The sequence below is a fragment of the Balaenoptera borealis genome (genome assembly GCF_965194805.1).
Source record: "Balaenoptera borealis genome assembly, chromosome: 2".
NCBI classification, from domain to species: domain Eukaryota; kingdom Metazoa; phylum Chordata; class Mammalia; order Artiodactyla; family Balaenopteridae; genus Balaenoptera; species Balaenoptera borealis.
The window spans coordinates 87,876,482-87,948,570 of record NC_138867.1 but is presented as its reverse complement, the minus strand read 5'-3'; positions in this window follow the sequence as shown (position 1 = coordinate 87,948,570).

The following is a 72,089-nucleotide window of genomic DNA, read 5'->3' as shown; positions in this document are numbered from 1 at the left end:
TTGAAAAGAAATATTTATAAATGCCTAAGAAATCAAAATCCACATGACATCTGTTGCTCACAGCCAGAACATTACTCATTCACTTTTATTGTTCAAAATCATTTACATTTGACGTAAGGACAATTAACTACACACACATGAAAGATAATCACATAATTAAATATTATTCCTAGCACCAGAACACTTTAAAAATATTACTGCAGAAAGTTGGTTCACAGTGGGAGGGCAATTTTAACAAAGTTGTATAAAAGATGATTTTAATTTTTAAAAAATACCTTTTTTTCAGGTGTGAGAATATGCTTAAGGAAGGAAAATAATATTTTCTTAATTCCAACCCCAGCATTTATTTTAAAATCTTATCTCCTATTTTTAAAGAATGTTTCTGAAGGAAAAATAGATTCTTGTTGAACTCCTAAGGTTCGGAGGGATGAGGACAACACATAAATTATAGCCATGAATTGTATTTGTTCAACCTCTATACTGTTGGGAATCTTGGTGTTCTGCTGGGAAACTGACATTCCAATCTGATTTACAATCTGGCTGTCATAAGAGACTATTTGGAAGAAAATTTTGAGCCTCTTACTCAGGGAATTGTGGATAGGAATGGGAGGGAGTGGTAGCAGTGTTTAAGGGGATAGTCCCTGGGGAGGAGACAATTGACTTTGGAAACATCTGTTCTGGAACAGTCAAGAGCACCTGATTTAGTTTTCTGCTTGCCATCTGAATTATTCTCCATTTTATGTAAAAAATGTTTTTATAAAAAAAATCTTTAGAGAAAGTGACCCCATAGTGTATACTGACAGCATCAGCATTGACTCTTAACACCAGCATTGTCAAATATAAAACATATTCATTGTGGTCGTCAGAGGGAAAGGGTAGAAGCTCAGCCCACATAATTTAAGTACAATTCTGGATCCAGGGGTAGTCATGTGACAAAATCCAGTAGACAAGAACATCACGTTACTCACCCAGAGTATTTTGGCTCAGAGAGAGTAATATGATTCAGGCAGTGTCAAACTCTTGGAGCTTTTGCTTGAGTGATTAGGAGAGGAACAGACACTCTTCTCGATTGGAATTACTGAAGTGACTAGAAAAACTTAGAGCTCAGGGAATCACCAAGAGGAATCATTTTGCTTAGGAAAGGAGCAAAGCCAAAACGGAAGGAAACAGAGCTGTGAGGCAGAGAAAGATTAATATTGATGAAGTCATTTGAGCTGCTGGATCCAGCCATGGGTGATAATTTTTTTCCCTAATTTGTGAGATTCTCTCCTTGACCAAACTGTAGCCAGGTTCCTCTGAGCCCTTTCTGGACTAGGCCTCAACCTTGGCCTATAAAAACTTGAACAAACATGAACGGTTTTTAATAGCCAAGGCCACATTCCTAGGATGACTCTACTTCCCTTAAAGTGTCAGCTGAGAAAACATAAGGTTGCCAACAGAATTTAGTGTTTGTACACAAGGTTACCAACAGCTGGAGATAGGGTGCCTGTCTCTCAGTTTCTGTGGGAGGATAGGAGCCTGGTGTAGATAAACATCAGTTAGCAAACCCAGATGTCTTTCACATGGACCAAGGCCTGTCTCTTGTTGATTTTGTAATTTTTTACTTCCCTGACTCCACCAAGCTCTGCTCACCCACTCCCTATTCCTTCATTCTCCCTTTAAAATCTTCAGTCAACTCTATATAAGTCAAAGTTGAATTCAGTTCACACTATACTGTTTTTTCTATTGCAGTAGTATATTACTGATTAAAATCTGTCCTTACTGCTTTAACTTGTGTTTGGCATTGTTTATTTTTGATTCTTTGCTTACAGTAGCCAATAACCTAACATGTAGCAAATTGAGTTTAGTTTCTCCCTCATTTGCAAACAAAAAGAATCGTAATTATTTTATTCTGTGCACTACCTAGAGTTTGATTTCCCTTCTCCACGTGCCGATGCTCATATTTCGTAAAGATGATCACAAAGATATCATTGTGAAGCAGATCTTCCACAAAGATTCCTCTTTATCTCTAGGAGGAAACAAGCATGAAACTTGTTTGATAGTTACTCTAATGCAATCTAATCCTTGTTAAAATAGTAAATTCAGTGTTGTTTTAACTGTGGAGAAGAGAAGAATCAGAGATGGGCAAGAAACACAAGTAGAGGAATGACATATAGGCTAGACAGCATGAATTTAAGATATTTAATGGAGACAAAAGAAGTTGGAAAGGCAACATGATAGGAAGATATAAAGAAAGATGATTAAGCATTTTTTATATAAGTGGAGAATTAAAGGCTTATAATTATTTTTAAATTGAAGTGAAAGTAAGAACGAAGGACTTAATGAGTGTTATAAGAATGGGAATACACAAATTGTGAGGATAAGAGAAGTGTAGATTCTGTTTTGACTCAAGAGACCAGAAGAAGAAGAAGGCTAATGGAAAGTTGGATCTAGTTTATTTAGTAGCTATTCTAACACAAGCTAAAGCAGATGCTCTTTCTCAACTCTGATCATGATTTTAATAGTTTGAAGTTGTAATTTTCTTGCTTGGAGTGAAAGACCACTTAGTTTTAACTATTTCCAAGGTTGAGATTACTGTTGCAAAATATTTTATTCCTTTGATGTACAGTAGTTAAATGTAGCTTTTGACTACAGGTACAATAGACAAAAAAAAATACTCAGATAATCAATGGCCTGTTCCTACAAATGTATCCTGTATCGGCACAGCAAGGAGTCTCTGTTTCTGTGAAAACTGGATGTTGAAAAAAGTAATGATAATCTTCAGAAGATCAATGGTTTCTGAAAGTGAGGAGGGGTTTGTGTAAAACAGGAATGCCTTTTAGAGTCATCACTTTCAAACTCGATTGTGCATTGCAATCAACAAGGATGTTTTTAAAAAAAAATCTCTGATGTCTGGTATCCCCTCCAGAGATTCTAATTGTTCTGAAATTAAGGCTATTGGATTTTAAAAGAAAATATCTCCTCAGATGGGTGTAATGTGCATCCAAGGTTGAAAGTTACTCTTTTGAGAGCTCAGTTCAGGGGCAGGCTTCTAGGCATTGGGAGCATTTCTACAGTGGCCTCCAATGTAGCTTCTAAACACTCGGGAATTAGAGGTTGAATGATGGTAATACGCATATTCTCTTAAAGCTAATAGCTCTCTGATGAGCTAAATTAAACTCTGATGAGTTATTGGAATTTAAGCAATATTTATAATATTTACATAGCAAAAGTGTGAACAACTTCTTAATGAACTTTGGAAGAAAATATGCAACCATTGCAAGTTATGGGAATACTTGTACATTATTAATTCAATTTAACAAATATTCTTTAATGAAAACTATTTTAAATACATTATACAGCTTAAAGTGTATTTCCAATTCTTAGATGAATTGCTACAATCGGGAAAATTATAATGTATGTTAAGTTGAATCCATTAGTGAATTTTTACAAAAGTACTTGATAGTAATTTTTTTTTGTAGATCGTGAGCTGGGAATTGTGGCTAGTTATGTTTCCATGAACATTATTTTATTTGTCCTTGTAGACAATTCAAATTACCTGTAAGATATATTTAACTGTTCCAAATTATTCTTTTGAGAATATCTCTATTCCCTGAGAAGAAATATATTTCATTGTCAAACAAATTGTAATTTTGTAAAGCCTTCCAAGAAACACTATCCTAAAATCATCACCTTATCAAATAAGATATTAGGAATATTTTAATAAACATATTATTTATAAACAAGTGCTAGGAAAAGAATTATGATTATAAACTAAAGTTAATAATACCTGGTCCTTCATTTGGATATTTAAACTTTATCACTTAAAAAAATATATAGCAATTTAAAAAATAGTTATGCACACATAAAAATTCATAATGTAGTGATGAATATCTTTTAGTTCAGAATCCTTAGTTGTGGGTAAGGACTAAATTCATGTAAGTAGCATTGCTCACTAAAAGAGTATATGTTGTTTTAACTTTGAAGGACATTACCAAGTTATACTACATAAAGTTTCAGCTAATTAATATTCCAAACCAAAATATGTGAGAGAATATATATATATTCACCCCCACCTCTTGTTAGCATAAACATTAATCTGACAGATATGAATTATACTTTACAAAACTTTCAATGTACTGAATCATAAGTGTGCTGAGCATGTTTTCACATATTTCTAAGTTATTTTTCTTTTTGGTAAGCTTGCTGATTATGACATTTACCAACTTTTTTTGTAATAGGATATTTTTATTACACTGATTTATGTAAAGGCTTTGCATTTTTTTAAGAAGGGTTTATAGTGGTGCGTGTGTGTGTGTGTGTGTGTGTGTGTGTGTGTGTGTATGTGCTTGCCTGCATGTTGTAAATATGTTTTCCTGATTCATTGTTTGACTTTGGACTCCTTGATATTTTAAGAAATGCAAATTTTAAAGTATTATGTAATCAAATTTATCACTTATTTTTATTGCAGTTCAATTTTATATCTTGTTTAGGAAAGCTTTCCTCATTCTGAGGTTATGATGATAATAATCCCCATGTTTTCATCTAATATTTTCATGATGTAAAATGACATTTTTTCCTCTTTTTCTTTGAAATATAACAGTTGGTGAGGGAGAGAGAGAGACAGAAAACAAAGTAAAGCTTTATATAACAGCAACTTAAATAAAGACAGAATATTTCCAAACGTCACAAATTCTACATTTCTTTTCTAGGTCTGGAGTAACAAATTACCATAAATTTGGGGGCTCATAAAAACAGGGATTTATTCTCTCACAGTTCAAGAGGCCAGGAGTACAAAATCAAGGTGTCAGCTGGGTTGATATTTTTCTTTTTGAAATTTACAGTGATGCTATCTCGGTTTTTATTTTCCTTTGCGATATACTCAGTTCTATTCAACAGATATAAAATTAATCAAAATTACTATTTCTTCATTTTAAAATTTTGGTAATGTATTTATTTAGGAATTTAATTAAATATTCAAATATATAGTATATATTTTATCATGATATCATCTTATTACCTAATTTTAATGTGAATGGGCTCTGAAGCAGTGCCCCTTTTTTCTTTCTCTTCAAATTACCAACTTTGGGCTTTGTGGATGCACTCTGTGTTATGCTTATTTTCCTTTTTATTATTTTCTCCTATATTCTTTACTTTTTCCTACCTTTAAGATACCCTAGGTTTGATTTGCTATTCTTGGTCTATTTTTATAAACCATAAACTGTGTACTAAAATGAATTTCCTCATAAACATGGCTTTATTTTCCTTGCATGTATTTTATATGTAATATTTTCATGATTCTTCAGTCAAAATTACTGAATTTTTTTTTAGTTTTTATTGTTTTCTTTGACCATGGGTTATTTAGAGTTTACTTCTTAATTCCCAAACATACAACTTTTTTTTCATTTTGTTGTTTTTAATTAATTTTTGTTAGCTGAATTCTAAAATTTACCTTAAGACTCACTTTTTTTGTTGTACAGTTTTAAGCGTTTTCATAAATTCATGTCATGTATCCACCATTATGGTAGCATACAGAATTATTTCTCTATCCTAAAAATCCACTGTGTTTCATCAGTTTATCCCTCCTCCACTCTTCCCAACTGCTGACATTAACTGATCTCTTTTATTGTCTTTATAGTTTTGTCTTTTTGTCATGTCAATATTAGTTGGAATCATATAGTACGTAGCCTTTTCAGACTGGGTTGGTTTTCTCTTCTGTTATCTTCTAGAAGTTTTATATTTTGGGTTTTAAATTTAAGGCTATGATCCATTTTGAGTTCAGCTTTGTCAAAGGTATAAATTCTATGTCTAGATTTTATTTTATTTTTTGTTGTTGTCCAGCTATTCTAGCACTGTTTGCTAAAAAACTATTTTTTTTTCCATTGAATTCCCTTTGCAGATGCCCAGCTATTCTAGCACTGTTTGCTAAAAAACTATTTTTTTTTTCCATTGAATTCCCTTTGCTCCTTCATCAGAAATCAGGTGTCTGTATATGTGTGGATTCATCTATTTACCTTTGCATGTCTATCAGTTTTCCTCCAATATTTGACACTTTCTTGTTAGGCACAAACACGTTAAGGTTTATTGTATCTACTTGGAGAATTGACTCCTTTATTATTATTTAATGCCCCTCATCATCCCTGATAAGTTTTCTTGCTCTGCAGTCTGTTTTGTCTACAATTAATTTAGCTACTCCAGCTTTGTAGGATTAGTGTTAGTCTGGTATACCATTCTCCAACCCTTTAATTGTAATCTACCAGGACCCTGCCCCAAGGCTGCACTATTGTTTCTTGACTGCTTCTCCCTTGTTTCTGCATCCCCTTCCTTCCCTGATTAAAAACTGCTTGAATCTGCCCTTTGGAACTCAGGTCATGGAGGCTCAAGCCTGTTTCCTACAAACAGGAAATGGGGGACTCAGAAAGGCTTTTGGGCCAAGGAGCCCCACAGGGTCCTGCTTGGTTTCAAGCCTTTGGCATATTCATCATAGTTATTTTAAATTCCTTGTCTAATATTTTCAAAATCTCTACCATAGCTGATTCTTGATGCTTCCTTTGTCTCTTCAGACTGTGTTTTTCCTACCTTTTGGTATGTCTTGTAATTTTTTGCTGAAAGACAGATATGATGTATTGAGTAATAAAAAATGAGGTAAATACACATTTAGTGTGAGGTTTTTCTGTTTCCTAGCTAAGGATTTGTGAGATAAAATTTATATTTTATGGCAAGACAAGAAGAAGTTAAACATGAAAATTTTTCTCTGTCCTTTGGCCTCCCCTTTCCCCCCACTGTGCATTTTGTGTATCTGCATTATGCATCGATCAAACCTCCCCATTGGTAGAAATATCTGATCAAACATGAAGAGCAACATTCTCCTAAGCATCAATAAGACAACTCCCTAAAAGATAATATTCCTTCTTGATCTTGTAAGGGGCCACAAAGATGCTTAGATCTGAGTTGTGGAAACTGTCAATAATACATCATTTAATGTACAGCCCTCTGTCTCAAAAAACTTACATAGCTGTGCTTTGACTTCTAAGGGGCTGTGCAGAGTTTTCTGAGGTGCTCTTCCTGAGTTATAATTCTCAAATTTGCCTTGAATAAAATTTTCCATTTCTTTTTTAGATTGACTGATTAATTTTTCATCCACAAGTTAAACTGTGTTTAACGTTTGCTGTCACTGTACATGTCAGAGGTTTCAATTTCCTCTAATGTCCTTGTTTTTGTCTCCCCTGTTGTATTTTGGTTTCCCTAGAGACTCCTTTTTAAATGGGGTATGTGTTATGCAGCTCTCTCAGTTTTAATCCGATATTTTTATTCTCTTATGCTGGAGTCCTGTCGATGTGGTTGTAAGGTATACAATAATCTGTATAATCTATAATCTTATGATTAACACTTTTTTTTTTTTCTTAGTGGACTAGAATGCTTGGGATGTGACCTTCAAGAGCACTTCTTAGCTTTTTTTCCGCTCCACTTTTGTAACAGAAAGCAGGCTGAAGGAGGATGAAGTTGACTAATTGCTCTTCCCTCAGGTAGGTTAGGGCTCTGGTTAAATAGTTTCCCTTGAGGGTAGGCCTTTGTTATGAAGAACGAGAACGCTTCCGGCCTATTTCACAATGGCTGCTCCCCGACCCCCCGCCCCCCACCGCCCTTAGCAGCCTCTGCTCCTGTTAAGCTGAGATATCTGTATTCACCTGCCTTTCCAAATTCCAGGGCAGTAGTTTGCCCTGCCACTTAACTTCTCTCATGAATCTGAAAAGAGTTGTTAGTATTCACTTCTTCAGCCTTTTTACTGTCGTGAGATTGGGAGTGACAACTTCCAAGCTCTTTATATGCCCAAATGGAAACGATAGCCCAGTTTTGTATAAATTGATTTTGGGGTTTAATTTTTAATTTAATTCCTTTATGTTCATGGAAAACAGAAATATTTTTTGGTCCAATATAGTGCCAATTTTTGGTAAATATTCCCTATGAATTTGAAAAGAATATGCAGGATACATATTTTTAAAATACTACATACTTTTGGTGTAATATTTTACATATATCAATATGACCATGTGTATTGTTCAAATCATTTACATGTTTACTAAAATGTATATTCTTTTCAAAACATGAGTGATTGTTTATTACTATCTCTGTAGATCTAGGTCAAAATCTCCACAAATTTTGGATTATCCAGGACATTTCTTTTTCTACACACAAATAAATCTTTTTTTTTTTTTTTTGGCTTTATGCATTTTCAGACTATACAGTATTAGACATCACCTTGGACAGTTATCTCAATTTTCCAGCAAATTGTCATCATTTTGAAATATCTCTATCATTGATAGTGTTTCTTACCTTAAAGTCTATTTGTGTAATATGAATATGGTCTTCAAGCTTTCTTTTGCTAAATGTTGGCATGGTCTTTTTCCATTCTTTCATATTTAATCTTTCTGCATTTTTATATTTTATCTATGTGTCTCAAAAACATATATACATGAGTTTCATTTTTTGTTTCCAGCACCACAATTTTTTCCTTTTAGTTGAAGCATATACTTCATTTACATTGGACCTCATTATTAACATATTTAATTTTAAATGTATTATCTTACTGTTTACTTTCTGTTTACACCCATTTTGTTTTCATTTTTGTTTCTTTTTTTTTGGATTGATGTTAATTTTTAAATGTCTTTTCCCTTTTATTTCTCTAGCTTTCTAGTACAATTCAGAGATTATAACATGCATCCTTGACTTACTAAAGTCTAATGTAAATTTGAACATATTAATACATATTTATATATTTACCCTACTTGATTTTTCTGCAAGATTAGTGTACTTCTATATTTATAAAGTTCACAACACATAATTTTTAAAGTTTTGTATATATTAATATTTAGTTATATATACCCACATATTTACTGTCTTTATATAAAACTGAGTCTTTATTTTCTCATAATTTTTATAGCAGAAAGAGTATCCATTTTTATTCTATCAGTGATGAAATTACATGTTTTTGTTTGTCTGAAATTATCTTTTTAAAATATTTTTTAACTGGAAGTTGTTTTCATTTATTTATAGAATATAGAATTTGACACATTCAAGAAACTATTCAATTTTTTTCTGACTCCCATTGTTTTGGTTAAAATGTTTTAAATTGTCTATGTTTAATATTTTTGGTTTAATCTTTATGGATTTCAAAATTTTTGATGAGTATATTTTTCCAGAAGATTGGTCAATTATTCCATTTTATTTCACTTTATTTTTTTCTCCGTTGCTCTGATATGCCTTCTTTATCATATATTAACTTCTTTATATCATTATCATATATCATCTTCTCTGGATACTTGAATATTTTTCTGGATGTTCTTTACCTTTACATTGATTTGCTGTCTATTCATGAATTAGTTGTAATTTGTTTTATGTAATGTATCATTATAATGAATTTAAAGTTTGCATCATTAGTCCTGACACTAGTATTCTTTTAAAACTATTTCCCAGGCTATTCTTATATGGTCTCCTTACCATGTGAGTTTTATCATTTTTGCCCATTTGAAAAATCCTGCTGATATTCTTAAAGAGAAAAAATAAAGTTTGCCATATTTTCTAACATTTTGAATTTGTTTTATTTCCTATTAAACATATCACATAACTTTTAAAACAAGGTGTCGTATGACTTCCAATAGTTTCCATTTACTTAAAGACATCCAACTGGGGATTGGTATTCTTCACCAATCTTCCTTGGTCATTATTAAAGCTTAATATATAACTTACCTCAATACTCTACTTTTCAAGTCTTCTGGTGAATTTCTTCCTCACCCATATGAATTGGACACCATGTATTCTTCATCTCATGTTTCATTTTGTTGTTCCTTATATTGTTTCTCTTGTTGATACTGTTGTTGTTTGCTTGTTTGATTATGCAGCTACTGTCTCTTGTTTGTGGACAATAGCATCTGATAGTTCTTGAGAAAAAGTGAATGGTAGTATTTTTTTTTTTAATATTCAAAATCTGTAAAAAAAAGTTTTATTGTACTCTTAACCTTGATGGATAATTTTCTAAGTGTATCACTCTGGCTAATCATTATTTTTTTCCTTCAGTATTTTGAAAGCATTACTCCTTTGTACCATTTTTTTCTTACTGTTCCTATGTAGGTATTTCTTTTGGTGCCATTCTTTTCACTACAACCCATTACTCCTTCCTCAACCATACTGGTGTCATCAAAGCCATACTGTTTTTGGTTCATCCTGTCCAGAGAGCAATCCCCCAATTATCTGCTGAATTGAGGGAGGTTTACCTGATTTTGGAGGGGATACAGAATCTTATGGTCTAAGAGTTTCATAAAATCACTTTCAATCAATTATCTGCTCTCAGTCTCACTCTGTACTTTGACTTCAGCAATACCTGGTGTTTTCACTGCCTGGCTTTGTTGCATTGATCAGCTTGTTTCTTGCTGGTATTCTCTCTTGGGTATTTATGTTGCAGGCACTAGTTTAATGCCTTTTGTATTATTGACTATCATATTAGAAGGGATCCATGAGAAAGAATTCTGATAACCATGTTGATTCAAACTATTTTAAAATCAGAGATATTTTTTAAACAGCATTGTGTGTTGTACCTCTGTAGCAAAATACATAATGTCAAAGTTTTAGTTTTTGTGTGATTATTTTCCTTCATTTTATTAATGGATCTTCCTCATTTTTCAGGTCTCCATTCAAATGTCACTTATTCCATCTTCCCTGCATGTCACCAACCCCATCTCTTGCTATCATAGTGTGCTGTTACACTGATTTCCTAGAACTTATCTAAAGTAATTCATTATATTCCACACATTTCATTTCTTTTATCAATCTTGTTCAACACTATATACCAAACACATTGAAAAGTACCTGTTTAAAGGTATACAGTAAGTACACCATAGATATTTGATGAATGACAAAATAAATGAATGAGTATAACATTTTGTATATTGAGGATTTTGATTACTGAAAAAATCTAGTAAAAGAACAGCTTATTATCACGTCACATTACTTGTACGAACCTTGGCACAGATTAGTCACTTAACAAAATGTTGACTTAATAGAAATGGAAAGAATTTCAATTGTCACTTCAGATGGAATTTTCTGTATAATACACCCATTTTTCTAATAAGCAAAGCCCATGTGTATCAGAGTTTGTGGTATGTATTTAGAGTATTAACTATGTGATACTAACCCTTTATATTATTTTTCAAAACACCCCATCTGAGTTTCAATTAGTAAATACTTCCTATTTCAATTAGTAAATATAAAATCCTAAAATATGATCTTGTCACAACTTTAGTTTTTAATGTTACGCTAGTTTTTTGTCTTTTTAAGTATTCTAGGACAACATGAGTTTTCTGCTGTATGAACCCAGAAGCACAATTCGTTCTTAGATATCCTTTTTCTTCTCTTTGGAAGAATCAGTGTCCTGCTGTTTTACTATTTGTGAACTTTTACACATTATTGTATATTTATTGTTAAAAAATACAACAAAAGAAAGATCACTCAAAGGACTAGAAAAGAAAAATTGAAAGCATATTTCAGTGCTTTCAATGCATTGAAATGCATTGAGTAAAATGCATATTTCATGTCATAGTGGTAAGTGCTGCATTATATTAGCAATTTAGCTGTAGGTTCAGTGACTTTTCTGTCCTGTATTGAATTTCTAATATCATAAGAAAGTTACTAATGTGATAAAAGTCTTAAAGTATTACTGACTTTCTATCATGCTCTTGAAGTAAATTTTTATAGTATTAGCAAAAACAGAGTTTCAGAATACCATATAAACTGACCAAAATGATAATAAAAAAATGCTTTAAAAATCAATAATATAGTTTATTCAGCTGGTCTATTTGAAGCTTCTTATATTTCATTTTCAGATCTTTCTCTTTTAGTGGCTCCTGCCCATTGGTAAGAGTAGAAGTTGCAAAATCCTAACTTCCTCTGAAACAACATCTAGTTTTCAATAGATTATCTTGCTAAGAGCAGACTCAGAAAATTGCTAGTAGTCTTATTTACAGAAAAGAATGATAAAGTGCTTGCAACACAATAAAAGTTACTGCCAACTTTACAAAATATCCAGCAAAAAATAAAGTCCACTGAGTGGATATGTATGTCTTATACATATGGAATGTGTCAGTTATGACAGACAGAATGTCATGTATAATTTTATTTTCTATAATATTGAATATGAAAAATTAAAAAATAGGAAAAAATGTTTACTTTTCTCCAGTCCTAGATAGACAAAGTAATTGTCATTCTCTACCATTCAGTTTTACTAATGTAAATTCATTACAGTTGTTTGTAATAGAAATGTAACATAAATGGGCCACAAAGACAGATTTTAAAAAGCACACATAATCAAACTAGTGTTCAGTAGGTTAACTTTTCCTTAGCACGAATCCTGTATTATTTGAAAAAAGGAAATTCTTAAAATTTGCTTGCTTATTGAGGATTTTTATACTCTCTTTTAAAATAGCTACTTTGGGTTACTTACTGATCAGTGCTAGTTGTCCAAACACTTTTCTTGTACTCTAGCTGTATAATTAAATACCAAAAATGTAATTTGGAAGATAAAATTAAAAAAGAGTTATGCATTAGTAACTTTGGAAAAAATTACAAAAATTTAGTTTCATTAATTTGGTTCCATAAATTTGGAAAAATATCACAAAAATTATTCATGTTCCTGTGTTTTGTTTCTGTATTAGACCACAAGATAGAAATTGATGGTGTTAGTGAAATGACTAAAACTACCCACTATTTTCTGAGTCTCTTGTTATTTTATGTTTCTTTCTCACTACATATAAATCATCAGATTGATTTTTAATCTTTTATGAAATTGATTTTAATTATATTTATTTGTTTTGTGTATCCTCTCTTTGCACTACGAATCTTTTAATTTAAAATCTGTATTAGAGCTTCATGGTTTCCCACAATTCTTTAGCGTTTAATAGTTTGTATTTGGTTGAGAGAAGTAGTATAGTGAAGAGTGCCAAAATGTGTATTATAGCAAATCTTGAATCAGGGACTTAACACATTCATTCCACCCTTACCATCTCCATGCTCCTTTAAACCTTCATAGAGTGCTCACAATCTGCCTATAATCATAGTGCTATGCACACATGTTTTCCTCACTAGAGTGTAAACCATATGTGGGAAAATTCTCTGCAGACCACGACACTTGGAGCATAATCAAACATGACCCAAGAAATATAGAACCAATTTAAAACACATCTCAAAAGAAAAATTAATCCAATCATCTATTGCCTAAGATCACTGTTTCTCTCAGAAAACTGTCTTATTGGATTCAGTCTTTCATAATTTTGTTCATAAGTTTGTTTATTTGTTCAAATAAAAGTCGTAGTGCCACATAGGTATCCTGTTAGAAATAAGAAGTTCCAAATAATATCATGGCAATGACTTCCAGCCAAATATCACCTGAAACACACCTATAGATTAAAAAGTCAGATTTATTATTCATTGCAGCAAAGAAGAAGATACTTCTTGGGGAGCTGTAGGAAGTCTCAGTAAGAGCACATCAGATGAATTAAGGGAAGATTTAAGGAAGTGGGGATTTGTTCCCGATTGTATGTTATCAAGAATCCTGGTAAATCTATAACTGGGTATTTTTAAATCTTGAGTATTGGGAGGGAAGACTAGACAGGGGCAAAGGTATAATTTATAAGCAAGCAGCAGTAGGAGATGTTTATTATTTTGTGCCTTGATAATATTCTTGTTTTATTTGTATTCAGACATGATTACATAGTGATATTATTTTTGTTTTGATTCATCACGGTCAGAGTGACTGTTCTGATGTTGATGTTCTTTCAAATTATTTATGTTCAAGAGGAGAACATTCACACTTAGCTGTGAGTGCCAGGACAGTTAATAGTAACACCAAAGCCTAGCTGATATTACCAGAATAGCTCCTGGATGTCAGAGATCACTTTTTTCTTTCTCAATAATTAACATATGATTATAATATATGTACTAGCAAACAAAACTTTCATTAAATCTATTTTGGACTTTGTATCATAAAAAAATCACTGGAGATTGCCTTAAACAGTTTTTTGGAATGATTGTTTTTTCTTCAAAGTTATGTATAATACTCAGTTTTTTTCAAAGTAATGTAATGAATTGATAGAAGTAGAGAATCAAATATAAATTATTATTTTACCCGGGAACTTACTCACCATATATGTAAAACAAATTAATGATGCTCTCTGTTTTACTAGAATTGTGTCATTGATTTCTAGGAAAAAAATGCTAGCATACATAAAAACAGCTTTCCATGTTCCTGAATGAGGCTGATTTACAGTCTTTAATACTATTCTATGACTTAATGCCAGAGACTTAGGACAGCTTGAGGCTTATTTTGGCTGTTCTTCTAATTGAATATTCCAGAGAAGAGCCAGTTTTTAACTTCTTCAATGTGTGATCAACTGTAGCCCCTCTCAGGAAAATTGCATTATAATACAGAAATATCATTGTGAGCTTGTAATTGTCAATTTAAGTGTTATTAGTTGTGTTAATTATAGATGAATGATTGACAAATCAAGTTCATAACAGGGGCTCCAGTGTGGAGGCTTGACAGTCTCTGCACGAGTATTCCATCACTGTAGCCCTGTTTTGGAAAAACAGATGAAAGTTTCATGAATGGGAAATTTAAAACCATATTCCTAGAGCTTTCACTGAAGGACCTTTTAACTAATTTAATAAAAATGCCCCTTCTTATGGGCCTGAGGAATAAAGTCTTGGAAATTGATAGGAGACTGCCTAAAGGCAAAAGAAAAGGCTGAGCCATAGTGAGATTATCATTTCCACAAGTTTAGCTTCAAAACTGCATCAGAGAACCAATAGTAATTTTATTTGCTTTGTAAATCTAGAAAGAAACCTGAGCCATTGTGCAGGGTAGAAGACAACTATTATCATGCAACCCAGGTTCCTTAAAATGTCTGGTTCAATCTCAGGAAGGATGCAACCTTCCCCAGTTATTTTTGTCATTTGTCCTGCCCAACCTGCACCACCCCCGCCATTGCCAAGTAGGACTGAAACAAAAGTGTTCAGACAGAAGGGAGAATTTACAACTGATATAGAATGGAAAAGTTAATTGGATATTTTCTATGTAAGGGCACTGCTGCAATTGCCAACTGTATTCCGGTTACAGAAGAAGCCATGTGTCTAGGAACATGATGATATAGCCCCTGTTACTGGTCAATTAAGAGATAACATTGTGGCAGTAATTTGCCTCTCCATCTGCAGCAATCTGTCAGTAGCTCTAAAAGCCACTTATCCTAGGAAGACAAACCTAAAATAACCTGGAAAATTAAGAATAAAGTATAAACAGCGAAGGAAGATTTCAGGCAAGAGTTGCCCAGCAACAAAATCAATGTGACATTATTACACATTATTTTGTATGTCCTAAATATTATTTTTATATCATTCTATTATAACATCCCAGATAATTTCTAGAGGAAATTATACGGTGCCATTTTCTCATATTAATTAATTTATAAAGTAAATTTCTTACTAGTCTAATGACAAAAGAACCAACTAATTTACACATATTGATCTACTTAAGCCTTTGGGAAGGTACTATATCTATTTCCATTTTACAGATAAGGAAACTCATCTGTAAGAAGGGTCAAATTACTTGCCAAAGATCACATAACTAGTATTTGAACACAATCCATATTTGTAAGCTACTTTACAATTCAGTAAGAATAGTATAAAAAAATGTAGTTGAGTTAACATAAGATAATTATACAGCTAATCCCCCTAACAAATTTATATATAAATAATAAATTCCCAGTTGATACAGGATAATTATGTAGTTAATCTCCCTAACAAATGTTCATGTGAATAATATATATTAGAAAGGTAGTCAATCAAAGTGAATTATGGAGGACATTACAAATTTGTCTATGGTGTTCTTTCATTTATTTGTTTAAGGGTTTAAGGGGTAGTGTTAGTAAGTAATAGGTCAACAGGAGGTTAACATAGGAGTAGTGTTTATTAACAGTATGATCATAGCCGTTCCCTATTTTTTAGACTATGATACAGAAATGCCAAATGAAAGAAGAATTACATTAGAGACTTAGTTGAATTCAACATAGTTCCTTTTTGTGGATGCAAAAGAATAGAAGGCTTATCTTCTTCTGCTCTTGATTATCTTAAAAAAATAAACACTTTCTGCTTAAAAAAAAAAGTTGATTAAAATCAAGACCCTATATTCCATAAAACATGGTCTTATTTTCTTTATCCTCTCAATATAAACATCCAAGTATGCCATAAATATGAAAACAGTTTTCAGAGTAGAAGTAACTAATCATGATCTTCCTTTTTAAAAATGTCTCTGGATTCTAAAAGAGATTTATTCTTCTTAGGGTTTAGCAAAGTTGTCATACTCATTTTCAACAAAAAATTAAATGCCACTGAAGCTTGAAACCCAAACATTTCTTTGCTAAAAAAATTGTTTGAAAAACTGACAACTATAAAAATATAAGAGAGAAAGAACATTTAATAAGAAGATCACATAATCCTATCAAACTCTTCAACAAAATAACATAGTCTTCTCTTTTGCTATTTTCTACCAGATTTGTACATTTTACATTGCTTTAATGTGTGACAAATGCTTGGTAACTTTCTCTTCAGGAAATCTGTTTTCAATCTTCAAATTTACTTTTGACATTTAAAACTATCATTATAATTCTCACCATTAATGCATATCATAAGTTACACTATTTTATTTATTGTAGCTTCATGCATATGAGAACATGCTGTTAAATTTAAAATATCAAGTTTACAATTCTTCCATCTCATCAGGTGAGCTATTTGAAGCAAAGCTCCCTGTCAACAATATGTGATACATAAATTTGATGAGAGTATTTTTCAGTTAAGCTACTATTGGATTATAGTTTTCAATTTCACATTTCAAAATATTTGTAATGTTTTCTAAAGTTTCATCGGAGAGATCATTCTGATTTTCATTTGAGATGAGAAACCTAGTAATTATTTTTGTTTGGAGGTAATTTTTTTTGGAGCCAAATGATGGGTCTGCTAATGCTAAAATTTGCTGCTGGAAATGGACACATAAAACTACTTGTATAGCAACAGGAAGAACAGAGTGCTTGATATTAATGGCCTGTGACAGTCATTCTAAAGGGAACTTCTTGTATATAGAAAAGGAAAAATAATAACTATACAGTAAATTATCTTACATTTTGATAGGTGTCTTTTTGGTCAATTCATAGTAAGTTGTATGTGGTAAATAGTTCATCTGTATTTGCAAAATTAAATTGATACTATTATCTAATCTGCAACCAAAAGCCCCAAACTACTGTGAGTAAGGTTTCCAAAATACATAAAGGGCTTCTTTCATTAGATATATCGTTCTTATTTTGAACAGACATGTTCAAGATCTTGATATAAGCTTATTGTCTGAGGATACTTGGCTAGTCATTCAGACTCTTGTCTTTCTCATATAAGAGTTTGATCTATACTGAAGATTACTCTTGGAAATACTGCTTGAGAAGTAATCTGTCAGCTCTCCCATGTTAGGAAGTGATTAAATCTTAACCTAAAGAATAATAGGGCTCCTAAAATCTAAAACAATACTCAACTGTCTTAATAAAATAATGTGGTAGCAATGATAGATTTTTATCCAACCAAATTTGTTGTTTAAAGTTGTATGTGTATATCATAACAAAACAAAGGGGTACGTGTGTGTGTCTGTGTGTGTGTTTTTGCACCTAATCTGTGACCCAAGTAAGCAACTCCTAAGAATGATTTTAAGGAAATAACAATGTGTATTAAGATATGAACTTAAAGAGAAATATCGCACATAGTTAAATTTATGTTTTCATTTGAAGGGTAGATTACATTTGACTTGCATAGAACTGAAGGTCAGGTCTGGCACAATCAAATTATTTCATCTTTTAAACTGCATTCAAACATTTAAATTGACTACCTTTTTAAAAAATCACTATGGGTAAGTGGAAAGGATATATTCCTTAAAGAATGGTTTGTGAAATAACAGGGAACATTGACTGCAGCAACAATAGAGCAAAATAATGTTCTCATGGGGATAAACACCAAGTTCAATTTCACTGGAAAGTCAAAAATCACAACAAGGAAAATTAATGTTTTACTATAAAACTTTAACCAAAGTACCTACACTATAAGATTCACACCAGACACATTTGAACAAATGTAGATAAACAGATTTAGTCAGAAAGTTTTTTTCCCACCAGAAGGAAAGACCTGAGGAAGATACCAGGAGGATCTTTTGAAATTTAAGTTTAAAGAAAAAGCTCTTTTTCCCTCAGAAATGGGGCTTTGAACACTGGCAAAAACTGTATTTACTTACTATATCAGTTGAATTATTACTTTATTACATGCACAATATATATGAAAACCTTATTTATACAAAGATTCAGATAATGTGCAATTTATCTTCATTTGAATGTAAATATTGCTATTTGTACATGTGCGTATCCAACAATATATGTATATGTAGGTAAATGTGTGTGTATAAGTGTTTTTGTGTGTGAGTGTATATATTCCAGTTTCCATGTAGAACCCAGGGTGAGAAATAAAATTTTTTTCTCCCAATAGTGACATACTTGCTACTATTATATAAGAGTTTCCGAATATACTGAGTTTCTTTTTTTTGCCATGGACACCTCAATGTTTGCACAAAGAAAAGCTAACACTTAACTATTTCATTCAACTTTTTAACTTCTGTAAAAGTCCTCAAACAGGATTTGAAAAACGTTCCTTTTCTTTCCATTTTACTTCATGTTTTTAATGTGTTTCTTTTGCCTTTTAAATTAATAACTTTCTGTTATTATTTATATTTGCATTGCCTTGATGCTTTTTGATAGTTTGTTACATTAGATACAGGTATCAGTCAATAAAAAAGTATTTCTTAATTGAAATAAAATTCATAAAAGTGATTTAAGGAACATGAGAACTAGGTTCAGACTTATACTATTATTAGGAGTTTAGAATATTATGTAATTATATTAGAAATAGAATATTGAAATATAATATTTGAAATAATGGTAATGAAAACAAAATACAAGAAATAAATGCTATTGTTTTAATATTTTGCAAGAGCGTTAAATCTGCCAAAAGCAGGGATATAAGCAACAAAAATGATGAAAACATTTAAAATGAAAAAGCAAACATCTCAGGAACATACATTAAGTTTTTTGTTGAGAGTTCTGTTATTTCTATGCTTTAGCATTACTTTCTTACATTAAACATTTTTTTTTTTATCAAAGTATACTTGATTTACAGTATCGTGTTAGTTTTAGGTGTACAGCACAGTGATTTAGACTTAGATACATACATATATATATATATTCTTTTTCAGATTATTTTTCCTTATAGGTTATTATAAAATATTAATTATATTTCCCTGTGCTATACAGTAGGTCATTGTTGGTTATCTATTTTATATATAGTAGTGTGCATGTTAATCCCAAACTCCTAATATATCCCCTCATCCTTTCCCCTTTGGTAACCATAAGATTGTTTTCTATATCTCTGAGTCTCTTTCTGTTTTGTAAGTTCATTTGTATTCTGTTTTGGTTTTTTTTTTAGATTCCGCATGTAAGCGATATCATGATATTTGTTTTACACAGTCTGGTTTACTTCACTTAGTATGATAATCTCTAGATCCATCCATGTTGCTGCAAATGGCATTATTTTGGTCTTTTTTATGGCTAATGTTCCTTTGTGTATATGTACCACATCTTCTTTATCCATTCATTTGTTCTGCCTGTGTTTTCCTCTAGGAGTTTTATAGTATCTGGTCTTACATTTAGGTCTTTAATCCATTTCAAGTTTATTTTTGCATATGGTGTTAAAGAATATTCTAATTTCATTTTTTACATATAGCTCTCCTGTTTTCCCAACACAACTTATTGAAGAGACTATCTTTTCTCCATTGTATAGTCTTGCCTCTTTGTCATAGATTAATTGACCATAGGTGTGTGGGTTTATTTCTGGGCTTTCTATTCTGTTCCATTGATCTATATTTCTGTTTTTGTGCCAGTACCATACTGTCTTGATTACTGTAGCTTTGTAGTATAGTCTGGAGTCAGGGAGCCTGATTCCTCCAGCTGCATTTTTCTTTCTCAAGGTTGCTTTGGCTATTCAGAGTCTTTTGTGTTTCCATACAAATTAAAAAAATTAAAATTTGTTCTAGTTCTATGAAAAATGGCATTAGTAATTTGATAGGGATTGCACTGAATCTATAGATTGCCTTGGGTAGTATAGTCATTTTAACAATATTGATTCCTCCAATCCAAAAACGGTATTCTTTCCATCTGGTTGTGTCTTCTTCAGTTTCTTTCATTAGCATCTTATAGTTTTTGGAATAGTTTTTTGCCTCCTTAGGTAGGTTTATTCCTAGGTATTTTATTCTTTTTGATGCGATGGTAAATGGGATTGTTTCCTTAATTTCTCTTTCTGATCTTTCATTGTTAGTGTATAAAAATATAACAGATTTCTGTGCATTAATTTTGTATCCTGCAACTTTACCAAATTCATTGATGAGCTCTAGTAGTTTTCTGGTAGCATCTTTAGGATTTTCTATATATAGTATTGTGTCATCTGAAAACAGTGACAGTTTTACTTCTTCTTTTCTAGTTTGGATTCCTTTTATTTCTTTTTCTTCTCTAATTGCTGTATCTAGGACTTCCAAAATTATGTTGAATAAAAGTGGCAAGAGTGGGCATTCTTATAATTTGCTGATAGTAAAAGAGCAAAGCTGTCATGATGGGTTGCTGGATTTTGAATGACAGTCTCTCCATCATATTAGTAGTAAATATTATTTTTGTTATTCAACTTTAAATATATACATTGCATATCTTGATTCTTAAGATAACTTGTATAGGAATACTAAATAACTTGAAAGAGTTAAAGACCATGTTAAAAGACTAAAACTTGTTAGAAAACATTCAGTAGATACATTTAATTTACCCTTGCAGAATCATGTAAATCATTATTTTTAAAGTCAGGTAGTTTGCTTTTACAACATATATGAACGTTTCTCTAAATCAAATGAAGTCTTTGAATTAGACTATGACATTGGAATTTTTCTAGAGTACTTTCTAATTGATTTTAAAGATTTCCTCCTTGATATCATTGACTTAAAATGTTATAACAATGTTAATTAGGATGGTTTTGTAGTTTTCATTAAATTCCTTAAAGTATAAAAAAAAAAAAGTGAGCATTCTTGTCTTGTCCCTGACCTTAGAGGAAATGCTTTCAGCTTTTTACCATTGAGTATGATGTTAGCTGTGTATTTGTCATGTATGGCCTTTATTATGTTGAGGTAGGTTCCCTCTATGTCCACATTCTGGACAGTTTTTATCATAAATTGGTGTTGAATTTTATCAAAAGGTTTTTCTGCATCTTTTGAGATGATCATATGACTTTTATTCTTCAATTTGTTAATGTGGTGTATTGCACTGATTGATTTGTGGATAATGAAAAATCCTTGCATCCCTCGGGTAAATTCAACTAGATTGATCATGGTGTATGATCCTTTTAATGTATCGTTGGATTCAGGTTGCTAGTATTTTGTTGAGGATTTTTGCATCCATGTTCATCAGTGATATTGGCCTGTAATTTTCTTCTTTGTGCGTGGAATGTTTGTCTGGTTTGGGTACCAGGATGAGGGTGGCCTTATAGGATGAGTTTGGAAGTGTTCCTTCCTTTACAATTTTTTGCAATAGTTTCAGAAGGATAGATGTTATCTCTTCTCTAAATGTTTGGTAGAATTCACCTGTGAAGCCATCTGGTCCTGGACTTTTGTTTCTTGGGAGTTTTTAAATCACAGATTCAATTTCTGTACTTGTAACTGGTGTGTTCATATTTTCTATTTCTTCCTCTTTCAGTCTTGGGAGATTATAACTTTCTAAGAATTTGTCCATTTCTTCTAGGTTGTCTATTTTCTTGGCATATAATTTCTCATAGTAGTCTTTCATGGACCTTTGTATTTCTGTGGTGTTGGTTGTAACTTCTACTTTTTCATTTTTGATTTTATTGATTTGGGCCCTTTCCCCATTTTTCTTAATGAGTCTGAGTAAAGGTTTATCAATTTTGTTTATCTTTTCAAAGAACCAGTTTTTAGTTGCTCACATATATGTAAACAATTAATGTAGAAAATATCTCTCAGGGGAAGAGCTGTTGCTATATTAACCAAAATTCACCTCATTCCTTATTTTCAATCTTTATAAGTATCCCAGTGTCTGAAATGACAGTAAATATTGTTATTTAAAATTTTACAAATTTAAAGTATTGAGGGTATGATCAACATGCTTTTGTTTTTTAGTAGAAAAATACCTGCTGATTTAAACAATTGCAAATATTACCTTTTGTTAATCATTTTATAAACATTTCTACATGCCAAATGTGAGAACTTAGTGAAAAGAAATAGTTTCAACTAACTTAAAATTAAATAGAAAATTTTAAGAAATTATGGCAATGTGTTGTTTTTCATGTTATATGATATTTAATAGTGAATTTTAATGAGTTGAATAGTTCATCGATGAGTCTTGAAATAGAACTAAAGTGAGATATGCTTATTTACCTTTTCTATACTGGACTTGTGCAAATTGCACAACTATTAAAAGCATACTATACCAAAGGAAGAGGTGTATTTTATAAGAACAAAATAAATGTAGACTCTCTGTAAAGATTTTGTTAAGAGAATGAATGAATATGTGTGCATTTGAGTGTGTGGGGTGTATGTGTATGTATATATGTATGTGTATATGTGTGTATATAAAAATTTATATTAAGTAACGGAAGGGAATTTTTCTTTTTTTGAAAAAAGTATTTCAATAAAATTTCAGATCTAAATATGTAAATTAGAACAGTAAAATGCTTAGAGGAAATCAACTTCACGGCATTGAAGTAGGCAAATATTTCTTAAATAGGTCCCAAAACTCTAGTTGTAAAAGAAAAAGTATATAGATTGGACTGTAATAAACAAAAGAACTTCTGTTCTTCAAAGTAATCATTATGGGAATGGGAAGGCAACTCAAGAGTGAGGAGAGCTTTCCACAATACATATAAGTCACAAAGGATGTAAATCTAGATTATGAAAAGACGTCACACAAATTATTAGAAAAAAAACAATTGAATAGAACCTGGACTAATGTCATGACCAGACAATTTACAAAAGAAAAACCAAAATGGCTAATAGATTTATAAGATACTCATCTTCATTATTCATTATGGAAGTTCCCATTAAAAATACAATGTGGTACCACTGCACACTCAACAGAATAAATAAAGTTAAAAGATAGAAAGCGTCAAGCATTAGTGAGGCTGTGAAACAAGTTACACCGTACAAGTGCAACTTGGTAAAGTCACTCAGGAAAACTTTATGGAAGTTTCTTATAAATTTGAATATACACCTACCCTATTACACAGCAATTCAACTTCTAGTTATAGTTCAAGCAAAAGTGTACCCAAATATTCACCAAAGTCATTGATCAGAATCTTCACAGCAACTTTAATCACAATAGCGAAAATCTGGAAACCAGCAAAAGTAACTTATCTCAAGTAGAATGGAATACTACCCAGCGATGAGAATGAATGACCTAAAACAACAAACCACAATATGAATGAATTTACAAAAGAAGTCAGACACAAGAGAGGATTACTCTATTAAAACAAAGCGCAAAAGCAAGCAAAACCAATTTATGGCATTAAAAATCAGGCTAGTGGTGCTGGTCCCGGAAGGGAGGTAAGGGAATCTGAGATGGGTTCTTAATCTATGTGCTGGTTACAGCTGGTAAGTTTGATTTGCAAAAAATTCATCAGGACTTATGTGTATTTTATTACACATATATTTTACTTCAATAAAAAGTTTAAAATGTATGTCGTATACCCTAAATCAATTCTTATTTTCAATAAAGTTTGAGACCTCTTAAAATATAGATGCTCATTTTTTTTCCTTGCTCTCTCCTGTTATTTTCTCTGTACTCCATATTTTGGCCATATTTCTACGTACTCAGATCCTCCAAATATCATGATACAATGTAAAAAGTTCAATCGAGACATGATATTTTTGAATTTGAAGAAGCAAAACTCCTAACGAATGACTCTTCACATAAGATTCCATCCTATATTGAAGTTAAGGGTTGTCTTTTTTACTGGAAGTCAACAAATGGTGAGAGCCTAGTACATATAAAGTAAATTTAAAAATACCAATTGTTAATGGCAGACTTGAAATTGCTCAAAGACATTTTCTAGATTAGATCATCAGTTTTAATATGACTCTTTCTGTTTTTGGTTTTTTTTTTCCTTTCACTTGGGAAATGTGTATTGTTGTGAAACAAATGCTGAGCTCAGGAAATCCCTGCAAGAGCATTGCCTACCTTCTAGCAAATGATTTTTGACACTGTTTTCTGGTCCAGCTATTCTGAAAATATCTAAGTATGTTTTGAATTGCTTAGTATTTTAAGTTTTAGAAAAGAGTGTAATTATTCAGTTGGGACATAGAGAAAGTCACAAGCATTCCTATTATATCAATTTATATTTTTTCCTTATGTTCTACAAAGTTCCAAATTTTTACATAAGGAAATATTCTCACCTATATTAATGCACAATAGTAAAATACATTAGTTACTGGAGGTGAAAAATTTGCATCCATACTCAATAACTCAGAGTTCAGAAGATTTTCCTGGCCCCCGCTCTTCTTCCTATGCAGGCCAGTATGATATTGTCTCCATCCTCCCAGTTTGGCCCAGCTTGAATTCGGGAGTTGCTCTTTTTCCAGATATAACCAAACAGGTTAGCTCTGCTTTTGGATTTAAACAGTCATGCGCTCTTTGACCTTTGATTAATTCCTGATAACAGCCAGGTGACCTGAGAGGTTAATGTACCGACACAACTGCCTAAATGACACAGAATGCTAGAATCCTAGTGCCAACATCCATAGCACTTTATTATCACCATCCCCACCCTCACCTGAGTGTTGTCATTCCCACTGGAGATTTACAAGCTGAATAATATGACTTGGTGAAAAATGTCTTCCTACTAGTGAATTAAACTCTGCTTTGTAAGTAATTGGACACTGTGAACATTTAGCTACATTTTGTCTTTTTAAGCATTCATAGAATGTCACTGGAAAGTGCACATTATTTTCTTTCCTTTTTTTTTTTTTTTTTTTTTGGTCTGCTTTAAAATTTCACCCTGTTATATTATGTCCCTGGAAAGAAGTTAGTATTTACTGACCACTCTGCTAGATGTGTTTTGCGCCCTTGCCCTGCCTCCCTAAAACTCCCACAACAGCCAGGCTAGAGTCTATAGTAGACTTAAAATGAGGGCACTAATGTGATTTTTTGCTTACTCTCTTCACCTCGAGACAGTCCTCACCATCCAGGGTAACAAAACAAGTGTGATTCTGGTGCTGGAACATTCAATCCAGCAATTTACAACAGTGTCACCTAAGAAAGCATAACACCTTGTCTGCGTAAGGCTTTCAGAAGTAGCATTTTCTGAATTTATGTGAGGAGACTCAGATCTAGAAAAAAGAAAATTTTCAGGAATTTCTACCATTCTTTAATCCATTTCTTCTCTTTCAAATATTAGCCTCATTATGTAGCATATTTTTGCAGTGGTCTTCTTCAAGTCTTTCTTTGCTTGTTAATACCAGATTTTTGGTCAGAAGCATTACAGCTTGTTAGTTTAACTCTCCCTCCATTTACTCTTTACAATATAAAAAATATAGATGAAGATTCATGCAAGGTGAATTAAATTCATTCTTTTATCTTAATAAATAGTTCATACTCATTTTTAAAAGAGTTGCTAATAAGTCTTAATTTGTGGGCAGTGCTTTTCAGTTAACAGTGGGCTTTTACATAAACCCCATTTTCATTTTTAATCCCATAAAAATTCTAGGAGCTTTTTTCCAGGGTAGCTGTGATTATTTCTATTTTCAATGAAAGAAACTGAACATGCTTTCTGATCCTTTCTTGATTCCAGTGGGTGTTATTATTTTTAGCATACCATTACATAGTAATGTCTATAGCTAAATGCCCCATCTTGTGATTTTCTTAAGGGCTTTGATTGGGTCTTGTTGGGGGTTAGCATAGGATGTGGCACATAATATATGTTTGTGAATGAGTTCTAAATATAATAAACAGAGTTGGCTAAGGCACCAGCTACTGAATGGCAGAAATATTATATAAATTTGGTAATCCAACTGTAAGTTTTAAACTCTTCACTAAAATATATTTCCACTTAACCCTATAATTAGGCAATAAGTCAATTAAGTAAGGCCTCTGCATTAAATGACACATGCTTTCTACAACCTATAGCCAAGTGACAATAGCAATGAGATAAATATCAGGAGGTTCCATGTAAAAATGTATGTTTTGCTTTAATTTTCACTTCCCAATTGAGCAGATCAACCATCCACTTTACCATTATCATTTTTTAGTGGAAAACACTCCAAACTCTTCCTGTTGTTATTGCCTTTTCAGACTTAAGTTGCATTGTATTTTAACTTTTCAGAAAATATGTCAAGAAAAATTACTCTTTTTATTACCAAAAGTGAAAGATAAATACCAGCTGACTTGTAAGAATTTGCAGGTAGAAGTTTGTAAGGATTAAAGGAGAGGCTCAAAATGAATTCAGAAATAAGTGCCTTAATAATGACTATTTGTGAAGATAATTCAGTGGGTAAACTAATTTTCTTCCCCAATAAAGTAAAAAAGAAAGAAATTTAGTTAAAACAATTGTTGACTAGCTTGAGAGAATAAAGTGTTGGTTGAATGAACTTTGAGATTAATGCTGAGTTCATAAGAATTACAATTTTTTCTCCATTCAAAGCAAGAGTGGTGTCAAAAAGACAGAGTTTTGCTCCTAAGTTCATTTTTAGAATAATGTGTTTTAAAACTGAATGTAGTCTGGAACTGTGTTGTAGCATCACATATATGCATTTTATTCTGTAAATCTTTCAATAATTATTTGAGTCAAGACATCTATCTCCATATCTTTAAAAGCAGTGAAATCCACAAGTTATACCATAGAAAGTGCAAATGTGTGGAACCAAAGGATATTCTATTTCAAATATGAATCTAGTATTTTTCATTAGAAGGAGAAATATTGATAGAGGATAGAGAGAGACTGGGTGGGAGAGGATATAACTATCCAATCAAGGCTATTTGATCAAGGCTATTTTCTATATTTTTCCAACAGTAGGATTGAAGTGAACCTTACAAAGTCATCTGGGCCAGTCCTCTGCCTTGAGGCAGAAGTACATCATCGAAGTAGATGAGAATCAATATTGTTTGTTGAGACCCTCCCCCAGAGAAGATCATGCCTAGCCTCCCTCATAACCTTTGAATCTTTTTCTTGTGGCTATTTAAAATGGTTGAAATCCATATAGTTTTCTGAAGCCTTGAGTTTCCTTTAGGAGAAATGAACAAAAAGCTTCTGAAACAAATCAGCCCCCCTTTAAGGAGATCTTTGACCACAGGTCTAGAGATTACTTTAAAGTAGTCAAATAGGAGAGAACCACATAATTTAAATATTAAAAAAAGCGAAACACTAAATCATTAGCATACTTAAGTTAAACTGCTCAAATAATGTTACTGTTAAAATGGCATATTCATTTCGTAAGAAAGACCCACTAATGCTTGGTAGAAAAAAAAATGTGTTGGTTATAATTGTGTTGGTGTTTTAGGTTGGGGAGGTCTTTTTTTTTTTTTTTTTTATTCTTTTCCCTTATGGTTTATCACAGGATATTGAGCATAGTTCCTTGTGCTGTACATTAGGACCTTGTTGTTTATCCAGTCTAAATGTAATAGTTTGCATCTACCAACCCAAAACTCCCAGTCCATCTTTGAAAGAAAAGAAGTCTACTCCTTCTTTATTTCAGTATTTCTTTTCCATGTGGAGTAGGTCAGAGAAGAAGACTGTTTAACACCAGGTAAAACGTTTAAAAATAACAACAAAAATCACAAGTAATACATAATTGCTACTTATAAAACTTATTGGTAGAGAACATATTTAAGGAGCTCTTATTTACATTGAGTCCTAATTAATGAAGTAAGTCTGCTATAACACAACCCATAGATTTAGTATGTAGGATAGTCTAATGCATTCAAAGTTTACAAATATTTTTATTGCTTTCTTTTGGTATTTTTCATGTTCATTTTCTTTAATTTGTGGTATTTTCTATAAGCCCCATTTTATTTGGATAATTTTTCCTTCGTTATTTTCATAATGACAGTATTCAAACATATATAAAATAGAGAAAAGAGTATAAAAAAACCTCACCATATCCATCATCCATCATTAACCTCAACAATTATCAACATATATTTATATTTTTTATACTTCCTCTTTCTATACAGTATTATATTACAGCAAATAAGAGGTATTATATTATCTTCCCTGTAATACTTTGACAGAATTTTTAAAATAACAATAAGTCTGATTGCTCAAGTTTCAAAATGATCTTTTCATGAAAATTGATAATGCCCTAAGTAACTCAACTTCGTCAAGAAAACATGCTATTCCTGGAACTGACAATGTGATCATAAGCAAGAAATAAAAATCATCAAGACACCTGGACAATTCTGAGAGGCAGATGTGTCTTGATCATATCCTGTGCAATTAGATTAGAAATGTAGATGGAATTTTGTGGACCATAGATATCTACTAAGCAGGCAGGAATATAATGTAGATGTGTTTCAGGGATTTATTGTGTCCACACCACATCAATGTCATTTAGATAAAAATTAATAAGGAATTTGGTAAATACTAGTCTCCACTTATATAAATTTGGGAAAATCCTTAGCAATTCATCAACATAGAAATAGAGGAAGAAAATTAAAATTTTATGGCACAGGGAAATTAAAGCAAAACATCTTTCAGAAACTATCCCAGAGAGAAAACAAAGAATTTAAAAATTTAGAACAATTTGTCTATATAATTAGCTTATACCGAGACAACTAAACAGAAAAAAACAAACCTATAAACATGTTTTGAATATTATAGCCAAAATGAAAATATTTTTTAAAATAGTGATTTTAGAAAACCTCTAGAAAAGTATTGAAAACTAAAACTTCTCAGTCTTCTTTGAGCATATACTCTAGTGTTCCATTTGTTCCTCTTGTTTTTGCTTTGACACAGCTCAGCCTAGGCAACTGTAACATCTTTCACCACTCCTAGTGATGCTCAAGTATAGTGAAGGAGTTGGGTCCATAAATCCTGGGCTCAGTAAAGTGGAATCTCCTCGAGAAGACATAAACCTTAGTATTACGGTATGAAAGTGATGTTTTAATACAAATTTTGAACAAAGTAAAAACAAAACCCAATTAAGACAAATTTCTTAATGTGTCAGGGACATAACATTAACAATATCTAATAATTTTAGTATAATTACACAAACGTGTATTACGAATGACTAGAAATCTAGATTGTTAGTGCAGTGATATTGCAAAGAGAGGTATTTCTATATGTTGCAGCTGGTATCACAAACTAACATACCAGGTGTTCTCAATTCTAATGCTTCAAGTGTCTAAAAGATATTCTCAATAAAATTATCCATGAATATATGCTAGTTTTTAGGAAAATGAATTATGCTGTGACCAAGGATCCTTTCCAAAAGGAATTATGAAAAATAATTATGAAATAACCAGTATCTTAAAGTTCATTGATTTCTGTAAAGCTTTTGATAGTCATCCTTCCCCCCTGCCCCGCCTTTAATTACGCTTTTTCAGGGAAGCTATAATCCCTTTCAATGAAGTCTTGTTTTGAGGATTGTAAGGGAAATCCATGGAGGAGATTAAATGCTGACTCAGTGATTAGCCTCTTCCAATACAGTGACATCTTTTTCTTTTTTCATGTATTTTTAAAATTTCAGACATTGCAGGTGGAATAATTTGTGGAAATTAAGGTACTCCTAGGTACAGTAGTAAACTTCTTATGAAAAAGTATGATCCTACCTTACTCATGCCATCTTTCGGCCCATATTGAAATTTAAGGGACTTATTTAAACCCTAATTCTAATGAAAGGGAAGTGAGGTTTTATATAAAACTAGTAATAATAATTTATTTGATCAAGTTCTAATCTATATATACATCTTATCTATATATACATTGTATATACTATATATATATAGAATGCAATGTGTGAATACACACACACATTTATAACACTTCAAAACTATTATTATCCTTATTTTCTGGATGCAAACACAAAAGCTTAGGGAATTAAGTAACTTGCTCAACACCATGTCCAATTTAAGTGGTAGATACATATTAATAACATCCTAATTTGCTTGACTTGTTGCCCAAACTATTCTCCTTCAGTATATTCAAGATTGGGCTAATCCTTAGGGCAAAGGAAATGTACAGTTTTCAGAGTTGTCTGAAATTTTCCTATTTTTTTTCTTTAAAAGAATGAAAGTGCCTACAAAACTCAGTCCACCATTTTGCTGTAACAAGGATTTTCTATAATGTTAATATTTTTTTAAAAATACCAGTGTGCTTGGACCTAGGGAAAACAAACAAATGAAAGAAAATAAATGCATGAAAAACAACAACAAAACTCACAGGAACTGATAGGAGGCTGAACTGAGTCTTTTTTCCTTCACTAATTAAAACCAAAGGAAAAATGGATTACTTGGTCAAATTATTTGATGTGAGGAATCTCTGCTACAAGGAAAGCAAAATTCCATTAGAACCTCCTCTCTCAGCCAATGCAGATAATCTGCTAGTGTGCACCAGTAGTGCCATACAGTAAAAATATCTAAATCCTTTCATGCAAGTGGTTATGTAGACTCTGCTGGGAGACCCCTGCCCTCCTTCCTGGCTCTTTTCCTAACCAGCAACTGAAGGATGGGTGAACACTTGGAAGGAGCAGGGTTCTCCAGGACCTGTTCCAACCCATGTCCATATTTATTCTGACTGATCCCTGCCCAAGCAGACTGGTGGTTACGTGACTTAAAAGCTATTGCTGGTGTCAGCACAGATTACCTTATTTCAGAAATAAATACATAAATAAAAATGAAATGAAATATTTGACTGATTATTGGATAAAACAAGGCTGTGCAAGCAGAACAGCAAAGGAAGAGAAAGGCCAATAGTTTTTATCACCTTTCAAACAAGTTCTATATACAAAATTAAATGGTACATTGGAAAATATGTAAAACAAATATGACAGAAAATGTATTAATATATAAATGTCATAGCTTTAAATATAAAAGTAATTGAATACTAAATTAGATAAAAGAAAATTGCAAAAATATATTACAGTTTACTGAACAACCCAAATAAATAAGAAATATATTTTTATAGTCTATTTTTTCAATTATTCGAGAAAATTAAAATTACTACAGCAGTATATTGTCTTCAACTAAGGATTTAGCATAATTGATCTCTTAAGTAGTGAAATCCTGCAATTTGTGTCTCAGCCATTTTTCTCACAGATACAGTGAGATACTCAACTGACAGATATGTAATATTTATTGGTAATTATACTGAAGGTTATTTGTTTAAAGAAGTGTTGTATATTTCTAATTGTTGAGGAGTAGTTGTTATACTAATTAATGTTATGACACATAAATCACTATTTAAATATTATTATTTATAAAATCATTAGACTACACAATTGAATTAACTGAAAAATCTCAATTCCTGGACAAGATATTGTTCTTAATATCCTTTTCAAAATTAAGGTACATTCTCAAGCCTAATTTGATATTAGTTATGATAATTATGATAAATATGGTTAGAATATTTTCTTTCATTAATTCTAATTTTACATTTAAATTATTTTACACCAGTTTTATTATACATGCATATTTTGTTACCCTTTTCTTACATCTTTTTTGGGAAAACATGTGGTATATATATAAACATATATATTAAATTAGGGTGGGTTTTAAATATTCTGTCTTTAATATTTTAAGAATATTTAGGTGGTCAAAACAGTCTTTGCCTTTAGATTGTTCTCGAATAGATTTTAATGAAATCTTTTTAAAATGATCTTCTGCCATATCTGCTACTACTCTCGAATGGAGTGTCACTATACAAACATGCTGTTTTAAAATTATAATTGCATTTCTTTTAGCAATAGAGATGTGAATCATTCATATTTGAACCACAATGCATGCACTTCTTAAACACCTTTTTAAAAAAAATTACACTTTTAAAAAGGTTTTAATGGAAGTATGCATCACTTTATAATTAACCAAATCTACAACAAACTAAAGTGCTGTTGTGAAGGCAAAATAACACTAATCTATAATTATAATCAAGAATAGCAGCTACTGAAAGCCATAGCCAACTCAGGACAAAATTTTTATGGAATGCAAGAGCCTCAAGAGATTTCTTACTTGAATTCGAAGTGAGCCATAAAAATGCACTCATGTTATATACTTTTTAAATTTTGGTGGATCTTAATCATTTATTTAATAATTTACTGGATGTTTGTACATAAAAACAAAATTACATGGACTTTTCTGTCATGTTTTCTACAAAAAAATGAAAAAAAACCTTCAGTGTTAAGCTCAGTAACCCCAATCTCAGAGCAACTTCAGTGTTAAGCTCAGTAACCCCAATCTCAGAGCACTTGTTAGTCCAGGCTAAGATCATATCATAAAAATCACTACTAAGAGACAAAACAAACGAACAAACCAAGTAACAAAGCAAAACAAAACAATGTACTTCAAAACCTTTTGTCAGCATATCCCTGCAATTATTTATTTAAGTACAATTGATTTACAATATTATATTACTTTCACGTGTACAGTATAATGATTCAATATTTTAGTAGTTTATAATCTATTTAAAGTTATTAGGAAACAATGGGTATATTTCCCTGTGCTCTAAGATATATCCTTGTTCCTTGTCTATTTTATACATAGTAGTTTATATCTCTTAATCCCATACTCCTATCTTGCCCCTCCCTCTTTCCCTTTCCCCACTGGTAACCACTAGTTTGTTCTCTATATCAGTGACTCTGTTTCTGTTTTCATATATAAATTCCTTTGGTTTATTTTGTGATTCCAAATACAAATGATAACATGGAGTATTTGTCTTTCTCTGTCTGATTTATTTCACTAAGCATAATACTGCGTAGGTCCATCCACGTCATTGCAAATGGCAGGATTTCATTCTTTTTTTATAGCTAGGAAATATTCTAGTATATATATATATACCACATCTTCTTTATTCATTCATCTATTGGTGAACACATAGGTTGACCCATATAATGGCTATTGCAAATAATTCTGCTATGAACATTGGAGTGCATGTATATTTCCAAATGTGCACTTTCATTACCTTCGCATGTATACCCAGCAGTGGAATTGCTGCATCATATGGTAGTTCTATTTTTAGTTTTTAAAGAAACATTTATATTGTTTTCCATAGTGGCTTCACTAATATTCATTACCACTAACAGTGTATAAGAATCCCCTTTTCTCAACATCCTTGCCAACATTTCTTATTAGTAGACTTTTTGATGATAGCTATTCTGACAGGTGGAAGGTGATGTCTCACTGTGGTTTTGATTTTTGTTTCTCTAATGATTAGCGATGTAGAGCACTTTAAAGTTAATTCCTATATATTAATGTTATCGATTGAGAATTTTCTTCCCAGAGAGAAAAATGTGATTACGCAGATACCTGCTCTTACTAGATTGTACTGACTTAAGACTTTAGTGGCAAAGTGTAGACGTTCAACGAGCCCAGATGATGCCTTGCTAATAAATATACATTCCACTAGTTCTGAGTTAATTAGCATAATGGTTAAATTATCTGGAGTGCCTAAGTTCAAATGCCCTTTCCTCAGATTACTAATTGTTACCTTATATCTCTAAATCTTCATTGCCTCATCTTTGGGGAATAACAGTAGTATGTATCTCATAGAACTGCTGTGAAGATTAAACAGGATAATACATGTGTGCTATTTTACATGATATATGACACATATGACAGACTCAAGTATTTTTCACTTTTTAATGGCTGAGAAACATTCCATTGTATATATGTACCACATCTTCTTTATCCATTCCTCTGTTGATGGACATTTAGGTTGCTTCCGTGACTTGGCTATTGTAAACAGTGCTGCAATGAACATTGGGGTGCACGTATCCTTTTGAACCATGTTTTTCTCTGGATAAATGCCCAAGAGTGTGAATGCAGGATCATATGGTAGCTCTATTTTTAGTTTTATAAGGAACCTCCATACTGTTCTCCATAGTGGCTGCACCAATTTACATTCCCAGCAACAGTGTAGGAGGGCTCCCTTTTCTCCACACTCTCTCCAGCATTTATTGTTTGTGGATTTTTGATGATAGCCATTCTGACTGGTGTGAGGTGATATCTCATTGTAGTTTTGATTTGCGTTTCTCTAATAATTAGCAATGTTGAACATCTTTTCATGTGCCCCTTGGCCATCTGTATGTCTTCTTTGGAGAAATGTCTATATAGGTCTTCTGCCATTTTTTGATTGGGTTGCTTGTTTTGATGATATTAAGCTACATGAGCTGTTTGCAAATTTTGGAGACTAATCACTTGTTGGTCCCATCATTTGCAAATATTTTCTCCCATTCTGTGGGTTATCTTTTCATTTTGCTTATGGTTTCCTTTGCTGTGCAAAAGCTTTTGAGTTTAATTAAGTCCCATTTGTTTATTTTTGTTTTTATTTCCATTATTCTGGGAGTCAGATTGAAAAAGATGTTGCTGTGATTTATGTCAGAGAGTGTTCTGCCTATGTTTTCCTCTAAGAGTTTTATAGTATCCAGTCTCACATTTAGGTCTTTAGTCCATTTTGAGTTTATTTTTGTGTATGATGTTAAAGAATGTTCTAATTTCATTTTTTTACATGTAGCTATCCAGTTTTCTCAGAACCATTTATTGAAGAGACTGTCTTTCCTCCATTGTATAGTCTTGCCTCCTTTGTCTTAGATTAATTAACCATAGGTGTGTGGGTTTATTTCTGGACTTTCTATCCTGTTCCCTTGATCTATATTTCTATTTTTGTGCCAGTACCATACTGTTTTGATGACTATAGCTTTGTAGTATAGTCTGAAGTCAGGGAACCTGATTCCTCCAGCTCTGTTTTTCTTTCACAAGATTGCTTTGGCTATATGAGGTCTTTTGTGTCTCCATACAAATTTTAAGCTTTTTTGTTCTAGTTCTGTGAAAAATGCCATTGGTAATTTCATAGGGATTTCATTGAATCTGTAGATTGCCTTAGGTAGTTCAGTCATTTTGACAATATTGATTCTTCCAATCCAAGAACATGGTATATCTTTCCATCTGTTTGTGTCATCTTCAGTTTCTTTCATCAGCATCTTATAATAGTTTTCGGAGTACAGGTGTTTTGCCTCCTTAGGTAGGTTTATTCCTAGGTATTTTATTATTTTTGATGCAATGGTAAATGTTTCTTGAATTTCTCTTTCTGATCTTTCATTGTTAGTGTATAGAAATGCAACAGATTTCTGTGTATTAATTTTGTAACCTGCAACTTCACCAAATTCACTGGTGAGCTCTACTAGTTTTCTGGTGGCATCTTTAGGATTTTCTGTGTATAGTATCATGTCATCTTCAAACAGTGACAGCTTTACTTCTTCTTTTCCCATTTGGATTCACTTTATTTCTTTTTCTTCTCTGATTGCCATAGCTAAGACCTCCAAAACTAAATTGAATAATAGTGATGAGAGTGTACATTCTTGTTTTGCTCCTGATCTTAGAGGAAATGCTTTCAGCTTTTCACCATTGAGTATGATGTTAGCTGTATGTTTGTTTTATATGGCCTTTATGATGTTGAGATATATTCCCTCTATGCCCACATTCTATAGGGTTTTTATCATAAATGGGTGTTGAATTTTGTCAAAAGCTTTTTCTGAATCTACTGAGATGATCATATGGTTTTTATTCTTCAATTTGTTGATGTGGTGTATCACACTGATTAATTTGTGGATATTGAAAAATCCTTGCATCCCTGGGATAAATCCCACTTGATCATGTTGTATGATCCTTTTAATATATTGTTGGATTTGGATTGGTAGTATTTTGTTGAGGATTTTTGTGTCTATGTTCATCAGTGATATTGGCCTGTAATTTTCTTTTTTTTTGTGGTATCTTTTTATGGTTTTGGTATCAGGGTGATTATGGCCTCATAGAATGAGTTTGGGAGTTTTCCTTCCACTGCAATTTTTTGGACCGTTTCAGAAGGATAAGTGTTAGCTCTTCTCTAAATGTTTGATAGAATTCGTCTGTGAAGCCATCTGGTACTGGACTTTTGTTTGTTGGGAGTCTTTTAATCACAGTTTCAATTTCACCACTTGTGATTTTTATGTTCGTATCTTCTATTTCTTCCTGGTTTAGTGTTGGGAGATTGTACCTCTCCTAGAATTTGTTGATTTCTTCTAGGTTGTCCATTTTATTGGTGTATAGTTGCTTGTAGTAGTCTCTTATGATCCATTGTATTTCTGTGGTGTCATTGTAACGTCTCCTTTTTCATTTCTAATTTTATTGATTTGAGTCCTCTCCCTTTTTTTTTTTTTGATGAGTCTGGCTAAAAGTTTATCAATTTTTATCTTTCCAAAGAACCAGCTTTTATTTTCATTGATCTTTGCTATTGCGTACTTAGTCTCTATTTCATTTATTTCTGCTCTGATTTTTATGATTCCTTTCCTTCTACTAACTTTAGATTTTGTTTGTTCTTCTTTCTCTACTTGTTTAAGATATAAGGATAAGTTGTTTATTTGAAATTTTTCTTGTTTCCTGAGGTAAAATTGTATTGCTATAAACTTCCCTCTTAGAAATTCTTTTGCTGCATCCCATTGGTTTTTGATCATTGTGTTTTCATTTTCTTTTGTCTCTAGGTAATTTTTATTTCCTCTTCGATTTCTTCAGTGATCCATTGGTTTTTTGGCAGCATATTGTTTAGCCTCCACGTGTTTGCATTTTTTAGTTTTTTTCTTGTAGTTTACTTCTAATCTCATTGTGTTGTGGTCGGAAAATATGCTTCATATGATTTCAATTTTCTTAAATTGAAAGTGAGGCTTGCTTTGTGGCCTGGCATGTGGTCAATCCTGGACAATATCCATGTGCACATGAGAAGAATGTGTATTCTGCTGCCTTTGGATGGAATGTTGTTTAAATAAAGTCCATCTGGTCTAATGTGTCATTTAAGGCCTATGTGTTCTTATTGATCTTCTATCTGGATGATCTGTCCATTGTTGAAAGTGGGGTGTTAAAGTCCCCCACTATTAATGTGTTACTATTGATTTCTCCCTTTATGGCTGCTAGTATTTACCTTATATATTGAGGTGCTCCTATGTTGAGTGCATATATATTTACAATTGGTATATCTTCTTGGATTGATCCCTTGATCATTAGGTAGTGTCCCTCTTTATCTCTTACAACAGTCTTTATTTTAAAGTCCATTTTGTCTGATATGAGTATTGCTACTCCAGCTTTCTTTTCCTTTTTTTTTTAAACATCTTTATTGGAGTATAATTGCTTTACAATGGTGTGTTAGTTTCTGCATTATAACAAAGTGAATCAGCTATACATATACATATATACCCATATCTCTTCCCTCCTGCGTCTCCCTCCCTCCCACCCTCCCTATCCTACCCCTCTAGGTGGACACAAAGCACCAAGCTGATCTCCCTGTGCTATGCAGCTGCTTCCCACTAGCTATCTGTTTTACGTTTGGTAGTGTATATATGTCCATGCCACTCTCTCACTTTGTCCCAGCTTACCCTTCCCCCTCCCCATGTCGTCAAGTCCATTCTCTAATAGGTCTGCCTCTTTATTCCCATCCTGCCCCTAGGTTCTACCTCACCATTTTTTTTCTTAGATTCCATATATATGTGTTAGCATATGGTATTTGTTTTTCTCTTTCTGACTTACTTCACTCTGTATGACAGACTCTAGGTCCATCCACCTCACTACAAATAATTCAAATTTGTTTCTTTTTATGGTTGAGTAATATTCCATTGTATATAGGTGCCACATCTTCTTTACCCATTCATCTGTCGATGGACAGTCAGGTTGATTCCATGTCCTGGCTATTGTAAATAAAGCTGTAATGAACATTGTGGTACATGACTCTTTTTGAATTATGGTTTTCTCAGGGTGTATCCCCAGTAGTGGGATTGCTAGGTCGTATGGTAGTTCTATTTTTAGTTTTTAAGGAACCTCCCTACTGTTCTCCATAGTGGCTGTATCAATTTACATTCCCACCAACAGTGCAAGAGGGTTCCCTTTTCTCCACACCCTCTCCAGCATTTATTGTTTGTAGATATTTTGATGATGGCCATTCTGATTGGTGTGAGGTGATACCTCATTATAGTTTTGATTTGCATTTCTCTAATGAATAGTGATGTTGAGCATTCTTTCATGTGTTTGTTGGCTATCTGTATACCTTCTTTGGAGAAATGTCTATATAGGTCTTCTGCCTACTTTTGGATTACGTTGTTTGCTTTTTTGATATTGAGCTGCATGAGCTGCTTGTAAATTTTGGAGATTAATCCTTTGTCAGTTGCTTCATTTGCAAATATTTTCTCCCATTCTGAGGGTTGTCTTTTCATCTTGTTTATGGTTTCCTTTGCTGTGCAAAAGCTTTTAAGTTTAATTAGGTACAATTTGTTTATTTTTGTTTTTATTTCCATTTCTCTAGTAAGGGGGTCAAAAAGGATCTTGCTGTGATTTATGTCATAGAGTGTTCTGCCTATGCTTTCCTCTAAGGGTTTTATAGTGTCTGGCCTTACATTTAGGTCTTTAATCCATTTTGAGTTTATTTTTGTGTATGGTGTTAGGGAGTGTTCTAATTTCATTCTTTTACAGGTAGCTGTCCAGTTTCCCCAGCAGCACTTATGGAAGAGGCTGTCTTTTCTCCATTGTATATTCTTGCCTCCTTTATCAAAAATAAGGTGACCATATGTGCGTTGGTTTATCTCTGGGCTTTCTATCCTGTTCCATTGATCTATATTTCTGTTTTTGTGCAGGTATCATACTGTCTTGATGACTGTAACTTTGTAGTATTGTCTGAAGTCAGGGAGCCTGATTCCTCCAGCTCCGTTTTTCTTTCTCATGATTGCTTTGACTATTCGGGATCTTTTGTGTTTCCATACAAATTGTGAAATTTTTTGTTCTAGTTCTGTGAAAAACTGCCATTGGTAGTTTAAAAGGGATTGCATTGAATCTGTGGATTGCTTTGGGTAGTATTGTCATTTTCAAGATGGCAGAAGAGTAAGACGTGGAGATCACCTTCCTCTCCACAAATACATCAGAAATACATCTACATGTGGAACAGCTCCTATAGAACACCTACTGAATGCTGGCAGAAGACCTCAGACCTCCCAAAAGGCAAGAAACTCCCCACATATTTGGGTAGGGCAAAAGAAAAAGAAAAAACACACACAAAAGAATAGGGACGGGACCTGCACCACTGGGAGGGAGCTGTGATGGAAGAAAGGTTTCCACACACTAGGAAGCCCCTTCATGGGCGGAGACTGTGGGTGGCGGGGGTGGGGGTGGAGCTTCGGAGCCACGGAGGAGAGTGCAGCAACATGGGTGTGGAGGGCAAAGTGGAGAAATTCCCACACGGAGGAACGGTGCCAACCAGCACTCACCAGCCCAAGAGGCTTGTCTGATCACCTGCCAGGGCAGGTGGGGGTTGGGAGCTGAGGCGCAGGCTGTGATCGGATCCCAGGGAGAGGACTGGGGTTGGCGGCGTCAACACAGCCTGGAGGGATTAGTGCGCCACAGCTAGCCGGGAGGGAGTCCGGGAAAAAGTCTGGATCTGCTGAAGGGGCAAGAGACTTTTTCTTCCCTCTTTGTTTCCTGGTGCGTGAGGAGAGTGGATCAAGATCACAGCTTAAAGGAGCTCCAGAGACGGGCGCGAGCCGCGGCTATCAGCACGGACCCCAGAGACAGGCATGGGATGCTAAGGCTGCTGCTGCAGCCACCAATAAGCCTGTGTGCAAGCACAGGTCACTATCCACACCTCCCCTCCCGGGAGCCTGTGCAGCCCGCCACTGCCAGGGTCCCGTGATCCAGGGACAACTTCCCCGGGAGAACACAGGGCACGCCTTAGGCTATTGTAGTGTCACGCTGGCCTCTGCTGCTGCAGGCTTGCCCTGCATCCGTACCCACCCACCCCTGGCCTGAGTGAGCCAGAGCCCCTGAAGCAGCTACTGTTTAACCCCGTCCTGTGTGAACGAAGAACAGATGCCCTCAGGTGTCCTACATGCAGAGGCGGTTCCAAATCTAAAGCTGAACCCCAGGAGCTGTGCGAACAAAGAAGTGAAAGGGGAATTTCTCCCAGCAGACTCAGGAGCAGCGGATTAAATCTCCACAATCATCTTGATGTACCCTGCATCTGTGGAATACCTGAATAGACAACGAGTCATCCCAAATTGAGGAGGTGCACTTTGGGAGCAAAGATACATATATTTTTTTCACTTTTTCTATTTCTGTGAGTGTGTATGTGTATGCTTCTGTGTGAGATTTTGTCTGTATAGCTTTGCTTTTTCTATCTGTCCTAGAGTTCTGTCCATCCATTTTTTTTTTTTTTAGCTTTAAAAATTTTTTTTCTTAATAATTGTTTTTTATTTTAGTAACTTTATTTTATTTTACTTTATTTTATGTTATTTTATCTTCTTCCTTCCTTCCTTCCTTCCTTTCTTTCTTTCTTTCTTTCTTTCTTTCTTTCTTTCTTTCTTTCTTTCTTTCTATTTTTTCTCCCTTTTATTCTGAGCCGTGTGGATGAAAGGCTCTTCATGCTCCAGGCAGGCATCAGGGCTATGCCTCTGAGGTGGGAGAGCCAACTTCAGGACAGTGGTCCGCAAGAGACCTCCCAGGTCCACGTAATATCAAATGGCAAAAATCTCCCAGAAATATCCATCTCAATGCCAAGACTCAGCTTCACTCAACGACCAGCAAGCTACAGCACTGGACACCCTATGCCAAACAACTAGCAAGACAAGAACACAACCCCATCCAGTAGAAGAGAGGCTGCCTAAAATCATAATAAGGCCACAGACACCCCAAAACACACCACCAGACGTGGACGTGCCCACCAGAAAGACAAGATCCAGCCTCATCCACCAGAACACAGGCACTAGTCCCCTCCACCAGGAAGCCTACACAACCCACTGAACCAACCTTAGCCACTGGGGACAGACACCAAAAACAACGGGAATTACGAACCTACAGCCTGTGAAAAGGAGACCCCAAACACAGTAAGTTAAACAAAATGAGAAGACAGAGAAACACACAGCAGATGAAGGAGCAAGTTAAAAACACACCAGACCTAACAAATGCAGAGGAAATATGCAGTCTACCTGAAAAAGAATTCAGAATAATGATAGTAAAGATGATCCAAAATCTTGGAAATAGAATAGAGAAAATACAAGAAACGTTTAACAAGGACCTAGAAGAACTAAAGGGCAAACAAACAGTGATGAACAACACAATAAATGAAATTAAAAATTCTCTAGAAGAGATCAATAGCAGAATAACTGAGGCTGAAGAACGGATAAGTGACCTGGAAAATAAAATAGTGGAAATAAACACTGCAGAGCAGAATAAAGAAAAAAGAATGAAAAGAACTGAGGACAGTCTCAGAGAACTCTGGGACAACATTAAATGCACCAACATTTGAATTATAGGGGTCCCAGAAGAAGAAGAGAAAAAGAAAGGGACTGAGAAAATATTTGAAGAGATTATAGTTGAAAACTTCCCTAATATGGGAAAGGAAATAGTTAATCAAGTCCAGGAAACACAGACAGTCCCATACAGGATAAATCCAAGGAGAAACACGCCAAGACACATACTAATCAAGCTATCAAAAATTAAATACAAAGAAAACATATTAAAAGCAGCAAGGGAAAAATAACACACAAAAGAATCCCCATAAGGTTAACATCTGATCTTTTAGCAGAAACTCTGCAAGCCAGAAGGGAGTGGCAGGACATATTTAAAGTGATGAAGGAGAAAAACTTACAACCAAGATTACTCTACCCAGGAAGGATCTCATTCAGATTTGACGGAGAAATTGAAAACGTTACAGACAAGCAAAAGCTAAGAGAATTCAGCACCACCAAACCAGCTTTACAACAAATGCTAAAGGAACTTCTCTAGACAGGAAACACAAGAGAAGGAAAAGACCTACAATAATAAATCCAAAACAATTAAGAAAATGGGAATAGGAACATACATATCGATAATTACCTTAAATGTAAATGGATTAAATGCTCCAACCAAAAGACATAGACTGGCTGAATGGATACATAAACAAGACCTGTATATATGCTGTCTACAAGAGACCCATTTCAGACCTAGGGACACATACAGACTGAAAGTGAGGGGATGGAAAAAGATATTCCATGCAAATGGAAATCAAAAGAAAGCTGGAGTAGCAATTCTCATATCAGACAAAAGGACTTTAAAACGAAGACTATTACAAGAGACAAATAAGGACACTACATAATGATCAAGGGATCAATCTAAGAAGAAGATATAACAATTGTAAATATTTAAGCACCCAACATAGGAGCACCTCAGTACATAAGGCAAATACTAACAGCCATAAAAGGGGAAATCGACAGTAACACAGTCACAGTAGGGGACTTTAACACCCCACTTTCAACAATGAACAGACCATCCAAAAGGAAAATAAATAAGGAAACACAAGCTTTAAATGATACATTAAACAAGACGGACTTAATTGATATTAATAGGACATTCCATCCAGAAACAACAGAATACGCATTCTTCTCAAGTGCTCATGGAACATTCTCCAGGATAGATCATATATTGTGTCACAAATCAAGCCTTGGTAAATTTAAGAAAATTGAAATTGTATCAAGTATCTTTTCCGACCACAATGCTATGAGACTAGATATCAATTACAGGAAAAAAATCTGTAAAAAATACAAGCACATGGAGGCTAAACAATACAGTTCTTAATAACCAAGAGATCACTGAAGAAATCAAAGAGGAAATCAAAAAATACGTAGAAACAAATGACAATGAAAACACGATGACCCAAAACCTATTGAATGCAGCAAAAGCAGTTCTAAGAGGGAAGTTTAGACAATACAATCCTACCTTAAGAAACAAGAAACATTTCAAATAAACAACCTATCCTTACACGTAAAGCAATTAGATAAAGAAGAACAAAAAAACCCCAAAGTTAGCAGAAGGAAAGAAATCATAAAGATCAGATCAGAAATAAATGAAAAAGAAATGAAGGAAACAATAGCAAAGATCAGTAAAACTAAAAGCTGGTTCTTTGAGAAGATAAACAAAATCGATAAACCATTAGCCAGACTCATCAAGAAAAAAAGGGAGAAGACTCAAATCAATACAATTAGAAATGAAAAAGGAGAAGTAACAACTGACACTGCAGAAATACAAAGGATCATGAGGGATTACTACAAGCAACTCTATGCCAATAAAAAGGACAACGTGGAAGAAATGGACAAATTCTTAGAAATGCACAACCTTCCGAGACTGAACCAGTAAGAAATAGAAAATATGAACAGACCAATCACAAGCACTGAAACTGAAACTGTGAGTAAAAATCTTCCAACAAACAAAAGCCCAGGACCAGATGGCTTCACAGGCGAATTCTATCAAACATTTAGAGAAGAGCTAACATCTCTCCTTCTCAAACTACAGGCCAATATCACTGATGAACACAGGTGCAAAAATCCTCAGCAAAATACTAGGAAACAGAATCCAACAGCACATTAAAAGGATCATATACCATGATCAAGTGGGGTTTATACCAGGAATGCAAGGATTCTTCAGTATATGCAAATCAATCAATGTGATACACCATATTAACAAATTGAAGGAGAAAAACCATATGATCATCTCAATACATGTAGAGAAAGCTTTTGACAAAATTCAACACCCATTTATGATAAAGAACCCTCCAGAAAGTAGGCATAGAGGGAACTTTCCTCAACATAATAAAGGGCATATATGACAAACCCACAGCCAACATCATCCTCAATGGTGAAAAACTGAAATCATTTCCACTAAGATCAGGAACAAGACAAGGTTGCCCACTTTCACCACTATTTTTCAACATAGTTTTGAAAGTTTTAGCCACAGCAATCAGAGAAGAAAAATAAATAAAAGGAATCCAAATCGGAAAAGAAGAAGTAAAGCTGTCATTGTTTGCAGTTGACACGATACTATATGTAGAGAATCCTAAAGATGCTACCAGAAAACTGCTAGAGCTAATCAATGAATTTGGTAAAGTAGCAGGATACAAAATTAATGCCCAGAAATCTCTTGCATTCCTATACACTAATGATGAAAAATCTGGAAGTGAAATTAAGAAAACGCTCCCATTTACCACTGCAACAAAAAATAATAAAATATCTAATAATAAACCTACCTAAGGAGACAAAAGACCTGTATGTAGAAAATTATAAGACACTGATGAAAGAAATTAAAGATGATACAAATAGATGGAGAGATATACCATGTTCTTGGATTGGAAGAATCAATATTGTGAAAATGACTCTACTACCCAAAGCAATCTACAGATTCAGTGCAATCCCTATCAAACTACCACTGGCATTTTTCACAGAACTAGAACAAAAAATTTCACAATTTGTATGGAAATGCAAAAGACCCTGAATAGCCAAAGCAATCTTGAGAAAGAAAAACGGAGCTGGAAGAATCGGGCTCCCTGACTTCAGACTATACTACAAAGCTACAATCATCAAGACAGTATGGTACTGGCACAAAAACAGAAATATAGATCAATGGAACAGGATAGAAAGCCCAGAGATAAACCCACACACATATGGTCACCTTATCTTTGATAAAGGAGGCAAGAATATACAGTGGAGAAAAGACAACCTCTTCAATAAGTTGTGCTGGGAAAACTGTACAGGTGTATGTAAAATTATGAAATTAGAACTCTCCCTAACACCATACACAAAAATAAACTCAAAATGGATTAAAGATCTACATGTAAGGCCAGACACTATCAAACTCTTAGAGGAAAACATAGGCAGAACACTCTATGACATAGATCACAGCAAGATCCTTTTTGTCCCACTTCCTAGAGAAATGGAAATAAAAACAAAAATAAACAAATGGGACATAATGAAACTTAAAAGCTTTTGCACAGCAAAGGAAACCGTAAACAAGATGAAAAGCCAACCCTCAGAATGGGAGAAAATATTTGCAAATGAAGCAACTGACAAAGGATCAATCTCCAAAATTTACAAGCAGCTCATGCAGCTCAATATCAAAACAACCAACAAACCAATCCAAGAATGGGCAGAAGACCTAAATAGACATTTCTCCAAAGAAGATATACAGATTGCCAACAAACACATGAAAGAATGCTCATCATCATTAATCATTAGAGAAATGCAAATCAAAACTACGATGAGGTATTACCTCACACCAGTCAGATTGGTCATCATCAAAAAATCTACAAACAATAAATGCTGGAGAGGGTGCGGAGAAAAGGGAACACTCTTGCACTCTTGGTGGGAATGTAAATTGGTACAGCCACCATGGAGAACAGTATGGAGGTTCCTTAAAAAAAGTAAAAATAGAACTACCATACAACCCAGCAATCCCACTACTGGTCATATACCCTGAGAAAACCATAATTCAAAAAGAGTCATGTACCAAAATGTTCATTGCAGCTCTATTTACAATAGCCAGGACATGGAAGCAACCTAAGTGTCCATCAACAGATGAATGGATAAAGAAGATGTGGCACATATATACAATGGAATGTTACTCAGCCGTAAAAAGAAAGGAAATTAAGTTATTTATAGTGAGGTGGATGGACCTAGAGTCTGTCATACGGAGTGAAGTAAGTCAGAAATAGAAAAACAAATACCGTATGCTAACACATATATATGGAATCTAAGAAAAAAAAAAAAAGGTCATGAAGAACCTAGCGGCAAGACGGGAATAAAGGCACAGACCTACTAGAGAATGGACTTGAATATATGGGGAGGGGGAAGGGTAAGCTGTGACAAAGTGAGAGAGTGGCATGGATATATAATACACTACCAAACCTAGAATAGATAGCTGGTGGGAAGCAGCCACATAGCACAGGGAGATCAGCTCGGTGCTTTGTGACCATCTAGAGGGGTGGGAGGGAGGGAGATGGAAGAGGGAAGAGATATGGGAACATATGTATATGTATAACTGATTCACTTTATTATAAAACAGAAACTAACACACCATTGTAAAGCAATTATACTCCAATAAAGCTGTTAAAAGTAAAATAAAATAAAATATTGAATACATCTTCCTGCTCACTCCAAAATTTTTTTGTTTAAAACATCATGCCACATTAGAGAGTTGATATATTTTATAAATTGGGTTTGATTCTGTCTTTGTTTTGAATTAGTGTTCATAAAATGGATGTTAACATGTTTCTTCAATGGGAAAGGGATGCTAATCATTCATAGAATTGTTGAATATTCCAAAAGCAGTTCTAGTGGTTTTAGATGATCCATGAATAAGATTTAGAGCATACACATGCCAGGCAGGTATAAATACAGAGTTATCACTTTTTCTATTTCTTATTCACTCACATGCATATACACATACACATGTTCTTAAATATTTTGATAAAAGTCTACATCAAGTCCAAGAAATATAATTATGTAAATCTAATCCTATGATAATAGTTTTTTCTCCAATTAGATAATTTCTCGTAGAGTGAATGAATCTGTGTTTCTATTGTAAATTAATTGCTTGGAAGTCTGTGCTTTGAATACTGCCTTGTTCAGACTGTGTTTTTACTGACACATATTTCCCTGTGGGTCCACAAATAGCGTGTTTTCAAATTTATTCATTAAATTTAGTTTGGGTAAAGCTTTGTATTCATGGAGATTTCCTTCCTAAGGTGGGAGTAATCAGTGATGGTAAAACCATTAACATAATGCTTTACATATATACCTTTTCTGTACATCAGGAAAGATTGAATAATTTGGATGGCTAACATAGTAGGTATAAAATTTTGTAGGAATATCCATGAGTGGAGACCACTTTTCCTTGGAAAGAGGCAACTAAATTTTCTTGATATAGATACTATATATTAAAGTTTGTAATCAAAAGTTAATTCACCAAAATATCCCTTTATTATTGAAATGGAAAGTAATATTTTAGTTATAGTTTGTTTCCAACCCTTATGGGCCATATAGATTACTCATTAGTAATTAAACTAAAAAATAACAACCTTTTGAAACCAGTGTAGAAAATTGGAAGCACAATTATAAAATAAAGGGTGGATTTTATATAATTATATAATCTCTTTCAAATTTCAGGAAGTTGCATTTTTTCTAATTTATGAATAATGGAAGTGACTACTAAGTAAACATGATGTCAGTTGTTACTTACTTCATATGTCCCCAAATGATGGGCAATGGAATACTTCAGTGTTTGTTGTATAGGCACCCCCTCAAAAAAAAATTAGTGAGACTCAATCATGGGGAATACTTAGTAGTGTTGCTGATATTCAGCCTCTGTACACTGATGCCAGATTAAATCTCAGAGACAGAGTTTTGGGTGAAGTATAAAGAAATAGCTTTATCGCTTTGCCAGGCAAAGGGAGCCACAGTGAGCTAATGCCCTCAAAAGTGTGTCCCAACCTGGAGGGGGTGGTAAGGAGTCTTATAGTAAAGGTTCAAGGAGCAGGGCATGATCAGCTTGTGGTCATTCTTCTGATTAGTTGGTGGTGAGGTAATTGGGAGTCAGCATCATCAACCTTCTGATTCCAACCAGTTTAGGGCCCATGTTCTTGCTGTCAGCAGTTTTCATCTGATGGGGTTCTGCTTCCTGTAAAACCAACTTAGGAATGTGTGTCAAGTGTTTATCTATACCTTTCAGGGAACTGGGAGTTCGATGTCTGCTATGTGGCAGCTTTATAGTCTAAATTGTTACCAGTTCCCCAGCCCAACAGCTATTCTTTGTTTCTACATCTTCACATTTCCCAGTCATTAATTCCTGAGTCAGCCTTTTACTTCAAAAGACAAAGACACAGGGACTTGTACATGGTTCTGTAGCTCTGAAGTGGAATCTAAAAATCTGTATACTTTACTCCTACCAGGTCCTTCTTAAAGAAAAAAACAAGGTAAACAGTCCAACAACTCTTTTTAACATATAAGAAACCTAGAACCCCAAGACATTAGGTAAATTCTTCAAGTTCATAAAACTACTGAGGAACAGGATCACAACTAGAAACAATTGATCTTCCGATTCATACTCTTGTTCTGCTCCCCAGTAACAACATATTATCACTATATCTCTTTCAAAGTTAATATTTGTTATTTCGAGTGCATGCATTTTTCTGTTTATAAAACAAGTATGTCGAAAAGAAAAAAAGAAGTCCCTGGAAGACAAGGACATTTCTCCCCAGCCTTGTTGAAATATATAGACGTATAACATTGTATAACTTAAGGTGTACAGGTGATGGTTTGAAATGTATGTATTTTGAAATGATTACCACAATAACTCTACACAAAACATTCATTACCTCATAGTTGCCATTTTGTGTGTGTGGAGGGAGTGGTGAGAACGTTTAAGAGCTACTTTCTTATAAGCTTTCAAGTGAACAATAGGGTAGTTACCATGCCATACATTATATCCCCAGAACTTATTAATCTTTTAACTAGAAGTTTGTACCCTGTGACCAACACCTCCCCATTTCCCCAGCCCCCAGCTCCTGGCAATCATGTATTTATTCTGTTTCTATGAGCCTGGCTTTTCTAGATTCCACATAGAAGTAAGATCATGTAATATTTGCTTCTCTCTGTCTGACTTATTTCACTTAGCATAATGCCTTCAAGATTCATCCATCTTATGAGAAGTGACAGGATTTCCATTTTTATCATTGACTAATATTCCATTGTGTATATATACCACTTTATAAAAAGTTCATCCATCAGTGAACATTTAAATTTCTCCCATGTCTTGACTATTACGAATAATGCTGCAATGAAAATGAAATACAGATATCTCTGTGTGATACTGATTTATTTTCCTTTGGATATATAACTAGAAGCGAGATTTCTGATCATACGCTAGTCCCAATTTTATCTTTTGAGGAACCTCCATACTGTTTTCCACAGTGGCTACACCAATTTACATTTCTACCAGCAATACCTAGGTTTCTCTTTTCTGCATATTCTCACCAGCACTTGTTATCTCATGTCTTTTTATTAATAGCCATTCTAACAAGTGTGAGGTGATATCTCATTGTGGTTTTCATTTTCATTTCTCTGGTGATTAGTAATGCTGAGTACCTTTTTCATGTACCTGTTGGCCACTTGTATGTTTTCTTTGGAAAAATGTCTATTGATGTATTTTGCCCATTTTTAAAATCAGATATATATATTTTTTCTTCTATTGATTTGTGTGAGTTCAACAAGAGTGTATTTTACTCTTCATATCTCTGGTACTGAGAAAAAAAGTTAAATAAATTCATAGATTTTCAATGAAATTAAATTGCTGTTTCAAAGATATTACTACAGAAAGAAAATAAGTCCAATACTACTAGAACATGCATTTGGAGTTGGCCTATCAGAATTGTAATGGTTTGTTGCTGTGCAGGGTGTGTAGTTACTGACTGTGTTCCTCTCAAGTAAAAAGTACTAATACTTTGAATGGTCTTTGTCCAGTGTTTTGTCCCTTTCCCCATTTCACTGTGTATACTCTTCCTTGCAATCTCATCTACTCCCTTAGCAAGTTTAAGTTGACAAAATATATAGCTGTAACTCTAGGTTAAATATGTCCTAAGCTTCAGTTATATACTATAAACCAAATTTTATACAGCTCAGCTTGGATATCCCAGAGGTGATTCTAACTCAACCTGTCCAAAACAAAACTCATCATCTTCCTTCTATGAATGGTTTACTTCTGAATTTTCTATTCCAGTCACTGGTACCATCATCCATCTTGTTGATCAAAACAGAAATATGGTATTTCCCAGAAATGCTATGTACTACCCCAAATATTTCCAGCGAATACCCATATATTATATCACACCATCCTTAAAGTTCTCCGTTGACCTAATGGCAAATCCAAATTTCAGAACAGGGCTAGTAAGATTCTTTATTAATATGATCTTATTAATTTCTTCAATCCTCTCTTCTCGATATAAGCACAAGTGTTTTCCTCTACTCAGAAAACTCTGCCTCCTCTTCCTTCCAGACAATTCATCTCTTCTCCATAACCCCATGTAACCTTTAGCATTCATACCAGGCAGACTCCCTTTGATGCAAATATCTGGGTTAGGTACCTATTCAGTACAGTGAAAGTATTCTATTGTAATTGGCAGTTTATTGGTCAGGATTCTCATCTGCGCTCAAATAAGTCAGGTTTCATAGAACAGTCTTATTCTAAATGTAATTCATGGCCCATTGCCAGTCTACAAACTCTTACTAATCTGAGATGAAATAGGTAAAGAAATTGAAAGTAAGTGTTTAGAAACTCTTTTAGCAATTTGTCAGAGTAATCTTACATTTGGTGGATGTAATAATCAAGAATTTGGCCTTGTATTCTATTTCACTTCTCTGGTAATTCATTTTCACTATGTCATACAAAAATATCAGTCAGTGATAGTTTGGAAATCACTGCAATTGAAGCAAGGCCTTTGTGGCCTATGTCTGTTCATTGCAATATTATATCAGCTGAACCCAACACAGAATTTTACTCATTGTAGTTACAATATGTTTGTTGATTTATTATTGAATGAATGAAAATACTAATGAATATAACTATATTCACAAACCTCACTTAAATTTGATAACCAGTGCTTAAATGAAGCAAACACATCAAATCTTGAAAAGCAAGAAATATGAAACATAATACTCATGAAAAAGCATTCACTATATTTGGAGCAGCTAACAACTTTCTCAGTTGCAAATATTATTCTCAAAATATTCATATTAAATAAAACCAGATTTTGAAACACCTCTTTTCACTGAAATGTTATCATTTGCAATATTTTTGATTAACCAGTTTTTATCAGAAATTACAAACTCTTAAGAATGTTAAACATTTTAATTGACAAAAGACATACACTCTGTATATAAAGTGTATATACTGTGCCTTTATATATACTATCCAGATATACACTTTCTTATATCCACGGGGCAACTAGCCCGTGCGCCACAACTACTGAGCCCGCGTGCCTAGAGCCCATGCTTCACAGCAAGAGAAGCCACAACAATGAGAAGCCCACACACCGCAACGAAGAGTAGCCCCCGCTTGCCACAACTGGAGAAAGCCCAAGCACAGCAACGAAGACCCAACGCAGCCAAAAGAAAAAAAAAATCTTGAAGGTTTTTAAATTTTTATTTATTTATTTATTTTTCTGGGTGGTACCAGTCTGTGTTTATTCAATAACCTATATCCAGGACACAGTGAATGATTCCACATCAAGGAAGCCATAGGTGTATCCCCCTTTTCAGTGAAAAACCACCCCCTCCCACCCCTAAACAAGAATGAGAAAAGGCACAGTATATACACGATATATACTATCATGGATAAAGGAAAACTCTATATATGTTTTACAACTTTTGTGAGTCTTTCTCTTCTGAAGTCGTTTTTTCTCTAAAATCTCCTTTACTCTCTTAACTCTTCCCTTCTCACATCTTTATTTTTTTTTCTTGTCTTAACTAGGAAGGAATTTCTTGAGCAATACTTTCATAAGAAATTAATGAGTGTGTCTATGAAGACAAACAGTCCACAAATCAACTTTTATCTGCTAATGCTGTAGTGGACTATGTACTTCTCCATCCAGACCCTGCGTTTAGGACTGAGGCACTCATTTTTAGCTACTGCCAGGATTTTTAGCTATTGATAGTTCACAGCATGTTCACTCACTAGAAGTTGGCCTTTGCTGATAAAGGCTGCCTCACTCAAGGTTATACTCTTTTCTTGGGAGTTTCTTCAAATCCAATGACTAGTGATGTGGAGGTACAAATGACCAGTCTCATTGCTTCAATTTGAAACAAGTGCAAGTTCCTTCTAGTTCCTTTGCATCTCATGGGATGGACTGAGGTCTTTGTTTTAACTTTATTGTATTTCAGTTTCTCCCTCTACTCAAAACTGTTTTCTCCTTTCCATACAGGAATAGTTCCTGAGAGCACTCCCTAATAAACCACATAAATGTATATATACATCTCAGATTCTATTTTCTAGGGGAAACTGACTTAAGAGAATGAATAAAACATGTTAGACTGGGATCATATCTTACAGAGGAAGTAAAAAGACATATAAACTGAAATAAGTTTAAAAACATTGTAGAAGTCACAAAGGAGAAGCATATAAACCAGTGGTTCAAATCTATACCCAGCCTACTCACAAAGTATGAAAATGCAAATAGGATCTCTGTGGGTAAAAACACAACAGTGACTATCTGGAACAGTGGTTCTGGAACTTCATTCAATATAAGAATCGTGTTAAAAACTTATAACAAATTCAGTTGGTTTGAGGCAGGGCCCAGGAATCTGTTTACCAAGGAACACAGGGAGATTCTGGGCAGAGAACATATATTAAATAGCCTTCTGAGAAGAATTGCTCAGATCAACTTTAGGTGAAATCTATTTACGTGTCCTCTTTTCTTTAATAAATTTATTTATTTATTTATTTTTGGCTGTGGTGGGTCTTTGCTGCTGTGTGCGGGCGTTCTCTAGTTGCAGCGAGCTGGGGCTAATCTTTGTTGCGGTTCATGGGCTTCTCACTGTGGTGGCTTCTCTTGTTGCGGAGCATGGGCTCTAGGCGCGGGCATCAATAGTTGTGGTACACGGCCTCAGTTGTTGTGGCTCACGGGCTCTGGGGCACAGGCTCAGTACTTGCAGCACACGGGCTTAGTTGCTCCGCGGCATGTGGGATCTTCCTGAACCAGCGCTTGAACCCATGTCCTCTGCATTGGCAGGAGGATTCTTAACCACTGCGCCACCAGGGAAGTCGCTATTTATGTGTCTTTAGTGCTGAGATAAAAGAGGAAATAGGTTTAAAAAAAAGAAAGCAAGAAAAGTGCATGAGAGAAAAAAAATTTTTGTTAATTTTTTTCAAAGAGATGATATACAACTTTGCATAGCAAAATTTATATTGGCCCAGTTTAAAAAAGAAAGCCTTTTTTTTTTTTCTTTAATAAGAAGTGAATTAGATTGACTTGTAAAAGTTCACCTCATACTGTAAACTTTTTTAGTATATGTCTTTTGGACTATGTGGAAATCAGTGCTGGCATTTTGAAGTGAGAACAATTATTGTTTTTCTTTGTAAAGAGCATAGATACTATTAATGTTTGGAGTTTTGACCTCAGTGCTTTTCTTAATCTACAAATTTCCCCTTGGTAATCTTAATCACTTCCATGCCTGCAACTGTACTTAATCCTAATGACTTCTAATTGCTTGCTTCCACATCCAGATCTCGCCTTGGAATATCAGATATAAATATGTATTTGCCTGCTTTATTTTTCTGATTATCCGTAGTCTTTTCAAGTTCAACATATTCACAAGCTTACTTTATTTAGCCACCCAAACTGGACCACATCTTACATTTTACATTTCAGATAATATTATCTCCACCTACCCAGTTGATCAAGCTTGTCACTAAACCCCCTTCTTCTTCATCAACTATACACAATTTGGTGTTAAATAATTCCTGAAGGCTTTATCTTATAAGTATCCCTTTAATATAATACTTCTTTCTTCCTTGCTGATACTGACTTTGTCCAGGCCTCAGTCATCGCTCACCTAGATTCTCGCAGTTATTTACCTGTTTCCCTGCTGCCAGTTTCTCCCTTTTAATGTCTCAAGTGGCCAAGGGAGTTACATTCCTGAAACTTCTGAATATTCACTTTTTATTGAGGACTTAAGCCAAATTTCTTAACATCATCTTTGTAACAGCATCTTTGTAAACTTTATTCTACCAACTTATGTTGATTTCTCACAACTGCAGTGCTCTGGCTATGCAATTCTGTCCTACGTGGTTAGGTATAAGATTTAATTTAAATAAAAAATAGAACAGAAAATTTTTAACATTTTATTTGATTTCTTTAAATATAATAATAAATGATTACATATTAACATAAATATGTTAAATGTTTTATGAAAATTAACCATATTTTCAAACAAGTAATTTATAAGAAAAGATAGCATGGATTTTTACAAATTTCTTCCATGTCTTGTTTTATAGAGAGCTAGATTATTCTATTTACTTCTACATTCAACCTATTACGATGTTTTGTTTTTATTGAGGTATATGATAAAGATGTAGACTCATATAGATAAATAACTAGAAAAGGAAGAGTGTTTAATAACCTTTCCAGATAATCATAGAAATTCTTCTTTGATAGTGTACCCAAATTGTCCAAGTAGTACTTTCTTAAAGGCTAGTTACAATATGGAATCTGAAAATATAGGAAAGAAATTTCCATACCCTGTTACACTAAAATTCATTGGCCTATCTTATACTTTGAATATATGTTTAATCCAAAATTATGCATTTTTCCTTCAGAAAATATTGCCTCATTGAGTTACACAACTTTTTCAAATTCTGATGTAATTTATTACAAAACAGTGGCACATAAAATTTTTCCAAATATTTTAATATTTTTATAGAGGCTTAAAGTGTATCATTGAGAACAAATTATGTCATTTTGGTCCCCTTCACATGGCTGGCTCACTTTATTCAATCTTCAAGAAATATTTTGCTAAATGCTTAATTCTGAATCATTCTAGTTTATTGATTGGCCACCCTTTTGAGCAAAACTGGTATTTAACAAGAAAAGCAGCTAATTCGGCCTACAACTCAAACAGTCACACCAAATTTATTTTTTTCCCCTTGGATACAACAATCATAATTTGGTACGCAATGCTTTAACCATACCTCCCAGTCTGTCATGCAGAATATTAAAAACATGTATTCAAGAATTAAGATTTAATCTGCCTCATTGAAGATAACTCATTTTTAGATACAGTTTTTCTTGTTCTACAAGTACCTGATGGTGAAGAATACGACTGCTAATACAATTTTGTGCCACTACCTCAATTCAGGTAAAGACACCCAGCAATTTTAGTCACTAGTGCCTGAACAAGCCATATTGAAGCCTGAGGCAAAGTGAAAAAGTTTGTGCGTTTATGAATTTTATGTATGTTTTTATATATTTTAAAGTATTTATATATATTTATATATGTCTTATGCATTCTTAATAATTATTTTTTTCCAGAACATTAATGTAGTTTAAAAATAATGAAACGTTGAAACTCTTTTCCTAAGACCCCAGTATAACTCATCATGGCATTGGTGTTTATTTAAATTTTTATTTTTTTGTCACAGATTTTTGTATAAATTTTTATTTTTTAAATATTGCACTAAAATATTATTTGTATGGATCCCTGAGTGTTTTGGTGTTCCCTTAAATCTTGCACCCAAGGAGAATGCCTCACTTGCCTCACCCTAACCTTTACCCTATTAAACCTCTGTCGCTTTTGTTAACATCAGTGCAAAGCCAACACAATGAAAAAGGCAAATGACATCTTAGTGTATAAACATAGTTTTGACCTTCTAGACCTACTGAAAGTGTCTCAGTAGCTGTCTTTGTGTCACATTTTAAAACTACTGCTTCGGACTTTCCTGGTGGTGCAGTGTTTAAGAATCCGCCTGCCAATGCAGGGGACACGGGTTCAATCCCTGGTCCAGGAAGATCCCACATGCCACAGAGTAACTAAGCCCGTGCCCCACAACTACTGAGCCTGTACTCTAGAGCCCGCGAGCCACAACTACTGAGCCTGCACAACACAACTACTGAAGCCGCGTGCCCTAGAGCCCGTGTGCCGCAACTACCGAGCCCACATGCCACAACTACTGAAGCCCACATGCTATAGGGCCTGCGTGCTGCAACTACTGAGCCCGTGAGCTGCAACTACTGAAGCCTGCGTGCCTAGATCTCATGCTGCACAATAAGAGAAGCCACTGCAATGAGAAGCCCGTGCACTGCAACGAAGAGTAACCCCCACTCACTGTAACTAGAGAGAGCCCCCGCACAGCAATGAAGATCCAATGCAGCCAAAAATAAATTTAAAAAATAAATAAAACCACTGCTTCAAGCTAAAATTATTAAAAAGTTAATTTAAAATAATGTTGCTTCTAATAATTCATTCCCCCTCCATCCTCACACACAAAAGTAAAGCATGTTGACTTTCAGGACTGTCACTATGCAGTATAAGGAAGTATATTAATTCCTTAAAAAGATCCACATGTTTAAGAGAACTGTTACAAGGGACATTAAACAGGGATATTAAACAAGATAGAAGAAACACTCTCAACATGGAAGGAAAAAATCTTTCTGTGTTCATGACTTATAATAAATTAAGTAAAATCTCTAAGTCTGTGCTATTCACATGTAACAGGCCTTTCCTGTAGGCCTTTCCTACAATGACTTTCTGAATATTGGCCGTGACATAGATAATTATGTGTCAGGTGATTGTGAGGTTGTTCAAACTAACCGTCTCTAACTGTTGCTGTTGTTCATTATCATTGTCATTGCAGTGAGACATTTCTAATTATTTCCAAGATTATAAACTCCTTGAAATTAGGGTCATACTTTTTACACATTGAGATTCCCTACATCATTAAGTGTCATGATCTAAACATAAATGTTTATTAAATTAAACTTCCTGCATAAACTGAAAGCCACTATTATGGATGGTGTGATTTTATTTTCAAACCCTCCAAAAATAAAATTTATTAAACTCAAAAGACAATCTATTTTTCACGTTATAATGGACTCACATGAAATTCTAGAAGATTGCAAAATTATTTTCAAAAATGATTATGACTAGAAAAAAAGCTTTTAGCAAAAACCCACAAATTTATATAGACACTAAACAATCATCTCCTTAACCTTCACTTTAGTTTATCATCTTTGTATGTGGATAAACTGTATATATTGCCACATTTTCAAAAGAAAAAACTTGTATGAATCACATTTTAGAAAAGGTAATTATAGATAGCCCTTAAAATTCTGAATTTTCTTAATTACAGATATTTGGTTATTAACCCTTTATTCCTACTAGTAGAGCAAGGAAAGAGTCAATATGTAATGATAATTCTCTTGCTACAAAATAGCTTTGTGTATTATATCAAATTAAGAAGTTGACTTAAGCCACACTGCCAAGTATTTAGAAAAATGATTTTGTCTAATTAAAGTTAAAATACAAGTTGTTATTAAGGTGCATTTTAGGCTGTTTGTTAAGTAAGAAATATCAGTGAGCAGTAAGGTCAGTGCCAGAGTCTAGGAATCATATGACTATAGCATGTAATATAAACTAGTATGTGCATTCATTAGGTATCATGAAGTAACACTAATAAAGAGTAGGGATGAACAGTTTTAATTAATCTGCGATTAATGACAATGAAAACAAAATCATGGCTTTATTCTAGGAAATGTTTTCTAGTAATTTATTCCATTCAACCTACTTCAGGAGGTAACAATCTTATTGCTGGATGGAAACAGAAAGACTAAGAGCTTCACATAAACTAGAAAGCCAGAGGAATTATAAACTGACATTTTATTCCACAGAGGTTTTTATACAGACTCACTGCATTGCTTAGTAAGGAAAATTCTTTTTAGCTCACTAAAGGATTTAGAATCAAAAGTTCAAAAACTGAGCATTTTTACAATGCTTCTACTTTCTTAAGTACTAAACTTTATGAAAGTAAATCAGGGTTAGGGTGGAATTAAAGTTTCTCTTTAACAAGATAAATGCAATCAGTTTAATGAACTCTTCTTGGAGACAAGGATGAGATGGAAGAAATTATTTGTTCATTATGCTAATTAAAATAGGGGATCTAAAGTCTATGAAAACAAAATTGATTAAAGCATATCCAGTTTGTCTACTTAGAATTGTGAAGCACAAAATCCATACTTAGTGTGCAAGCCATGGATATGGAATGGAGACTGCACATAATTATTATTTTTTTGCATGTGGTGAATATGGTTTTTGGTTTTTACCTATGACTGTTTGAAATATTAAACACATATGGGAAATATAAATTCAAAAAGAGGGAGATCACTGAGCAAGGCAGAAGGAAACTCTTAATGTTACATTGCAATTAAACAGCACATAGACTAAGGCACAGAAAAAATTCCTAATGGCCTTCTTTTATGAAACTGCTAAGAAGTCTAGTTGAAATAGTGTTCACAATATATAATGTTGGCTTGACAACAGAGAAAAATGTTTTTCACCAGCTTTTTTCCATTAGCCAGTCAGAGGGAGCTTGCAGGGGTATAAGAGTTTAATCATCATTTAACAGCTCTTTTTGATCCACCCCCTATCTTTGGTGAGGACTGGAAAGTGTTCCTCTTGCACTCATAGTTTCAATTGTTAACAAAAGTCCTAGTATATGAGTGAATACACATGACATTGAACTGTAAGCTACTGAAAAGAAAATAGAAAGTTTACTTCTGAATGAGGTTAAATGTAGATCAACCTCTTTCCTAAGAGTAAAGAGATCAAATGGACTAAAATTTAGAATTAATTTCAGGTGAAACTTAATATGCTATATTAGAATAAAATGACTGTATTTTCCAAACATTTTATATGATGAAATATATTTCAAATTATAAATAGAGAACTGATGAAAACTCTGGAAATTTTTGCAAACTTTTTAAAAAAAATAGTTTGATGAAAGTGATACGTTTTTATTAAGTAAATTCAGTACTCTCCACTGGCATTTTACCAGATCTATTTCATATAACTTACAGAAAGTTTTCTAAGCAGAGCAGATAGAAAACAATTCACATTTCATGCCATTTTATTAAGTTCTTCTTTTAGTCTTAAGACTGCTTAACCATGTGTTTCCCTGTGAGGTTTTATCAGCATATATAGACAAAATCAGTTACACTCCATATGAACTTCAAATTCTCTCTCTTGATTATAAGCTCTTTGGGAAGACTTTCAATATCTTGGATTCCAAAATAGCAAATGGTATTGACAAATGTACCAACAAATAAAAACACTGTATAAATATCAGTTGGATTTATTTATACCCTTGGACATTATGAATACTATTCTCACTATAGTTTTAACATGATGTGATATGGTGAATAGAAACATGGAACTCCAAGTTAAAAGACTTCAGTTTGAGTTCTGAAACTAACAATTACAACCTTGGGATATTGGGCAATGCATTATTATTCTGCCCATATTTCCTTATCGATAAAATAGAAGAATAACCTGACTCTTTCTGTGTAACTCATAGTGTTATATGGGGATGATATAAACCAGAATATAGTGTGCTAGCTCCATACACAGGAATCACTTGGCTGCCTACTAAGCAAATAGATTCTGGAGCACAGAGGTCACTAATATAATTACATCTAGGGGTATGCACCAAGAACCTGATTTTTAACTAATTCCCCTGCTAAAGTTTGATTGAGATTTGTCATCTAATTTCTAAGGAATAATATGCAAATTAGTAGTTCTATGTATCATTTATATTTTTGTATTAGTAGAGATCTCTTAGAGTCCTTATTTTTCTTCAGAACAGTTTAACCTACTAAAATAATAGGGCATTACCACTCAGTGCAAAAGGAACCAACTTAAATCTTGATCCCTGGTTAAATAAAGAGTATTTTTCCTCCATTATCATTATTACTGTTGTTCTTATAATTGTCATTCAGCTTTGTCACATGAGGGAAGATCACACACTATGAATCTTAAAATTTTAATTTTAATATTTGAACTCAGTAGCAACTTGGCTTTAGGACAGTTGTTCTCAAAGTGTGGACTCAGAACCAGAAGCAACATTATTACCTGGGAACTTATTAAAATCAGAAAATCTGGTGTGGCACCCAGCAAGCTCAGTTTTTATAAGGCTTCAAAGTTCTTGGGATGCATGCCAAGTTATGGGAGCCACTAATGTAGGATAATTGGGCTAAGGACAAGTGTTGTAGGATAATTTGACTTATCCCTTAGGATATATCCTACATTAAGCCTTGTTGATCTTCAGTGGGAAAATGAAGCACATACTATTTAACACATTTTATTTATCTTTCCTTAATTCAGGATAATTGTGCTAAGACCAGTGCTGTTTTTCACAACTTATCCTATTGTCAGACCACTCCATTTATGTCTCCTCAAATGCAGCCCAGAGAGTCCTCTAATTCTTATATTTGGGGACTGACTTTAAGACAACTCCTGATAACACTTAAAGATAAATTTTCTGGCAGGAGGTATCCAGTTCTTTTAAAAAAGGCTTGATCTTTTCTCTATACCTAATTGTACTGAAGATTAGCTATCTTTTCCCTTCTATTGAGAACTGAGATAAGGGAACTGACTGGAGTTTATTTTCAGCTGGAAGCCTACAGGGGAATGAAAGTTATGCTAATGGTATGCTGAGAATTCTGTTCTGACACCATTTGAGATCTACATCTAAAACATATAAAACAAATTCTATGTAGCCAATTTTTATCCAGTCTCTTTGTAGTCACAATTTGGGAAAGGTAATATATGAGAAATTAATTTTCTTCCACCTATTTTTACTAGGCTCATGATGGGAAAACTCCTATGCTATTATGAAAATCTGTGAAAGCAAATCATTTGATTTTTTAATATAAGGATGACATATTCTGGGCCAGTGTTTACCAAAGTGTGGTGCTTATAACACTGGTTTTATTTAGTACAATGAAAAGACTTCAGCTGAAATGCACAAGTGAGGGGCTGACATTCTGTAATCCTTCCTTTCCTCTTCATTTCCTTTTCCATCTCTTCTCTTCTCTTCTCTTCTCTTCTCCTTCTGCTGTGGTTTTTCTGTCATGAATTCTTTTCTTGACTGGGCCACTGCCACCAAATACCTGGCTATTCTCATCCCTTTTGCCCACCAAGGTTCTTTCAGGTTGCATTGACTAGGTATTCAGGAGATTTCCCAGTTCTAATCCCTCCCACAAACACCACCAGCAGCTCTGTATACTCCAAGCACATCCGGAGTTAAACCCAGAGACACCAGATCCATAAAATATGACACTGCTCTAATGGATATGACTGACTAGGCCAGGCATCATCCAAGGCCAATCCAATTCCCTGTCCTGGGAATTAGAACAAAGATATTCAAACCATAGGCTAGTGTATCTATGGAATGGAAGAGATGTAAACTTGGAAGCTGGGCCAGTTGTGTCTTGTGTAAACTGGGAATCATAAAACTTTGCTCCTCAGAGACAGAAAAGTAAAAAAGTACCCAGAAAGTTGCAGAGGATAGAGATGGGGAGAGAGAAGCTTGATGCTATTTTAGTCCGGTTCTAATTTACTGCTGATGTTGGGATTTACTCCTGCACTAGGGTGTGGGAAGTAACACTTAAACAAAACCTCCTTTTGTGATAAGTGAATTCAATGGGATCCTATTTCTTTCAATCAAAAAAACTGAATCAATATAATATTATCTTTGTGTTTCTTATCACAAATGGACAGTTAAACTGGTTTTATGGGCTAAGGTGAGAAACCTAAAGAACATGTTGCACACCTCTGTGGTCAAATGAGTTCTGAGTTCAAAATATTAATAAATAATAAAATTTTAGAACCACAGTCCTTCATTTGTGAAGGACTGTATTTGTGTTCTTTACTGATATTTTAAAATACTATGGTGCCTGCAATATTTCTTGTTCATTGTGATTTTAAATTATGTTCCTTTGAAAAATAGTTTATAAGGTTAATTATGCTTTTAGATATTTGTCAAATATTATATCTAAGAGTAAATATACAAGAGGTGCATGATACAGTATACTGCTCTCATATATACATATGTATATATACACACATACATATTATTGGATGGTTTTATTTATTCTGACCCACAAAATATGAGAACCAATTCATTTTATAAATAATGTTAGCATCTTCAAATCTTAACATACTTCTAGATGGTCATCTGAAAAAGAATATTATCAGATTCAGGAAGAGAAAAAAAGAACATGTTTTACTTTAGTGTAAACTGAATGGCTCATAAATTTAACATTCAAAATTAAAAATAATGTTAAAAAATAAAAAGCAGGCAAAGAGATATTATGAATCTTACTACAATTTCCAGAATAAAATAAATTTGTTGTAAGCCCTATAATATAAATGTGAGTGATTTATTAAGGAAATTTACATATAATTTACATATAATTTTTGTTCTTAACATAATTATAGAGCTGAGATTAAATACATAAATATATAACAAAAGAAATTATAATGAAAAAAAGATGGAAAGTTTTGTCAGATGCTTATTCCAAGACACTTTCCTAAGTGCACACTTTCCTTCTGAAGTAACACTTTTTATGGTTCTTCCTTCAAATTGCAGTCATTTGGTGTATTAAACTAGGCACGCAAATAATGCTATTTATCTGCAACTCATTTCTCGGATATTTTTGCCATTATATTTAGTCTTGGATTTCTAGATCTTCCATGTGTTTCTGGATAATGGTATTGTTTTAGATAGATTTCTTATAATTTCTACTTAGAAATTTCTAATTGGGAAAGAAGGAGGGAAACTGACATTTATTGATTCCCTACTGAGTGTCAGTAAATTTCTATGGATTATTCAGTTATGCTAGCCACACAACACATACTCAGAAATTTACATTTTGAGATTAAGATTTTCCCCAAGTATCTGAGACTCAGAGCAATTGAGAAACTTGCTGAAGAATTCAGAGCTTTGAGAATTGAAGCCAGAATTTCAGTCACAAGCCTACGCTCTTTCTAATACATCTGTCACCTGTTTCAAGTAAACACTAATGTGCTGAATACATGGAACTAAATTTCACATCACTGAATGAATGGTTTGATACAAACATTTGTTTGATAGTATAGGACTGACTTTTATCGTTTGAAACACTTGTATTTTGGCCAAGTCAAAGTTTATGCATGTGTTGAAATCAAATGGAGATGTGTAAAAGAAAAGATGGTTCTGCCTTATTAATTCTATGAAAGTAAGTTATAGAACTTTTTTTTTTTTTTTTTTTAATTTATTTTTGGCTGTGTTGGGTCTTCGTTTCTGTGCGAGGGCTTTCACTAGTTGCGGCGAGCGGGGGCCACTCTTCATCGCGATGCGCGGGCCTCTCACTATCGCGGCCTCTCTTGTTGCGGAGCACAGGCTCCAGACGCGCAGGCTCAGTAGTTGTGGCTCACGGGCCTAGTTGCTCCGCGGCATGTGGGATCTTCCCAGACCAGGGCTCGAACCCGTGTCCCCTGCATTGGCAGGCAGATTCTCAACCACTGCGCCACCAGGGAAGCCCTAGAACTTTTGATTCCATGAAAAATTGTTGTGTAGATTTTTTTAGATGCTTAAGGATATATATTTACTTTTCTTTTACAAAGTATGAGGAATAGGTCTAAAGCGTAAAATGAGCATCTTAACTCATTTATTGTGCCTTTCGGCAGGCATTATATTCTCCTACAGGAGAGTTAAAGTGTTCAACATATATAATCTGCACCTAGAAAAGATAGATGTTAGTATTAACATATATTCCACATTTCACTGTTAATTCAATTATATGAGAGAAAAAATAATCACAATTATAATAAGATCGCTAAAATTTGGTTAGATTTACAGTTGAAGGATGTGAAGTACATGTGTATTTTGTATATTAATAAATAGAAAGTAATGAATTCTACACTCTGGAACAAACATACTTTTACTCAGCACAGGTAACCACAATAGCCAGAGTTTGCTGATATCTAGTTTCTCAACAAAGAAAGATATCCAAAAAAAGCAATTTTAAGTTAGGAATTTCCTAAGACAAAGTAATAGCTCTCTTCCAAGACTATATTTGAGTACTCCCAGAAGACCTATTTTTGTATTGGGTGCATGCCAGCTGTACCTGCAGTTTCTTCCTATATGCTGAACTGTAACAATGGCATGGAGTCCAGGAACTCATCATGCCAAGAAAGTTCTGTAGCCCACTGAAGACTGAGGGTCAGTTAGAGATGAATACATATTGGCAAATGTTTTAGAAAAAATTTTTTTTAAATTATTCTTTAAACTTTGTGATCTAAACAACATCTGGGGAGCTGGGCTACATGATATGGAAGAAAGTGGCTCCCTCCTCGTTAAACTCCAGATAACTGCCACATGAGCCATCGTATGAAAATTTTCTGTTCAAAAACAAACAAGTAAAGGAAGAGGAAAGGAAAGGGAAAGGGAAGGAAAGTAGGAAGTAAAGGAGGGAGAAAGAAAGTAAAGAAAGAAGCATATAGGTCATTTGATAAATCCAGAATAACTAGAAAAAATTGTGCCTTGACATATATTGCTAATTTTGATTTCTAGAAGTAGTCCAACAAATCTTTTCTGCTTTGACTTTCAAACAATTTTTCATCTATTATTATACCTTTGATCCCCCTTCACTTTGATTCTCAGTCTGTGCTGACTTTTTTGTTATAGGCATATATGATTTTGATACAACTTTGTTTCAGATTCTTATTCTTTCTAAATTTTGGTGCATTCAGAGTCTTGCACTGAACAACTAGAAGTTTTAAGGGACAAAAATGCCAACATTTTCTTTTCTATACAGTGTCAAAGAGTTATATTCCTGCTCTTACACAGATCACCTGTCTAGGTGTCAGTGAATTTTAGCAAAAGTTACACACCACATTGAACAGTTGAAACTTATTCTATGGAAAGTATAGTAATTCACATGAACTTTCCATTTATAACATCTAAAAAATTAGTATGCTTAAATCATGTAGTCTTCTAAGGCACCTCTTCCTGCTTTAATACAAACGAATGATACATATACATCTACACAGAATAGAAAGTGTTATCATTGATTGGCTTAAGTTACTATAAGAGCAAAAGCAATCTCTTTTTATATATGTGTTGTACCTATTTTTTTCCTGATGAGATACAGATTTTTTTTTCTAATTACAATAATTTTAATGACATTCCACATTCATATGTAGTCAAAGCTTTTTTAAAATGTGTATTTTCTACAATGGCTTTTATCAAATACAACACAAGACATGTCTTTCACTCATGTATTTTCTCTTTGCATTGGTACCAAAAAGTTAAGAAGGAGCAAACAAGATGTTTTTTGGCTTCAGGATCAATACTCTATATTGGAAAAATCCAGAACCCAAAGTGAGTTATTTAAGCATCAGTTTCTCTTTGAAAAATGTTCAACAGTAACAGAAGTCATGAAAGCAATCAGGTTCTATCTCAAGAGGGAGCAGAAGGGCCTTTTGGCATACACAGATAGACAGTCTATAAATGTCGATGCTCAGATTGGAATCTAGATCTATCTGAGTATAAAACTTATACATACTATAAGCAACTGTATTTTGCTGCCTCATAGTAACACATGTTAGCTCTATGGGCCATATTTCCTTGCTTTGGATTCTGCATGATTAGTCCTTTTTGTGCATTGCCATTCTCTGGCTTTTGAAAACTGATGCTAACTCAAGAAGTGATGGATCATTTATTTGAGGGGGAGGAAGCAATGTTGTAGAAATATACTGTCAAAATAGTACTACCTAACAATACCACCTCAAAATTCAGTGGCTAAAACAGTAAGCATTTGCAATTTTGGTCACAAGCTTACAGGCTTGCTGGGCCATATTTCTAGTTTGTTCTCACTCATGCTTCTGCAAGTTAGTAATGAAGCTTTGCTGATCTTCCCTAGGCTCTTTCCTGTTTCTGGGGTTTCAACTGAGACAAATAGATTGACTTGGATCTGCTCCATATATTCTTTCCAGCAGTGTAGGTAGGAGTCCAAGAGAAGTAAAAAGCAATGATGTCATTAGACCAAAATTTGATACTGGAAAATCATCACTTTTGCCATACTCTATTAGCCAAAGCAAGTCAAAGGTTTATCTCAGAGTCATTGTGTAGAGACATAGATTCTTCTTGTGGAATCAACTCAGTTATGGATAGTAAGAGACATGGAGAATTGGATGATTTTTTTCAATCAATCTACCACAAGGAATCCTACATATACTTTAACAGATATCAAAATGTCTACTATAAATGTTCAGTCCTTGTTTATAATCTTTAGTATTCAATTTTCAGTAGACTAGGAAATTACTTAAAATTAATTCCAGTTATCTCAATGAAAAATTCAACTAAACGTTTTTATTATCATTCTTAAAAATAGAAAGTTTGGATGCTAATGTCACAAGGTGAGCAACAGTAAAGTTACATCTCTGTGTTTCAAATCTAACACTGAACTGTATAACCACTGATATCCTAAAACAGTAAATTCAGCAACTTGGTGTTATGCTCTAGGAATCCCTCTTCTGAACAAACATCAATGTAGGAAAACATTTTTTTTTTTTTAGTTAACAAAATGCCACGTCCATATGTTACCCACTTCCTCATTGGAACTCCTGTTGACATCAACAGGAACAACTTACGTAGCATATGGTCTTAAGAGGTAACTACTTTTATTTGGAATTTTAACTCCCCCAAAATAAAGGACTTTTCATTATAATATTGCCTTTTCCTTCCGTTATCACTCTTTTAAGGGATCTGAGGTTTATTAGCAAGAATATCATAAGAAATTTTAAAAGCCCTCTAATTTATACAGAAGATAGTTTTGCAGTGCTGATATAATAAAATGATATTAAGCAAAAGTAATATTTGATAAAACATTTGTATTATCAAAGTAAAAACAACTTTCTGTAATTTAAGTTATTCACTTTTAACTATTTCTTATTTTATTTTTATGCATGTTTGATATCTGAGGAAGAAAAACATAGCTGAATGAATGTTGTTCTCAAGTTTTATCTGGAAGTGAAATGGACAAGCATTAACATCATAAACAATCTATGATTTATTTTACCAAAATACCTTTTAGTGGGCTAACACAATCCAAGAATGTACAAAAAAAATACAGTTAAAGAGCACAAACGGAGAGATTCGAGAAGGCCCGGGGCTTGGCGTGTAGAGGCTTTGGGGAGCTGGGGCAGGAGGTCCCAGCTGAGAGGACCGGCTTCCTAACGGTCAGATTTCCTAGAGCCCTGGAGCCTTCCATTTAAGAAGGGCCTGATTCTGGATTGTTTCCTTCCATCCTAAGAACATGCCATCCTCTGCCCAGGACCTGCTGAACATGGAGGGCTAACCGGCTGCTAACCTGCTCTACTTGCCTGGTTAATGAGGCCGCTTTAGGTAACCGAGGACTCCTAACAATAAGGTTCGGTGCTCCAGAGGCGGGCGCGAGCTGCGGCTAACAGCGCGAACCCCAGAGACTGGTAGGAAACGCTAAGGCTGCTGCTGCCGCCACCAAGAAGCCTGTGTGCGAGCACAGGTCACTCTCCACACTGCCCCTCCCGTGAGCCGGTGCAGCTTGCCACTGCCAGGCTCCCGTGATCCGGGGACAACTTCCCCGGGAGAACACAAGGCGCGCCTCAGGCTGCTGCAACGTCACGATGCCTCTGACGCCGCAGGCTCGCCCCGCCTCCTCCGTACCGCTCCCTCCCCCGGCCTGAGTGAGCCAGAGCCCCCGAAGCAGCTGCTCCATTAACCCCGTTCTGTCTGGGTGGGGAACGGACGCCCTCAGGCGACATACATGCAGAGGCGGGTCCAAATCCAAAGCTGAACGCAGGGAGCTGTACGAACAAAGAAGAGAAAGGGAAATCTCTCCCAGCAGCCTCAGAATCAGCGGATTAAAGCTCCACAAACAACTTGATGTGCCTGCATCTGTTGAATACCTGAATAGACAACGAATCATCCCAAATTCAAAAGGTGGACTTTAGGAGCAGGATATATTAATTTCCCCTTTTCCTTTTTTTGTGAGTGTATATGTGTATGCTTCTGGGTGAGATTTTGTCTGTATAACTTTGCTTTCACCATCAGTCCTAGGGTTAGGTCCGTCCATTTTTTTTTTTTTTTTTTTACTTAAAAAAATTTTTTTTCCTAATATATGTTTTCTTAATAATTTTTTCCATATTTTCTATTTTTAGAAATTAAAAAATTTTTTAATAAGTTTTTTTATATTTTTTATTTTAAAAAATTAAAATTTTTTTTCTTAATAAATTTTTTTCTTAAAAATTTTTTTCTTATTTTTTACTATAAAAAATTAATAAATCTATTTTTAAAAATTAAAAAAAAATTTTTTCTGAATACATTTACTCTTAATTTTTTTTCTTATTTTTTATTATAATAGCTTTATTTTATTTTATTTTATCCTCTTTTTTTCTTTCTATTTTTTTCTCCCTTATATTCTGAGCTGTGTGGATGAAAGGCTCTTGGTGCTCCAGCCAGGCATCAGGGCTGTGCCTCTGAGGTGGGAGAGCCAACTTCAGGACACTGGTCCACAAGAGACCTACCAGCTCCACGTAATACCAAACGGCAAAAATCTCTCAGAGATCTCCATCTCAACATCAAGACCCAGCTTCACTCAACGACCAGCAAGCTACAGTGCTGGACACCCTATGCCAAACAACTAGCAAGACAGGAACACAGCCCCATCCATTAGCAGGGAGGCTGCCTAAAATCATAAGGCCACAGACACGCCAAAACACACCACCAGACGTGGACGTGCCCACCAGAAAGACAAGATTCAACCTCATCCACCAGAACACAGGCAATAGTCCCCTCCACCAGGAAGCCTACACAACCCACTGAACCAACCTTACCCACTGGGGACAGATACCAAAAACAATGGGAACTATGAACCAGCAGCCTGTGAAAAGGAGACCCCAAACACAGTAAGATAAGCAAAATGAGACGACAGAAAAACACAGCAGATGAAGGAGCAGGGTCAAAACACACCAGACCTAACAAATGAAGAGGAAATAGGTAGTCTACCTGAAAAAGAATTCAGAATAATGATAGTAAGGATGATCCAAAATATTGGAAATAGAATAGACAAAATGCAAGAAACATTTAACAAGGACATAGAAGAACTAAAGAGGAACCAAGCAATGATGAAAAACACAATAAATGAAATTAAAAATACTCTAGATGGGATCAATAGCAGAATAACTGAGGCAGAAGAAAGGATAAGTGACCTGGAAGATAAAATGGTGGAAATAACTACTGCAGAGCAGGATAAAGAAAAAAGAATGAAAAGAACTGAGGACAGTCTCAGAGACCTCTGGGACAACATTAAACGCGCCAACATTCAAATTATAGGGGTCCCAGAAGAAGAAGAGAAAAAGAAAGGGACTGAGAAAATATTTGAAGAGATTATAGTTGAAAACTTCCCTAATATGGGAAAGGAAATAGTTAATCAAGTCCAGGAAGCACAGAGAGTCCCATACAGGATAAACCCAAGGAGAAACACACCAAGACACATATTAATCAAACTGTCAAAAATTAAATATAAAGAAAACATATTAAAAGCAGCAAGGGAAAAACAACAAATAACACACAAGGGAATCCCCATAAGGTTAACATCTGATCTTTCAGCAGAAACTCTGCAAGCCAGAAGGGAGTGGCAGGATATACTTAAAGTGATGCAGGAGAAAAACCTACAACCAAGATTACTCTACCCAGCAAGGATCTCATTCAGATGTGATGGAGAAATTAAAACCTTTACAGACAAGCAAAAGCTGAGAGAGTTCAGCACCACCAAACCAGCTTTACAACAAATGCTAAAGGAACTTCTCTAGGCAAGAAACACAAGAGAAGGAAAACACCTACAATAACAAACCCAAAACATTTAAGAAAATGGGAATAGGAACATACATATCGATGATTACCTTGAATGTAAATGGATTAAATGCTCCCACCAAAAGACACAGGCCTGGCTGAATGGATACAAAAACAAGACCCATATATATGCTGTCTACAAGAGACCCACTTCAGACCTAGAGACACATACAGACTGAAAGTGAGGGGATGGAAGAAGATATTCCATGCAAATGGAAATCAAAAGAAAGCTGGAGTAGCAATTCTCATATCAGACAAAATAGACTTTAAAATAAAGAATATTATAAGAGACAAAGAAGGACACTATATAATGATCAAGGGATCGATCCAAGAGGAAGGTATAACAATTGTAAATATTTATGCACCCAACATAGGAGCACCTCAATACATAAGGCAAATACTAACAGCCATAAAAGGGGAAATCGACAGCAACACAATCATAGTAGGGGACTTTAACACCCCACTTTCACCAATGGACAGATCATCCAAAATGAAAATAAATAAGGAAACACAAGCTTTAAATGATACATTAAACAAGATGGACTTAATTGATATTTATAGGACATTCCACCCAAAAACAACAGAATACACATTTTTCTCAAGTGCGCATGGAACATTCTCCAGGATAGATCATATCTTGGGTCACAAATCAAGCCTTGGTAAATTTAAGAAAATTGAAATCGTATCAAGTATCTTTTCTGACCACAACGCTATGAGACTAGATATCAATTACAGGAAAAGATGTGTAAAAAATACAAACACATGGAGGCTACACAATACACTACTTAATAACGAAGTGATCACTGAAGAAATCAAAGGGGAAATCAAAAAATACCTAGAAACAAATGACAATGGAGATACGATGACCCAAAACCTATGGGACGCAGCAAAAGCAGTGCTAAGAGGGAAATTTATAGCAATACAAGCCTACCTCAAGAAACAGGAAACATCTCAAATAAACAACCTAACCTTGCACCTAAAGCAATTAGAGAAAGAAGAACAAAAAAACCCCAAAGCTAGCAGAAGGAAAGAAATCATAAAGATCAGGTCAGAAATAAATGAAAAAGAAATGAAGGAAACAATAGCAAAAATCAATAAAACTAAAAGCTGGTTCTTTGAGAAGATAAACAAAATTGATAAACCATTAGCCAGACTCATCAAGAGAAAAAGGGAGAAGACTCAAATCAATAGAATTAGAAATGAAAAAGGAGAAGTAACCACTGACACTGCAGAAATACAAAAGATCATGAGAGATTACTACAAGCAACTCTACGCCAATGAAATGGACAACCTGGAAGAAATGGACAGATTCTTAGAAATGCACAAACTGCCGAGACTGAACCAGGAAGAAATAGAAAATATGAACAGACCAATCACAAGCACTGAAATTGAAACTGTGATTAAAAACCTTCCAACAAACAAAAGCCCAGGACCAGGTGGCTTCACAGGTGAATTCTATCAAACATTTAGAGAAGAGCTAACACCTATCCTTCTCAAACTCTTCCAAAATATTGCACAGGGAGGAACACTCCCAAACTCATTCTACGAGGCCACCATCACCCTGATACCAAAACCAGACAAAAATGTCACAAAGAAAGAAAACTACAGGCCAATATCACTGATGAACATAGATGCAAAAATCCTCAACAAAATACTAGCAAACAGAATCCAACAGCACATTAAAAGGATCATACACCATGATCAAGTGGGGTTTATCCCAGGAATGCAAGGATTCTTCAATATACGTAAATCAATCAATGTGATACACTATATTAACAAATTGAAGGAGAAAAACCATATGATCATCTCAATAGATGCAGAGAAAGCTTTCGACAAAATTCAACACCCATTTATGATAAAAGCCCTGCAGAAAGTAGGCATAGAGGGAACTTTCCTCAACATAATAAAGGCCATATATGACAAACCCACAGCCAACATTGTCCTTAATGGCGAAAAACTGAAACCATTTCCACTAAGATCAGGAACAAGACAAGGTTGCCCACTCTCACCACTATTATTCAACATAGTTTTGGAAGTGTTAGCCACAGCAATCAGAGAAGACAAAGAAATAAAAGGAATCCAAATCGGAAAAGAAGAAGTAAAGCTGTCACTGTTTGCAGATGACATGATACTATACATAGAGAATCCTAAAGATGCTACCAGAAAACTCCTAGAGCTAATCAATGAATTTGGTAAAGTAGCAGGATACAAAATTAATGCACAGAAATCTCTTGCATTTCTATACACTAATGACGAAAAATCTGAAAGTGAAATTAAGAAAACACTCCCGTTTACCATTGCAACAAAAAGAATAAAATATCTAGGAATACACCTACCTAAGGAGACAAAAGACCTGTATGCAGAAAATTATAAGACACTGATGAAAGAAATTAAAGATGATACAAATAGATGGAGAGATATACCATGTTCCTGGATTGGAAGAATCAACATTGTGAAAAT